At 51.2% G+C, this 51,231-nt stretch overlaps 1 protein-coding gene across 2 annotated transcripts; it reads right to left on the bottom strand.

Moving 5' to 3' along the window:
• Nucleotides 1-19,651: 19,651 nt before the first annotated feature.
• Nucleotides 19,652-28,457, bottom strand: CHTOP (chromatin target of PRMT1). 2 transcript variants are annotated; one of them, XM_072114483.1, is made up of 6 exons: nucleotides 28,212-28,430; nucleotides 24,280-24,361; nucleotides 23,501-23,651; nucleotides 20,606-20,789; nucleotides 20,388-20,522; nucleotides 19,652-20,293 (listed from the first exon to the last, which is right to left on the bottom strand). In XM_072114483.1, exons 2-6 carry the CDS (start codon nucleotides 24,342-24,344, stop codon nucleotides 20,091-20,093), a joined length of 738 nt encoding a protein of 245 aa, XP_071970584.1. In that variant the 5' UTR covers nucleotides 24,345-24,361; nucleotides 28,212-28,430; the 3' UTR covers nucleotides 19,652-20,090. The 2 variants fall into 2 exon arrangements, 1 of the variants encoding a protein (XP_071970584.1); XR_011848721.1 differs by lacking the exon at nucleotides 20,606-20,789 and having other exon boundaries at nucleotides 20,154-20,293; nucleotides 28,212-28,457.
• Nucleotides 28,458-51,231: the final 22,774 nt, after the last annotated feature.

Below are 51,231 nucleotides of genomic sequence, written 5' to 3' on the forward strand. Positions count from 1 at the left end.
ATCACACTGTGTGTTATACGGGGGCTGCACGGCTGGGGGCTGTAGTGATCACACTGTGTGTTATACGGGGGCTGCACGGCTGGGGGCTGTAGTGATCACACTGTGTGTTATACGGGGGCTGCACGGCTGGGGGCTGTAGTGATCACACTGTGTGTTATACGGGGGCTGCACGGCTGGGGGCTGTAGTGATCACACTGTGTGTTATACGGGGGCTGCACGGCTGGGGGCTGTAGTGATCACACTGTGTGTTATACGGGGGCTGCACGGCTGGGGGCTGTAGTGATCACACTGTGTGTTATACGGGGGCTGGGGGCTGTAGTGATCACACTGTGTGTTATACGGGGGCTGGGGGCTGTAGTGACCACACTGTGTGTTATACGGGGGCTGCACGGCTGGGGGCTGTAGTGATCACACTGTGTGTTATACGGGGGCTGGGGGCTGTAGTGACCACACTGTGTGTTATACGGGGGCTGGGGGCTGTAGTGATCGGTACGGGGGGAGGGGGGCTCAGAAGGATGACTGGTCAGACCACACATTGGATATATTGGGGCAGATTTATCACGCTGAAAGTCAGAATATTTCTAGTTGCCCATGGCAACCAATCACTGCTCAGCTTTCATTTTACCAGTGCTCATGAATATTTTAAAGGGGAGCTGTGATTGGTTGCCATTGTGTAGCACACAAAGTCCACGTGCACTTACAGGATCCACTCTAAGATGCCACAATATGTGTGGAGCGACTTAATGGCGCAAGTAATCTGTGCGTGTGGTCTGGTTCTGGTCCCTTTCCCCGTTCTGGACTCTGGAGGTCTGGTTCAGGAGCGGGCACCCCAGCATCCTAGCCTGGTGACCTCAGCGATGACCCACATTCTCTCTGCCGGTTCTGGAGTCATGTCGTCCTCTGTAGGGACTGTTCAGAGCAGTCCTCGATCCTCACACGTACCATTACTGCGCCGTCTAGCGGTGCCTCGCGCTGTCGCTGCTTCCGAAAGAAATCGGGACCCAAGTGACTGACAGCAGGAAGAACCTTCTGCTCGCAGCATCACGGACTGACCCCTGTACCCTGCAGGTCGAAAATGTACAAACTGTGTGTAGAAGTGGATTATTACCTCCGCCGTCTGGGCAGTAGCCCGGGGCCCAAACCTTCAAGGGGGCTCACAGCCATCTGCTAAATTTTACTGAGAAGGACCTTTACCCATGACATACTCGTACAAATGCCATGTCAGGACCTTTTGAAGGTCCTGAAACCGCAAATTAAAATCCACACATTTGCCATTTCCCAAGAAGCTGATTCTAGTACCAGATGTAGGACGTGATTCCAGACTTGTGGGGCAATAATATCCATACAGCGCAGGGGGGTCTTACCGCACCCGTTTGTTCTTCAGCCACTTGTGTTGTGCTGAATGTGCCCTCCATGGTCTGCACAGGCAGAATGGTGTTAGTGATATATACCAAGATCCTGCACCCGATATCCTGCATGTGTCGCTTCCCCGCTCAGGTCCCCGGAGTTCACCTTCTTCTTCCTGGTGCATGTAAGTGCATTGTCCGTGTATAATGTGCTGTGCGGGGAGTCACTAAGATCCTGCGCCCGATATCCAGCATGTGTTGCTTCCCCGCTCAGGTCCCTGGAGTTCACCTTCTTCTTCCTGGTGCATGTAAGTGCATTGTCCGTGTATAATGCGCTGTGCAGGGAGTCACTAAGATCCTGCGTCCGATATCCTGCATGTGTCGCTTCCCCACTCAGGTCCCTGGAGTTCACCTTCTTCTTCCTGGTGCATGTAAGTGCATTGTCCATGTATAATGTGCTGTGCGGGGAGTCACTAAGATCGTGCCCCCGATATCCTGCATGTGTCGCTTCCCCGCTCAGGTCCCCGGAGTTCTCCTTCTTCTTCCTGGTGCATGTAAGTGCATTGTCCGTGTATAATGCGCTGTGCGGGGAGTCACTAAGATCCTGCACCCGATATCCTGCATGTGTCGCTTCCCCGCTCAGGTCCCCGGAGTTCACCTTCTTCTTCCTGGTGCATGTAAGTGCATTGTCCGTGTATAATGCGCTGTGCGGGGAGTCACTAAGATCGTGCGCCAGATATCCTGCATGTGTCGCTTCCCCGCTCAGGTCCCCGGAGTTCACCTTCTTCTTCCTGGTGCATGTAAGTGCATTGTCCGTGTATAATGCGCTGTGCGGGGAGTCACTAAGATCGTGCCCCCGATATCCTGCATGTGTCGCTTCCCCGCTCAGGTCCCCAGAGTTCACCTTCTTCTTCCTGGTGCATGTAAGTGCATTGTCCGTGTATAATGCGCTGTGCGGGGAGTCACTAAGATCCTGCGCCCGATATCCTGCATGTGTCGCTTCCCCGCTCAGGTCCCCGGAGTTCACCTTCTTCTTCCTGGTGCATGTAAGTGCATTGTCCGTGTATAATGCGCTGTGCGGGGAGTCACTAAGATCCTGCACCCGATATCCTACATGTGTCACTTCCCCGCTCAGGTCCCTGGAGTTCACCTTCTTCTTCCTGGTGCATGTAAGTGCATCGTCCGTGTATAATGCGCTGTGCGGGGAGTCACTAAGATCGTGTGCCCGATATCCTGCATGTGTCACTTCCCCGCTCAGGTCCCTGGAGTTCACCTTCTTCTTCCTGGTGCATGTAAGTGCATTGTCCGTGTATAATGCGCTGTGCGGGGAGTCACTAAGATCCTGCACCCGATATCCTGCATGTGTCGCTTCCCCGCTCAGGTCCCCGGAGTTCACCTTCTTTCTGGTGCATGTAAGTGCATTGTCCGTGTATAATGCGCTGTGCGGGGAGTCACTAAGATCCTGCACCCGATATCCTGCATGTGTCACTTCCCCGCTCAGGTCCCCAGAGTTCACCTTCTTCTTCCTGCTGCATGTAAGTGCATTGTCCGTGTATAATGCGCTGTGCGGGGAGTCACTAAGATCCTGCCCCCGATATCCTACATGTGTCGCTTCCCCGCTCAGGTCCCCGGAGTTCTCCTTCTTCTTCCTGCTGCATGTAAGTGCATTGTCCGTGTATAATGCGCTGTGCGGGGAGTCACTAAGATCCTGCGCCCGATATCCTGCATGTGTCACTTCCCCGATCAGGTCCCCGGAGTTCACCTCCTTCTTCCTGGTGCATGTAAGTGCATTGTCCGTGTATAATGCGCTGTGCGGGGAGTCACTAAGATCGTGTGCCCGATATCCTGCATGTGTCGCTTCCCCGCTCAGGTCCCTGGAGTTCACCTTCTTCTTCCTGGTGCATGTAAGTGCATCGTCCGTGTATAATGCGCTGTGCGGGGAGTCACTAAGATCGTGTGCCCGATATCCTGCATGTGTCACTTCCCCGCTCAGGTCCCTGGAGTTCACCTTCTTCTTCCTGGTGCATGTAAGTGCATTGTCCGTGTATAATGCGCTGTGCGGGGAGTCACTAAGATCCTGCACCCGATATCCTGCATGTGTCGCTTCCCCGCTCAGGTCCCCGGAGTTCACCTTCTTTCTGGTGCATGTAAGTGCATTGTCCGTGTATAATGCGCTGTGCGGGGAGTCACTAAGATCCTGCACCCGATATCCTGCATGTGTCACTTCCCCGCTCAGGTCCCCAGAGTTCACCTTCTTCTTCCTGCTGCATGTAAGTGCATTGTCCGTGTATAATGCGCTGTGCGGGGAGTCACTAAGATCCTGCCCCCGATATCCTACATGTGTCGCTTCCCCGCTCAGGTCCCCGGAGTTCACCTTCTTCTTCCTGGTGCATGTAAGTGCATTGTCCGTGTATAATGCGCTGTGCGGGGAGTCACTAAGATCGTGTGCCCGATATCCTGCATGTGTCGCTTCCCCGCTCAGGTCCCCGGAGTTCACCTTCTTCTTCTTGGTGCATGTAAGTGCATTGTCCGTGTATAATGTGCTGTGCGGGGAGTCACTAAGATCCTGCACCCGATATCCTGCATGTGTCGCTTCCCCGCTCAGGTCCCCGGAGTTCTCCTTCTTCTTCCTGCTGCATGTAAGTGCATTGTCCGTGTATAATGCGCTGTGCGGGGAGTCACTAAGATCCTGCCCCCGATATCCTGCATGTGTCGCTTCCCCGCTCAGGTCCCCGGAGTTCACCTTCTTCTTCCTGGTGCATGTAAGTGCATTGTCTGTGTATGATGTGCTGTGTGGGGAGTCACTAAGATCCTGCGCCCGATATCCTGCATGTGTCGCTTCCCCGCTCAGGTCCCCAGAGTTCACCTTCTTCTTTCTGGTGCATGTAAGTGCATTGTCCATGTATAATGTGCTGTGCGGTGAGTCACTAAGATCCTGCGTCCGATATCCGGCATGTGTCTCTTCCCCGCTCAGGTCCCTGGAGTTCACCTTCTTCTTCCTGGTGCATGTAAGTGCATTGTCCGTGTATAATGCGCTGTGCGGGGAGTCACTAAGATCCTGCACCCGATATCCTGCATGTGTCGCTTCCCCGCTCAGGTCCCTGGAGTTCACCTTCTTCTTCCTGGTGCATGTAAGTGCATTGTCCGTGTATAATGCGCTGTGCGGGGAGTCACTAAGATCCTGCACCCGATATCCTGCATGTGTCGCTTCCCCGCTCAGGTCCCTGGAGTTCACCTTCTTCTTCCTGGTGCATGTAAGTGCATTGTCCGTGTATAATGCGCTGTGCGGGGAGTCACTAAGATCCTGCACCCGATATCCTGCATGTGTCGCTTCCCCGCTCAGGTCCCTGGAGTTCACCTTCTTCTTCCTGGTGCATGTAAGTGCATTGTCCGTGTATAATGCGCTGTGCTGGGAGTCACTAAGATCCAGTGCCCGATATCCTGCATGTGTCGCTTCCCTGCTCAGGTCCCTGGAGTTCACCTTCTTCTTCCTGGTGCATGTAAGTGCATTGTCCGTGTATAATGCGCTGTGCGGGGAGTCACTAAGATCCTGCGCCCGATATCCTGCATGTGTCGCTTCCCCGCTCAGGTCCCCCGGAGTTCACCTTCTTCTTCCTGGTGCATGTAAGTGCATTGTCCGTGTATAATGTGCTGTGCGGGGAGTCACTAAGATCCTGCACCCGATATCCTGCATGTGTCACTTCCCCGCTCAGGTCTCAGGAGTTCACCTTCTTCTTCCTGGTGCATGTAAGTGCATTGTCCGTGTATAATGTGCTGTACGGGGAGTCACTAAGATCCTGCGCCCGATATCCTGCATGTGTCGCTTCCCCGCTCAGGTCCCCCGGAGTTCACCTTCTTCTTCCTGGTGCATGTAAGTGCATTGTCCGTGTATAATGTGCTGTGCGGGGAGTCACTAAGATCCTGCACCCGATATCCTGCATGTGTCACTTCCCCGCTCAGGTCTCAGGAGTTCACCTTCTTCTTCCTGGTGCATGTAAGTGCATTGTCCGTGTATAATGCGCTGTGCGGGGAGTCACTAAGATCCTGCACCTGATATCCTTCATGTGTAGCTTCCCCGCTCAGGTCCTTGGAGTTCACCTTCTTCTTCCTGGTGCATGTAAGTGCATTGTCCGTGTATAATGCGCTGTGCGGGGAGTCACTAAGATCCTGCCCCGATATCCTGCATGTGTCACTTCCCCGCTCAGGTCCCTGGAGTTCACCTTCTTCTTCCTGGTGCATGTAAGTGCATTGTCCGTGTATAATGTGCTGTGCGGGGAGTCACTAAGATCCTGCACCCGATATCCTGCATGTGTCACTTCCCCGCTCAGGTCCCCGGAGTTCACCTTCTTCTTCCTGGTGCATGTAAGTGCATTGTCCGTGTATAATGCGCTGTGGGGGGAGTCACTAAGATCCTGCGCCCAATATCCTGCATGTGTCGCTTCCCTGCTCAGGTCCCTGGAGTTCACCTTCTTCTTCCTGGTGCATGTAAGTGCATTGTCCGTGTATAATGTGCTGTGCGGGGAGTCACTAAGATCGTGTGCCCGATATCCTGCATGTGTCGCTTCCCCGCTCAGGTCCCTGGAGTACACCTTCTTCTTCCTGGTGCATGTAAGTGCATTGTCCGTGTATAATGCGCTGTGCGGGGAGTCACTAAGATCCTGCGCCCGATATCCTGCAGGTGTCGCTTCCCCGCTCAGGTCCCCGGAGTTCACCTTCTTCTTCCTGGTGCATGTAAGTGCATTGTCCGTGTATAATGCGCTGTGGGGGGAGTCACTAAGATCCTGCGCCCAATATCCTGCATGTGTCGCTTCCCCGCTCAGGTCCCCGGAGTTCACCTTCTTCTTCCTGGTGCATGTAAGTGCATTGTCCGTGTATAATGCGCTGTGGGGGGAGTCACTAAGATCCTGCGCCCGATATCCTGCATGTGTCACTTCCCCGCTCAGGTCCCAGGAGTTCACCTTCTTCTTCCTGGTGCATGTAAGTGCTTGATCTTGTGACACAATTTTTAAGTTAAGTACCGCGTTCAGTCTGAATCCGTTGGATCTCCGATGGTACAGTTCCCTGAATTGTGCTGCATGTAAGCCGGCACTATTGCGACTAAATCCAATCACGTGCGACAAAATTGCCTGCTAAATCCTAGCGACACGATCCCCGAAAACGTCGGAAAATCTGATGGAAATTCGGCAGCGGGACACTTGGTAAATAAGCCCCGATGTGTCCACCTTGCACATGTACGGCAGAGTTTTTGATGGTGCATCTCGCCAGGGATAGTCCTGTGTGACTCCTGTGAGTTTACCTTTGGAGGGGTTTAGTTGGGTCATTTGTTGGAGTCTCCGCTGTTCTGATACCTCAGTCACTTTTCATGGGTGTCAGTGGAGTGGAGGTATTTACTGTCTCTGCCCCACCAGGGGGCAGTAAGTGCTGGAGGAGTCCTGGTACAAGGCTGCGGTCCTGCAGATGATGTTTACCATCATAGAAATCAGCAGCAAATGAGAGAGAGAAACCGAAAAACTTGTATACAGACGAGTGTGAACAGCGCCAGGACTCGGAGCGTCACCTCTGCTCCTCACCGGCCAATAGGAAGTCTGATAACAGAGAGCAGCGCCCCCTGCTGGGTAAACGCGGAACAGCACATGTAAGAGGCCCAAAACTTTTTGGAAATATTTAACTTGACGTTTACATAGTTAATATGGCTGAAAAAACACAAATGTCCATCAAGTGCAACCAGGGAAGGGAAGGGATGAGGAAGGGAAGGGAAGGGAAGGGATGAGATGAGGAAGGGAAGGGATTGATGGAAAACCTTTCTATATAAAAACATTAATGTCAATGATATTTTCATATAAAACGCCACCTGGACCCTTCTTGAAGATCTCTGCTGTGCCTGTAACCTTCGCGGGGTGTAATCTAGGCCGTCTATACTTGTTACCTGTAGCCACGTGGGGTGTAATCTCGCCCGTCTATACTTGTTACCTGTAGCCACGTGGGGTGTAATCTAGCCCGTCTATACTTGTTACATGTAGCTGTAGCCACGCGGGGTGTAATCTAGCCCGTCTATACTTGTTACCTGTAGCTGTAGCCACGTGGGGTGTAATCTCGCCCGTCTATACTTGTTACCTGTAGCTGTAGCCACGCGGGGTGTAATCTAGCCCGTCTATACTTGTTACCTGTAGCTGTAGCCACGTGGGGTGTAATCTAGCCCGTCTATACTTGTTACCTGTAGCTGTAGCCACGCGGGGTGTAATCTAGCCCGTCTATACTTGTTACCTGTAGCTGTAGCCACGTGGGGTGTAATCTCGCCCGTCTATACTTGTTACCTGTACCTGTAGCCACGCGGGGTGTAATCTAGCCCGTCTATACTTGTTACCTGTAGCTGTAGCCACGCGGGGTGTAATCTAGCCCGTCTATACTTGTTACCTGTAGCTGTAGCCACGTGGGGTGTAATCTCGCCCGTCTATACTTGTTACCTGTAGCTGTAGCCACGCGGGGTGTAATCTAGCCCGTTTATACTTGTTACCTGTAGCTGTAGCCACGTGGGGTGTAATCTAGCCCGTCTATACTTGTTACCTGTAGCTGTAGCTACGCGGGGTGTAATCTAGCCCGTCTATACTTGTTACCTGTAGCTGTAGCCACGCGGGGTGTAATCTAGCCCGTCTATACTTGTTACCTGTAGCTGTAGCCACGTGGGGTGTAATCTCGCCCGTCTATACTTGTTACCTGTAGCTGTAGCCACGCGGGGTGTAATCTAGCCCGTTTATACTTGTTACCTGTAGCTGTAGCCACGTGGGGTGTAATCTAGCCCGTCTATACTTGTTACCTGTAGCTGTAGCTACGCGGGGTGTAATCTCGCCCGTCTATACTTGTTACCTGTAGCTGTAGCCACGCGGGGTGTAATCTAGCCCGTTTATACTTGTTACCTGTAGCTGTAGCCACGCGGGGTGTAATCTAGCCCGTCTATACTTGTTACCTGTAGCTGTAGCCACGCGGGGTGTAATCTAGCCCGTCTATACTTGTTACCTGTAGCTGTAGCCACGCGGGGTGTAATCTAGCCCGTCTATACTTGTTACCTGTAGCTGTAGCCACGCGGGGTGTAATCTAGCCCGTCTATACTTGTTACCTGTAGCTGTAGCCACGCGGGGTGTAATCTAGCCCGTCTATACTTGTTACCTGTAGCTGTAGCCACGCGGGGTGTAATCTAGCCCGTCTATACTTGTTACCTGTAGCTGTAGCCACGCGGGGTGTAATCTAGCCCGTCTATACTTGTTACCTGTAGCTGTAGCCACGTGGGGTGTAATCTAGCCCGTCTATACTTGTTACCTGTAGCTGTAGCCACGTGGGGTGTAATCTAGCCCGTCTATACTTGTTACCTGTAGCCACGCGGGGTGTAATCTAGCCCGTCTATACTTGTTACCTGTAGCTGTAGCCACGCGGGGTGTAATCTCGCCCGTCTATACTTGTTACCTGTAGCTGTAGCCACGCGGGGTGTAATCTCGCCCGTCTATACTTGTTACCTGTAGCTGTAGCCACGCGGGGTGTAATCTCGCCCGTCTATACTTGTTACCTGTAGCCACGTGGGGTGTAATCTAGCCCGTCTATACTTGTTACCTGTAGCTGTAGCCACGCGGGGTGTAATCTAGCCCGTCTATACTTGTTACCTGTAGCTGTAGCCACGCGGGGTGTAATCTAGCCCGTCTATACTTGTTACCTGTAGCTGTAGCCACGCGGGGTGTAATCTCGCCCGTCTATACTTGTTACCTGTAGCTGTAGCTACGCGGGGTGTAATCTCGCCCGTCTATACTTGTTACCTGTAGCTGTAGCCACGCGGGGTGTAATCTAGCCCGTCTATACTTGTTACCTGTAGCTGTAGCCACGCGGGGTGTAATCTAGCCCGTCTATACTTGTTACCTGTAGCCACGTGGGGTGTAATCTGGCCCGTCTATACTTGTTACCTGTAGCCACGTGGGGTGTAATCTAGCCCGTCTATACTTGTTACCTGTAGCTGTAGCCACGCGGGGTGTAATCTCGCCCGTCTATACTTGTTACCTGTAGCTGTAGCCACGCGGGGTGTAATCTCGCCCGTCTATACTTGTTACCTGTAGCTGTAGCCACGCGGGGTGTAATCTAGCCCGTCTATACTTGTTACCTGTAGCTGTAGCCACGCGGGGTGTAATCTCGCCCGTCTATACTTGTTACCTGTAGCTGTAGCCACGCGGGGTGTAATCACGCCCGTCTATACTTGTTACCTGTAGCCACGCGGGGTGTAATCTCGCCCGACTATACTTGTTACCTGTAGCTGTAGCCACGTGGGGTGTAATCTCGCCCGTCTATACTTGTTACCTGTAGCTGTAGCCACGTGGGGTGTAATCTAGCCCGTCTATACTTGTTACCTGTAGCTGTAGCCACGCGGGGTGTAATCTAGCCCGTCTATACTTGTTACCTGTAGCTGTAGCCACGTGGGGTGTAATCTCGCCCGTCTATACTTGTTACCTGTAGCTGTAGCCACGTGGGGTGTAATCTAGCCCGTCTATACTTGTTACCTGTAGCTGTAGCCACGCGGGGTGTAATCTAGCCTGTCTATACTTGTTACCTGTAGCCACGCAGGGTGTAATCTCGCCCGTCTATACTTGTTACCTGTAGCCACGCGGGGTGTAATCTAGCCCGTCTATACTTGTTACCTATAGCTGTAGCCACGTGGGGTGTAATCTAGCCCGTCTATACTTGTTACCTGTAGCTGTAGCCACGCGGGGTGTAATCTAGCCTGTCTATACTTGTTACCTGTAGCTGTAGCCACGTGGGGTGTAATCTAGCCCGTCTATACTTGTTACCTGTAGCTGTAGCCACGCGGGGTGTAATCTAGCCTGTCTATACTTGTTACCTGTAGCCACGCAGGGTGTAATCTCGCCCGTCTATACTTGTTACCTGTAGCCACGCGGGGTGTAATCTAGCCCGTCTATACTTGTTACCTATAGCTGTAGCCACGTGGGGTGTAATCTAGCCCGTCTATACTTGTTACCTGTAGCTGTAGCCACGCGGGGTGTAATCTAGCCTGTCTATACTTGTTACCTGTAGCTGTAGCCACGTGGGGTGTAATCTAGCCCGTCTATACTTGTTACCTGTAGCTGTAGCCACGTGGGGTGTAATCTAGCCCGTCTATACTTGTTACCTGTAGCTGTAGCCACGCGGGGTGTAATCTAGCCTGTCTATACTTGTTACCTGTAGCCACGCAGGGTGTAATCTCGCCCGTCTATACTTGTTACCTGTAGCCACGCAGGGTGTAATCTCGCCCGTCTATACTTGTTACCTGTAGCCACGCGGGGTGTAATCTAGCCCGTCTATACTTGTTACCTATAGCTGTAGCCACGTGGGGTGTAATCTAGCCCGTCTATACTTGTTACCTGTAGCTGTAGCCACGCGGGGTGTAATCTAGCCCGTCTATACTTGTTACCTGTAGCTGTAGCCACGTGGGGTGTAATCTCGCCCGTCTATACTTGTTACCTGTAGCCACGAGGGGTGTAATCTAGCCCATCTATACTTGTTACCTGTAGCTACGTGGGGTGTAATCTGGCCCGTCTATACTTGTTACCTGTAGCCACGCGGGGTGTAATCTAGCCCGTCTATACTTGTTACCTGTAGCTGTAGCCACGTGGGGTGTAATCTAGCCCGTCTATGCTTGTTACCTGTAGCTGTAGCCACGCGGGATGTAATCTAGCCCGTCCACCGTCTTTACCACCGTTATCCGTTTCTCCGCGCTCTGGAGGCCGGTGAGAGGACGAGAATTCCATGAATAAAACCCATAGAAAGCTATAGGGGGCGCCGACCCCATGATCTGTGCTGAGGAGACCAGAACCTCCATACTCTGTAGTTATGACTAGGGATGAGGAGAACTGTCCAGGTTTGGGTTTGCCAAGTTTGGGGACCACAACGCTCACCCCCACTGGTAACACCTGCGATTTGTGCTGCATCATCATTGGGAGCGACGATCCTAGGGGAAATGGCGGCGCGCGCCTACGGGAAATTAAATGGCACCACAGTCAGAGTTACAGGGTGGGGGTTCTCCCTCTTATACAGATGAGAGGCCGGTAAGTGACATCGTAGGTAGAGCCTCAAGTATGAAACAAAATGAGAAGATAAATCCAGAAAGGTAACATGTTATAACTCATCGCCAGGTAGGTACACACTGTTGCTGGTACGATGGCCCAGTCCTCCGGGCAGATCCCCTATACAGCACTCATGTTTTGGGGCTGTCACTGGGCAACACAGACTTTGGAGGGAGGTAAAGGGGTTTTCTATGGGGTGAGATGTGGAGACTGGAGAGGCCTCCTGTTAGGGTAGGATTTAATCTATCCTCTTCTAGTGTGTGTTGGCTGTGTTTCTAATCAATAAGCATCTTGTAAGGAATGACTCAGACTACTGCTGATTAAAGTCTCACTTATGCCATTGCCCTGGGCAAAAATCAGCACTGCGCAAGCTTTATTTGGTTTCACAAGTCTATATAGAAAAATAGGAAAGAAGCAGAAGAGGGAGGAGAATACTAATCCTCACATAAGAGTTCCCAGGTCATGGAGTCTCTTGATTGGAGAACTTCCCTGCTGTCGCACATTGACGTCATCCTAGTCCATTTCTGAAATTCTTTAGCCTTGATGTTTTGGGTTGCGGTCCACGATACCGGCGCCATCTTGAGTTCATTGTTTCTATTACAGTACTTTTTAGGAAAATAAGACAGATGAAATCCTATCATTTCTACTTATCAGCTGGTAGGAAGTGCCTGTGTCTGAGCTGGTCTTGTAAAGCAGGGGGGAGGGGCAGGAAGGCAAAGAGCACTGCAGCATGCAGACAGGAGAAGCTATTCATCAGAAGAAACTGCCCTGAATAGTTAGACGGTCATATCAAGGGACAAAATTGTACACACCGGGACTGATAGGTTGGACTTAGATCTGTGAAATGCGGTATATTTGTTAATAACAGTGAATAAGAGAATGTGATATTTTGTTCTCCTGAGTAGATTTAAATATTTTGTCTTTGTGGGAGAAACTCAAGTTCTCGCAGGTCTCTCAGTTTATAGTGTCCATCTTTACCCCCTTTTGGAACAGACTCTTTTCTGAGTCCTTCCTTTAGAAGCTGCGGAATTCACCGGGAAAACGCTGTCCTGGCAAAACACGGATTATTATTATTATTATTATTATTTTTTGTGTGACAAGTTGTTCTTTTCAGTGGTAACAATTTGGTGCTCGTAACTTTTCATGATCACTTTTTAGAATATTTTTTGTAAAGCAATTTGAAGAAAAAAAAAGTAGATTTGTTTTTTTAAAAGGTTTTTATGTTTCCTTTTTTTTTTTCCAGCGTTCACCTTACGGGTCCAATTATAATTTATTATACAGATTGTTACGGACGCAACGATACCAAATATTGATGATTAAGTGGGGGTTTTTTTGGACTTTATTAGTTGTGTACAGGGAATTGTGGGGTTTTGAGGACATTATTGTTTTAAAAAATATATATAACAAAAGAAACAAAGTTTTATTTAAATATTTTTACTGACATGTTGGCTTGACCAAGTGATCTTTGATCACTTGTTCAAGCTCAAATCCAGCCAGCACAGTGGGGCAGATTTACTTACCCGGTCCATTCGCGATCCAGCGGCGCGTTCTCTGCGGTGGATTCGGGATTCATTAACCCCTTCCCTACTAGTACGGCGCGCGCCGGGTCCCGGTGCATGGAGAGGGCTCGCGGGCCGAGCCCTCTCCATAGCCGGTAAGTCTTTGCTGCATATTGGGTGCTTTCACCGCGATCACCTCCGGCAATGCTGCCGGAGGCTTCAAAAAGATGGCGCCGCATGGGCGCCGCCATCTTGGCGCGTGACGTCATCGGGGAGCGGTGATCCGTTGCCATGACAGCATCGGGCCTCACGAAGGCCCGAAGCTGTCTCGTTTTAACCTATTCATTACAATGTGCTATCAGCACATTGTAATGAATGAGGAGTAAAATCCCCATATACTGCCATATTGCAGTATGGCAGTATATGGTAGGATCGATCAGACAACCTACGGTTAAAGTACCCTAGGGAGTCTGAAAAATAGTAAAAGTAAAAGTAAAAAAAAGTTTAAAAAAAAAAAATTATATTAAAAAAACCTAAAAATTCTAATCACCCCCCTTTCCCTAGAACTGATATTAATATTAATAAACAGTAAAAATCATAAACACATCAGGTATCGCCGCGTCCGAAAATGTCCGATCTATCAAAATATAATAACGGTTTTTCACTGCGTTTAACCCTGTAACGGAAAATAGCGTCCAAAGTCAAAAATGACATTTTTTTGCCATTTTGGAAAATATAAAAAAATTAATAAAAAGTGATCAAAAGGTCGTACAGTCCTAAAAATGATAGCAATGAAAACGCCATCAAAAGTCACAAAAAAATGACACCACCCACAGCTCCGTACACCAAAGTATGAAAAAGTTATTAGCGCCAGAAGATGACAAAATCAAAAAAAAAATTTTTGTACAGGAGGTTTTAATTTTTTTAAATGTATGAAAACATTATAAAACCTGTACAAATGTGGTATCCCTGTGATCGTAGCAACCCAAAGAATAAAGTAAACATGTCATTTGGGGCGCACAGTGAAAGCTGTAAAATCCAAGCCCACAAGAAAACGTCGCAAATGTGTTTTTTCACCATTTTCACTGCATTTGGAATTTTTTTTCCCGCTTCCCAGTACGCGCCATGGAATATTTAATACCATCACTACGAAGTGCAATTTGTTACGCAGAAAATAAGCCTCACACAGCTCTTTATGTGGAAAAATAAAAAAGTTATAGATTTTTGAAGGTGGGGAGTGAAAAATGGAAGTGAAAAAACTAAAAAAGGCCAAGTCGTTAAGGGGTTAAGGCAGGTGTCGCTGCTGCGCTGAAGTTCCCCGGAACGCACTCAAGTTCACCGGCCTATTCCTAGTGAAGGTAAGTGCAAGCTCCGTGACACATATTTTTTATTTAAATGCGGCGGTTTTTGTGAATCCATTGGGTTTTTGTTCCCCACCCCCCCGATTTCCGTCGCGTGCACGCCGGCCCCGATGCGCCAAAATCCCGGAGGCAATACAGGGAAAATTGGCGCAAAATAGAAATATTTGGGTAACATGACGGGAAAACGCGAATCGGGCCCTTAGTAAATGTCCCCCAGTATGTAATACATCAAGCACATGCTCAGGCAGGACCCGGCTCCCAGAAGAGATCGTGCAGCCCCGGGGCTGCCAATGGAGGATGGGACCTTCCGGTAAGCACCGCAGGGAGGTCCGATTCACAAGAGAAGCCCATTACACACCGTGGTCATGTTTGACCATGGCATGCAAGGGTTAACATCCATGATCAGAGAAACGCGGGTGTTACAGAAGGGTGTCAGCTGTGATATGTAACTGACACCCCCCGTTCTTTATTCAGTACCTTCGCGCTGCATCGTACTATTATTATTATGGCGTGTGATGGGAATAATACAATTATAATAATATATGTTCTGTCTCCTGACATAGGAGTCCCTGGGGCTCATTTCCATATCACAGAAGCCCCTTCTGGCTCCACCTTCTGCTAATTATGCAGTTACTGCCTGTCTCCTCCCGCCACTCCCTAGCCAGGAAGGCAGTGATGTCAGACGGAGCCTCTGAGGCTCATTTGCATAATTTTAAGAGACATTTTCTCAGTATCTAGTACATTAGAGAATAAAGACAGAACGGATACTGCTTCAGGGGACACCCCAGCCTGTCCGTGGTGTACAATACTGCATCCACATGGTATATTTCCTGTATACTCCTTTGGGGATATTTATCACCAGAATCTGCCCCACGGGGGGGGCTGGAGTACAAATGTCTCAATTGCCAATTTTAAAAACTTGCCGACTTACTCCCTTAAACCTACCTAAGCCACATACATCAAGTGATTCTAGATGTGGAAGACATATGTACGTGGCACACATTCACTCCAGACCTGGGGGATGTAAAGAACAAAATGCTTAAAGGAAATCTGCCCCGGGGTATCAAAGATTTCTCTAGGATTTGAAGTTAAATTTGCATATTTGAGGATTAATTTCATGGGCTACTAGGGGCGTGGAGTAGCCTCTGATAGCTCCAGGGGCAAAGGCCACGCCCCCAGTAGCCACTACCAGCAGACGAATGGGAACTACTGCCCAAGCAGCAGACCCGACACCAGCAGCAGAACAAAGGTGCTACAGAGCCTGCACACTGCTCGATTGCTGGCAGAGGAATGGGCAGAGCGTGTAGAGGCGGCTCTGTAGTGCATACTGGGGGTGTGGAGTAGCCTTTGCCTCGCTCCCAGTAGCCTATGAAATTAGATTAATCCTTAAATATGCAAATTATTTCAGCAGCAGCTGCATCCAAGAATTAGTGTAAAATATGCTGCTGCCCGGACAGGGAGTCTACCCTGGGGAATCTGCTCAAAAAAAAGATGTGAATGAATGAAATATTCAGTACTTTGTTCTTTGTTGTGCAAACTTACAAAAAAAAATCATTAATGGAAATCAAATTTATTAACCAATGGAGGCCTGGATATGGAGTTACCCACAAAATTAAAGTGGAAAAACACTACAGGCTGATCCAACTTTGAGGCTCAGTAGTGTGTGTGGCCTCCATGTGCCTGTATGACCTCCCTACAATGTCTGGGCATGCTCCTGATGAGGTCAGTAGTGTGTGTGGCCTCCATGTGCCTGTATGACCTCCCTACAACACCTCGGCATGCTCCTGATGAGGTCAGTAGTGTGTGTGGCCTCCATGTGCCTGTATGACCTCCCTACAACACCTCGGCATGCTCCTGATGAGGCTCAGTAGTGTGTGACCTCACGTGCCTGTATGACCTCCCTACAACACCTCGGCATGCTCCTGATGAGGCTCAGTAGTGTGTGACCTCACGTGCCTGTATGACCTCCCTACAACACCTCGGCATGCTCCTGATGAGGCTCAGTAGTGTGTGTGACCTCCATGTGCCTGTATGACCTCCCTACAATGTCTGGGCATGCTCCTGATGAGGCTCAGTAGTGTGTGTGGCCTCCATGTGCCTGTATGACCTCCCTACAATGTCTGGGCATGCTCCTGATGAGGTCAGTAGTGTGTGTGGCCTCCATGTGCCTGTATGACCTCCCTACAACACCTCGGCATGCTCCTGATGAGGTCAGTAGTGTGTGTGGCCTCCATGTGCCTGTATGACCTCCCTACAACACCTCGGCATGCTCCTGATGAGGCTCAGTAGTGTGTGACCTCACGTGCCTGTATGACCTCCCTACAACACCTCGGCATGCTCCTGATGAGGCTCAGTATTGTGTGCAGCCTCCATGTGCCTGTATGACCTCCCTACAACACCTGGGCATGCTCCTGATGAGGTCAGTAGTGTGTGTGGCCTCCATGTGCCTGTATGACCTCCCTACAACACCTCGGCATGCTCCTGATGAGGTCAGTAGTTTGTGTGGCCTCCACATGCCTGTATGACCTCCCACCAACGCCTGGGCATGCTCCTGATGAGGCTCAGTATTGTGTGTGGCCTCCATGTGCCTGTATGACCTCCCTACAATGCCTGGGCATGCTCCTGATGAGGTCAGTATTGTGTGTGACCTCCATGTGCCTGTATGACCTCCCTACAACACCTCGGCATGCTCCTGATGAGGTCAGTAGTTTGTGTGGCCTCCACATGCCTGTATGACCTCCCTACAATGTCTGGGCATGCTCCTGATGAGGCTCAGTAGTGTGTGTGGTCTCCATGTGCCTGTATGACCTCCCTACAACACCTCGGCATGCTCCTGATGAGGTCAGTAGTTTGTGTGGCCTCCACATGCCTGTATGACCTCCCACCAACGCCTGGGCATGCTCCTGATGAGGCTCAGTATTGTGTGTGACCTCCATGTGCCTGTATGACCTCCCTACAATGTCTGGGCATGCTCCTGATGAGGCTCAGTAGTGTGTGTGACCTCCATGTGCCTGTATGACCTCCCTACAATGTCTGGGCATGCTCCTGATGAGGTCAGTAGTGTGTGTGGCCTCCATGTGCCTGTATGACCTCCCTACAACGCCTCGGCATGCTCCTGATGAGGTCAGTAGTGTGTGACCTCACGTGCCTGTATGACCTCCCTAGAATACCTGGGCATGCTCCTGATGAGGCTCAGTATTGTGTGCAGCCTCCATGTGCCTGTATGACCTCCCTACAACACCTGGGCATGCTCCTGATGAGGTCAGTAGTGTGTGTGGCCTCCACATGCCTGTATGACCTCCCACCAACGCCTGGGCATGCTCCTGATGAGGCTCAGTATTGTGTGTGACCTCCATGTGCCTGTATGACCTCCCACCAATGCCTGGGCATGCTCCTGATGAGGCTCAGTATTGTGTGTGTGACCTCCATGTGCCTGTATGACCTCCCTACAACACCTCGGCATGCTCCTGATGAGGCTCAGTATTGTGTGCAGCCTCCATGTGCCTGTATGACCTCCCTACAACACCTGGGCATGCTCCTGATGAGGTCAGTAGTTTGTGTGGCCTCCACATGCCTGTATGACCTCCCTACAATGTCTGGGCATGCTCCTGATGAGGCGTGTGCGTGTATGTTTTTTGCTCATTTCTCGCTCTCCACCTTCAAAACTCCATAACTATTTTATTTTTCCACGTGCAGAGCTGTGTGAGGGCTTATTTTGTGCGTAACAAAATTTACTTTCCCGTGATGCTATTTATTATTCCATGCCTTGTACTGGGAAGCAGGAAAAAACATTTAAAAAAATTTCCACATTTGGAAATTCCAAAAACGGCACATTCCGGTGGGATCAGTTTTTAAAACTTTCACTCTTCGCTCCAAATATCACCACTTCTTTATTCTTTAGCTCGGTACGATTGCACCAATACCAAATTTATATAGGTTTTATTGCGTTTTCGTAGACGTTCTTTTAATTTTTGAAAATGTATTAAAGGAAAAAAAAATGTTGCCATCTTCTGATGCTAATAACCTTTTAATATTTCTGTGTACAGAGCTGGGGGAGGTGTCATTTTTTGCGAAATGAGCTGACGTTTGCATTGCTACCATTTTGATGACTACATCACATGAAAAGTGATCAAAATGTTGCAGTCATCAAAATGGTAGCAATGCAAACGTCAGCTCATTTTGCAAAAAATGACACCTCCCCCAGCTCTGTACACCGAAATATTAAAAAGCTATTAGCATCAGAAGATGGCAACAAGTCGCATTTCGGACATTTGGGCGCCATTTCCCGTCTCTGAGGTCACCGCCGGTTATAACCATTTTTATATTTTGATGGGTTTTGGGACACAGCGATACCTAATGTGTCTGATTTTTAGTGTTTATTGTTTTATATCAGTTCTAGGGAAAGGGGGCGATGAGAATTTAATATTTTATTTCATTATTTCTTAGACCATCTAGGATACATTAACCCTAGATAGTCAGATCGTTCTTACCCTATACTGCAATACAACTGTAGTGCAGTATATGGAGTTTTTGCAGGTCATACATTACAATGAGCCACTGGCTTATTGTAATGTATATGCAGAAGCCAATCAGCCTCGGGTCAGGCGAAGAACCAAGGCCATGGCAACCGATCGGAGGTAACATGGCGGCGCCCATGCACCAACCGCGGGTGTTAGCGATGGACTTTGCTGCATATCGCAGCAAAGACCCATCTCTGTATGAACAGGGCTCAGCCCATGAGCCCTTTTCATACACCCTTCATAGCTCCATGGCGAATATATCAGTCAGAGCGTGAAGGGGTTAAGATGTAAATCCATTGAGCTCTGCATAGTGTACATACAAAATCTATGTAGCGAGTAGCCTGGCCGCTATGATCACACGGAGCATGTATTACATAGTAGAAACCAGCAGTAAAACCTTTGCAAGAGTGTACTCTCAGCACTTAAGAAGGTGGGAGAGGGGGTTGCAGAGTAGAGCATGAAAAAGCTTGAGGGGAAACAAAAAAAAAAAACAACAACAGATCTGCCAAATCATAGACTGGGATGGAGTGATTGATGGGGAACAGGAGAGATCTTGTACCACACTATTCTACATCGGGGTGTTATTCATCCACATGCTACTACTTCTCAAACTGGAGGAGGAGGGCACCACACGCTTTATAAACAGCTCTATGGACAGGAAAGATCAGCACAGCCAGGCTAAACTGAGGAGGATAGCGCAAAAAAAAAAACTGCTGTACAAGTTTCTCTCTTGCTTGTGGTGTTTAGACTTAGAATCTGTAGAGCAGGCACCACCTGACCTCACATCTACAATGCGTGCAGTCCCCATGCTCAGTAACGGCTCGGCACAGGTTTACGTGGACTGTAAAGTGTTTAATGATGACTGCACAGTAATAAACATGGCGGCAGGCGATGCGCCCGCAGTCGGAGGAGACTCCAGGTGCTGCTGGGTCTCGTCATGAGATTCACATCAAACTGATAAGAGGGGGACGCTGCAAACTGCAGAGCACTAAAAACAGGGGGCGACGACACGGAGCAGCGCGAAGAACGAACCTTCTCCACGTGGCCGGCAGATCACCCCGAGAACACAGGGAGGGCGACACGATGCGGCCAACGTCATACGTTCCATATTCATAAAATATAAGAAATTCAAAACAAAGAAAAAAATAAAGAGTCCTAAGTATCAAAAAGTAAAAGGAACTCTAAAACGAGGCGATGAGCTGGTGTCGCACCGTCCTGCGCCGGGCCAGGCGCTGGAATACACAGTTCTTACATAAAAAGCTTGGAGGTATCAGTCATTAGACTCAGGGTCTGCTTGGGCCATGTAGGCGTCCAGCTCCGCGTCCAGGTGACCTTTCGTCTTTGACATGTAGGCGTCCAACTGGTTGTCGAGCTGCTCTCTGGTCAGTGCAGGCCTGATGGCTCCTCTTCCTCTACCGCGGCCTCTTCCTCTGCCAAAGCCCCCTCTGCCCCGCGCCATCACCCCACCTCGGCCTGTGGACACATGGAGAAGGACATTCACAGAAACAGAACCACCAGCAGGCCAGACGAGTGACCTCACACGACCCCGATCAGAAAGGTCACTGACCTCGGCCACCCATTCCTCCTCTGCCCAATGGTCCACCTCTCATAAGACCTCGACCAGGACCTCCTCGACCTCGGATGCCTCCTCTCCTCAGGCCCATCCTGGTAGCACCACCTCCTCGGCCTCGCAGGTTCTGACCTAGAAAGATCACGAGACGCCATAACATTACAAGGCCATCTACACCAGGAATGGACGTACAGAAAAATGGAGAAAGGACCCACCTCGCATGACCATGGCGCCCCGCTGCATTCCTCTGCCTCCCCGGCCAACGCGCATGACTCCCCTCTGTGACCCCCGGAGCCCAATCCCAGCTCCGCGCATTCCACCGGCCCCTCGCTGAAGCCCTCCCACCGGTCTCCCTAACCGGGCCTGGATATTGCTTTTACCGAGCCGCTGCTTTAAGCTCTAGCAGGAGAAAATCAGACAGATTACAGAAACGGAATGAAGAGACGGCAAATGCAGGACAATCGTCATTACACAGCGACAGACGGGAGCCACCGGGGACATCAGGCACAAGGCCACCTACACATCTACAGCCTGAAGAGGAGGCCTGCACACTGCCTGGACCTACAACTTACAGCAGCATAGCCATCAATGCACCGGCCATCAGCACCAGGTGAAGAAGACTCAGGCCCCGGGTCCCTCCTGCACCACTGAGGCCTCAGCACTAGAGTAGTTCTAGGTAGGTACTCGCAGCAGCATTGCCAGCTATAGAAACCTATACTGCTACAAGTCCCAAAGCAGATTGTAGTAATTGTGTAGATAGATGTGCATTAGAGACTGACCATCCAGACTAATTCCAGGGGGTGGGGTACAATCCAGTGACGTCACACGACCCCCCAGTCAGTGAGAAGGACAAGGACATTTATCTCCAGTAACTCTGGAAGGAGCTCCTCAAGGAACTGCTCAGTCCCGGTGCGGTGGCTGCTCCATGAACGGATCAGAACTTGCAGCTCCGGTTATAGGGGAGCCTCCCTGCCCCACAGACATCGTGTCATCCCCGACATGAAGCCACAGATACAGTGCAAATACACTACGTGCCTGTGTCTGCCCGCTACAGGCCCCAGCGGGGCAATATTTAAGGCTAGCATGTCTGACCCATAACTCATGATTGACCCCTGGTGACCCCACTGAGGAATGAGGGACCGAGGGGGGGGGAGCAGTAATCCCATTTTTTCAGGTCTGGCTGCTTCTGATTTATGATTACAGACGGTCCCTACTTAAGGACACCTGGACTTACAGATGACCCCTACGCCCCCTGGTGACCTCTCTGGGAGTTACTATAGTCCCAGGCTGCAGTGATCAGCTGTAAGGAGTCTAATGAAGCTTTATTCATAATCCTTGGGTTTCAAAACGTTTTGCTGTAATGGGACCAATTGTCACCAGGGCAAGAAAAATTTTTTGTCTGGATCTACAATTATAAAATACAGTTTCAACTTAGGTTCTATAGGTTTGTACTTAACATACAAATTCAACTTATCTTGTAAGTAACCCAGGGACGGCCTGTATATACAATTCTGAAACTATTGAGGCCCCAGAACAATGAGGGTTAAGTCCCGGCCCGTACACTCCCCCCCCCCCCCTCTCCATGACTGCACCTCCACATCACAGACTCTGCTGATGGGGGTCCCTCTCGCAGGATACATGATGGAAGGTACAGAATATAAATAATATATATATATATATATATATATATATATATATATATATATATATATATATATATATATAGTAAAGTATGAGAAGGTGCACCACCCCACCATGTACAGCACCCCCTCATCTGATAAGTAGGGGTGTATCATTAGGAATTAAGAGATCAGGAGACGCCACCAAACCAGGTAGTGGCTTACAATTTATAAATCCTCAAACTATTCCCAGTGTACAGCCAAAGGGGAGGAAAACTAAGGACACAGCATGTAAGACCCTTTGTTTTTAAGGTTTATGGGGGTCCCAGAACCTTATTAATTATGAAGGAATTCGGCTAATCCCCCCCAACACATGACCAGAGCCCGTGACCCCTGTAACACCTTCCCTACATTGCAACCTTCATGATCCCCCTCATTCATCTTCCCCTCGAGCTTTGTACCTTGTTCTGTGATTGGTGGAGGATCCAATGAGGGGGTAAGTGTGTGTTTGGTAAGGACAGGGCACATGTCAGGGACGCCGTGGCTGGTGCTAGGACTAATAAGAAGCTATAACAGTAGATACAAGGCCGGCATTGCACTTCCCCTGGTGCAGTTTCTATTGTCTGATCATGTGACCCGCTGGCAGCAAACAGGACTTGCTGTGACGGAGGGGGCTTGTGGTCCTGTGTCCTGCTACAGGAAGCCAGCAGGACACAGAACAGGAAGTGCTGCTGCTGGCAGGTCACAATATCAGGGTCTGCTATTTGTTCCAGTAATGTTTATTATTGGCCTTTAAGTCTCCGGTATCATGTGGTTTCAGCACTTGCAGAAAGTTCCAGATTCTTCCCATTACAGACACTGCTGACCAATCAGAACTCAGCAGTGTGGAAATGTGACCCTACAGAACCACTCGTCACAGAGTTTGAAGTAGGTACCAGAACTTTCTGCAGTGTTGGTCCAGGACCACGTAGGGGAAAGCTGCTGCTATGAAGATCACGCTAGGACCTTGTACGTGTCCTAGAACTTGTGCTGCGGAATAGGACCCTGTATAACTATCATCTCGGCTCATTCAGGCCTCTCCGCTGTATTCCTGCACCTACTACTCTACCCCAATAGCTGCATCCTCTGTTACAAGGTCCTGACCCGACAGGCCGACCCGCACAGCACCACCAGACATCTGCCGGTACGACTAGCAGGTCACATAACAGGACAGCGACTGCTCCATGAACTATAGGACCTACAGAGGTGAAGGTACAACACAAGGCTGGTGACAGCCGCTACTGGATCAGCTCTGCCTGAAGGCTATGGTACCAGAACATAGGACAGTGAAGGATCCGGTTCCCATCACCACTCACCCATAGACAATTCTTACTTACAGTAACGCTGAGGGTTTGCTTCAATGTACCACAAGGACCCTCAGCATCCAAGATGGCGGCTAAGCCAGCGCCGAGCTGCGGGTACACAGCCACGCCCCCGGAGGCGGAGTCTCACCTGCTTGAGCTTGAGCGCGGCTTGCACAGACGGGCGGTTCTCCATCTGCTGCGCCAGTCTTCTGTTCCTGGCACTGGCCAGGCTCTGCTGCTGCATCGTGGCGCGGATATTCACGGGCATCGGGTGTTTGTTCTTCAGCATGTTAGTAAAGCTTCAAGGTCGAACAAAATGGGGGGAGGGTTTAAATAAGATTCAAAAGACACCACCATTGTGTACCTCAAGGCCCCCCAGGAGGAGCGGGCAGGATCTTGTGGCCCGTCATCTATCCTCCGATACCTCCACATATGCACAGCAATAAAAGGAGACCTACAATACAGGGCAACGGCAGAGGAGAGGGGGCCCCAAAAGTGACCGCAGGAGACAACAGGGGGGCAGGACGACACACGAGGGAGAGACAAGAGAATGGCAGAAGAGGGGGACGAGGAGCAGACAGAGGAGGAGAAGAGGAGGAAGGAGCAAAGCAGGCGCCTCTTACAAGACCCCACAGCGCAGTGGGGGTCTCCGGGCAGGGAGGGTGACCCACATCATGCCTCTTACAGCGCCGGCCACACACACGCGTGTGCGCCAGCCTCGGACACAGCAGCGGGTGTCACGCAGCACAGGTAACATGCTACCAGGCTGCAGCCACAACCCTTGTATTACAGGTGGAAGAAGGGGGGACAGGCCGCCCCGTCACTGTGTATTACCACACCCCACAGTGTCACATGGCCCCGCGGGGCGCACAGGGGGGAACCCCGCTACATGGGGGATGATACGCAGAGGTTGTGCAGCTTCCTCACCGCTCGTTCAGCGACAGCTTGGTGGTGCTCTTTAGTACAACTTTAGAGGCTGATGGAGAGGCCATCGCTGCTCCGGGACCACCTGCGGGGACAGAGGGGGGAGGTCAGGACACAGTTACCCCAGCAACCCCCGGGCCCAGAATATCCAGCCCCCAGGCCCAGAATATCCAGCCCCCAGGCCCAGAATATCCAGCCCCCAGGCCCAGAATATCCAGCCCCCAGGCCCAGAATATCCAGCCCCCAGGCCCAGAATATCCAGCCCCCAGGCCCAGAATATCCAGCCCCCAGGCCCAGAATATCCAGCCCCCAGGCCCAGAATATCCAGCCCCTAGGGGAGACCAAAGGACCTGTGGCCCTCGTAACATTCTACCGACTCCAGTGTAACACCCCCCCCCCCCCCCCGACCACACCGCTCCCCCCTCTACGGGCTCCAGTGTATCCCCCCCCCCCCCCACCGCTCCCCCCTCTACGGGCTCCAGTGTATCCCCCCCCCCACCGCTCCCCCCTCTACGGGCTCCAGTGTATCCCCCCCCCCCACCGCTCCCCCCTCTACGGGCTCCAGTGTATCCCCCCCCCCCACCGCTCCCCCCTCTACGGGCTCCAGTGTATCCCCCCCCCCGACCACACCGCTCCCCCCTCTACGGGCTCCAGTGTATCCCCCCCCCGACCACACCGCTCCCCCCTCTACGGGCTCCAGTGTATCCCCCCCCGACCACACCGCTCCCCCTCTACCGGCCCCAGTGTATCCCCCCCCCCGACCACACCGCTCCCCCCTCTACGGGCTCCAGTGTATCCCCCCCCCCGACCACACCGCTCCCCCCTCTACGGGCTCCAGTGTATCCCCCCCCCCGACCACACCGCTCCCCCCTCTACGGGCTCCAGTGTATCCCCCCCCCCGACCACACCGCTCCCCCCCTCTATGGGCTCCAGTGTATCCCCCCCCCCCCCCACTGCTCCCCCCCCCCTTCTATGGGCTCCAGTGTACCCCCCGCACCACCACACTGCTCCCCCCTTCTATGGGCTCCAGTGTACCCCCCGACCACAATGCTCCCCCTCTATGGGCTCCAGTGCTCCCCCCGAGCACTCTGCTCCCCCCCTTCTATGGGCTCCAGTGTACCCCCCGACCACAATGCTCCCCCTCTATGGGCTCCAGTGCTCCCCCCGACCACACCGCTCCCCCCCTTCTATGGGCTCCAGTGTATCCCCCCGACCACCACACCGCTCCCCCCCTTCTATGGGCTCCAGTGTATCCCCCCGACCACACTGCTCCCCCCCTCTATGGGCTCCAGTGTACCCCCCGACCACCACACCGCTCCCCCCCTTCTATGGGCTCCAGTGTACCCCCCGCACCACCACACCGCTCCCCCCCTTCTATGGGCTCCAGTGTACCCCCCGACCACCACACCGCTCCCCCCCTTCTATGGGCTCCAGTGTACCCCCCGCACCACCACACCGCTCCCCCCCTTCTATGGGCTCCAGTGTACCCCCCGCACCACCACACCGCTCCCCCCCTTCTATGGGCTCCAGTGTACCCCCCGCACCACCACACCGCTCCCCCCCTTCTATGGGCTCCAGTGTACCCCCCGCACCACCACACCGCTCCCCCCCTTCTATGGGCTCCAGTGTACCCCCCGCACCACCACACCGCTCCCCCCCTTCTATGGGCTCCAGTGTATCCCCCCGACCACCACACCGCTCCCCCCCTTCTATGGGCTCCAGTGTATCCCCCCGACCACACTGCTCCCCCCCTCTATGGGCTCCAGTGTACCCCCCGACCACCACACCGCTCCCCCCCTTCTATGGGCTCCAGTGTACCCCCCGCACCACCACACCGCTCCCCCCCTTCTATGGGCTCCAGTGTACCCCCCGCACCACCACACCGCTCCCCCCCTTCTATGGGCTCCAGTGTACCCCCCGCACCACCACACCGCTCCCCCCCTTCTATGGGCTCCAGTGTACCCCCCGCACCACCACACCGCTCCCCCCCTCTATGGGCTCCAGTGTACCCCCCGCACCACCACACCGCTCCCCCCCTTCTATGGGCTCCAGTGTACCCCCCGCACCACCACACCGCTCCCCCCCTCTATGGGCTCCAGTGTATCCCCCCCGACCACACCGCTCCCCCCCTCTATGGGCTCCAGTGTATCCCCCCCGACCACACCGCTCCCCCCCTCTATGGGCTCCAGTGTATCCCCCGCACCACCACACCGCTCCCCCCCTCTATGGGCTCCAGTGTATCCCCCGCACCACCACACTGCTCCCCCCCCTCTATGGGCTCCAGTGTATCCCCCGCACCACCACACCGCTCCCCCCCTCTATGGGCTCCAGTGTATCCCCCGCACCACCACACCGCTCCCCCCCTCTATGGGCTCCAGTGTATCCCCCGCACCACCACACTGCTCCCCCCCTCTATGGGCTCCAGTGTATCCCCCCCGACCACACCGCTCCCCCCCTTCTATGGGCTCCAGTGTATCCCCCCCCCACTGCTCCCCCCCTTCTATGGGCTCCAGTGGTCCCCCCGACCACACCGCCCCCCTCTACCGGCTCCAGTGTATCCCCTCGACCCCACTGCTCCCCCCCTTCTATGGGCTCCAGTGTACCCCCCCGACCCCACTGCTCCCCCCCCCCCTTCTATGGGCTCCAGTGTATCCCCCCCCCCACTGCTCCCCCCCTTCTATGGGCTCCAGTGCTCCCCCCGACCACACCGCCCCCCTCTACCGGCTCCAGTGTATCCCCTCGACCCCACTGCTCCCCCCCTTCTATGGGCTCCAGTGTACCCCCCGACCCCACTGCTCCCCCCCCCCTTCTATGGGCTCCAGTGTACCCCCCGCACCACCACACCGCTCCCCCCCTTCTATGGGCTCCAGTGTACCCCCCGCACCACCACACCGCTCCCCCCCTTCTATGGGCTCCAGTGTATCCCCCCCCCACTGCTCCCCCCCTTCTATGGGCTCCAGTGGTCCCCCCGACCACACCGCCCCCCTCTACCGGCTCCAGTGGTCCCCCCGACCACACCGCCCCCCTCTACCGGCTCCAGTGTATCCCCCCCCCACTGCTCCCCCCCTTCTATGGGCTCCAGTGCTCCCCCCGACCACACCGCCCCCCTCTACCGGCTCCAGTGTATCCCCTCGACCCCACTGCTCCCCCCCTTCTATGGGCTCCAGTGCTCCCCCCGACCCCACTGCTCCCCCCCCCCCCTTCTATGGGCTCCAGTGTACCCCCCGACCACACCGCTCCCCCCCTTCAATGGGCTCCAGTGTACCCCCCGACCACCACACCGCTCCCCCCCTTCTATGGGCTCCAGTGCTCCCCCCGACCACACCGCCCCCCTCTACCGGCTCCAGTGTATCCCCTCGACCCCACTGCTCCCCCCCTTCTATGGGCTCCAGTGCTCCCCCCGACCACACCGCCCCCCTCTACCGGCTCCAGTGTATCCCCTCGACCCCACTGCTCCCCCCTTCTATGGGCTCCAGTGCTCCCCCCGACCACACCGCCCCCCTCTACCGGCTCCAGTGTATCCCCCGACCCCACTGCTCCCCCCCCCCCCTTCTATGGGCTCCAGTGCTCCCCCCGACCACACCGCTCCCCCCCTTCTATGGGCTCCAGTGTATCCCCCCAGACCACACCGCTCCCCCCCTTCTATGGGCTCCAGTGTATCCCCCCAGACCACACCGCTCCCCCCCTTCTATGGGCTCCAGTGTATCCCCCCAGACCACACCGCTCCCCCCCCCTCTATGGGCTCCAGTGTATCCCCCCAGACCACACCGCTCCCCCCCCCCTCTATGGGCTCCAGTGTATCCCCCCAGACCACACCGCTCCCCCCCCCCTCTATGGGCTCCAGTGTATCCCCCCAGACCACACCGCTCCCCCTCTCAGCCCCTCAGGCCCGGGCACCACGATGCCGCCCCAGCTGCTGTCTCCTCCTCACTTACTTGTCGTCCTTGTAGTGTACGTGATGGCGGCGGCCTGCTGTAGGTGGCGGGTGTGAGCGGGCAGGAGGCCTCGGGCTGGGTCACCGGCTCTCAAGCTGCGAACTATGAGACCCCACGGGTAACACTGCTACAAAATGGCGGCACTGGAAGCCCTCAGCCCCAAAATGGAAGAGTCTATAAAGCACGTCTCCCCGTGACGTCAGCGCGCAACGCGGCTCCGCCCCATTCACGGGAGCCTTCTATAGCCGTCCTATGAAAGGAGGACACGCCCTGCTGTATCCATGGAGACGATGGACTGACGTCATCGTGTGGGATGTGGGAACCACCGCCATCTTGTGGCTGGCCGTCATTCCCGCTGCAGTGGACGTGTGTTACCCCAGCTGTTCTATACTGTGGGATAACCGCTGCCGCCATCTTGTGGTTGGCCGTCATTCCCGCTGCTGTGGACGTGTGTTACCCCAGCTGTTCTATACTGTGGGATAACCGCGGCCGCCATCTTGTGGTTGGCCGTCATTCCCGCTGCTGTGGACGTGTGTTACCCCAGCTGTTCTATACTGTGGGATAACCGCGGCCGTCATCTTGTGGTTGGCCGTCATTCCCGCTACTGTGGACGTGTTTTACCTCAGCTGTTCTATACTGTGGGATAACCGCTGCCGTCATTCCCGCTGCTGTGGACGTGTGTTACCCCAGCTGTTCTATACTGTGGGATAACCGCTGCCGCCATCTTGTGGTTGGCCGTCATTCCCGCTACTGTGGACGTGTGTTACCTCAGCTGTTCTATACTGTGGGATAACCGCTGCCGCCATCTTGTGGTTGGCCGTCATTCCCGCTGCAGTGGACGCGTGTTACCTCAGCTGTTCTATACTGTGGCAGCTGTTCCTAGTGTGAGGTAACAGCCGCCGCCATCTTGTGGTTGGCCGTCATTCCTGCTACAAATGCGGAGTGTTACCTCAGCTGTTCCTAGTGTGAGGTAACAGCCGCCGCCATCTTGTGGTTGGCCGTCATTCCCGCTACTGTGGACGTGCGTTACCTCAGCTGTTCTATACTGTGGCAGCTGTTCCTAGTGTGAGGTAACAGCCGCCGCCATCTTGTGGCTGGCCGTCATTCCCGCTACAAATGCGGAGTGTTACCACTGTTGTACAGTGCAGCCGCTGTTTCTTCTGTGAGGTGATTATGGCCGCCATGCTGGATGTGGTGATATTACGTGTAAGCGAATACGTCTTTACCATACATTTCTCTGTGACGCCTATTTTCACCATTGTAAAAGAAAGTGTTAAAAAAATATCACCAGAAATCCGGCAAAACCTCCGCAGAGGATGAAACGCCATGTCTGTTACTACAATGTCGCGTCCGCTGGGATCACACAAAACTAGGGATCTCTCTGGCGCGTGTGGAAAATCTAACCCACAAACCGGTTGAGAATAAATAATACCGCGTGGACGTGCTGTAGGATTCCTCTCAGGCTGCGTTCACACATTGCATTCATATTGTACATCACCGCAATATCAAAAACCTATAACTTTTTCATTTTTCCGTGTGCAGAGCTGTGTGAGGCTTATTTTCTGCGTCATGAATTTTACTTCTCTGTCACGTTATATTTTATTCCATGCCGTGTTCTGGGGAGCTGGAAGAAAATTCCAAATGTGGGGAAATTGAACCAAAAAACGCGTTTGCGTCTTGTTCTTGTGGGCTCAGATTTTTACGACTTTCACTGTGCGCTCCAAGTGACACCTCTGCTTTTTATTCTTTGGTTCGCTATGATGGCGGTGATACCTTTTCAGCCTTATATTCAGCCGTCCATTGATATACATGATTAGAACTATCCATCGATCCCTACATTCCCCCTCGGACCCAGCAGTATTACGAGTCCTATAGGTCCTATCCCCTTATGTCTGTCCAGACTTCTTCTATAATATGTAATCAGGTTAAGCTTGCCCTGCTATTTACAGCCCAAGATCAATGCACGATGCCCCCAGTTATTGGACTTACCTCGCCAACATCTAGTGCCGATTCTCTTGGCGTTCCCTTACCGCACCGAGACTTACTGCGCGTGGGGCATTCAAACCCACGAAAACTACACAGACGCTACACACAGGGGCTCATTTATTAAGGGTCTGCGGACCGCACAAACGTCAGATATTCCGGCGTTTTCCGATTTGCGACGCATTTAAAAGGGGATTGTGTCGCACGCGATCGGATTTTGGCTCAATCGCGCTGACTTTCATGCAACAGAAATCGTGAGGGGGGGGGGGGCGACCGTTGGATGATCCGACTGCTTGGGACGAAGCGCAGGATTTAACTTAAAAATTGTGTTGCAAGCCATGCACTTACATGCACCGTGAAGAAGATGGTGAACTCTGGCGGACCTGAGCTGACAAGCAACACATGCAGGATATGGGGCGCACCATCTACATGAATCGGGGATGGCCACATGGACGGGTAAGTAAATGAGCCCCAGAGAGTTCATGCCGCTCGCTACTCCATAATTTCGGACCTGATGAAGGGAGCAGGTGGCCCCCGAGGCACGCTGCCCATCATTTCACCATATTGAAAATAAAATGTTGTGAAATCCCAGCCTGTTTTTGCTTATCCGCTACATATCCAAGTACCTGATATCAGGTTATCTGCAGCAGCTTATGGGGCAGATTTACTTACCCCGTCCGTTCGAGATCCAGCGGCGCGTTCTCTGCGGTGGATCCGGGTCCGGCCAGGATTCATCAAGGCAGTTCCTCCGCCGTCCACCAGGTGGCGCTGCTGCGCTGAAGTTCCCTGAAATGCACTGAAGTTCACGATCCTATTCTGGATGAAGGTGAGTGCAAGCTCCGCGACACAATTAACTTTTTTAAATGCGGCGGTTTTTCCGAATCCGTCGGGTTTTCGTTCAGCCACGCCCCCCGATTTCCGTCGCGTGCATGCCGGTGCCAATGCACCACAATCCGATCGCGTGCGCCAAACTCCCGGGGCAATTCAGTTACAATCGGCGCAAATCGGAAATATTCGGGTAACACGTCGGGAAAACGCGAATCGGGCCCTTAGTAAATGACCCCCTATATGTCTGCATGTTACGTGTGACATTGCTTTACTGCCTGCGCTGTGTCATTATTTCCATTGTTTGAAGACTACAAAGCCCAGACCACGGAGATACCCCAAAGAGAAGACAATGGGGGTCATTTACTAAGGGCCCGATTCGTGTTTTTCCGATTCGCGCCGATTTCCCCTGAATTGCCCCGGGTTTTTGGCGCATGCGATCGGATTTTGGCGCTTCGGCGCTGGCATGCACGTGAACGAAAACCCGACGGATTCGGAAAAACCGTCGCATTTAAAAAACCGAACGTGTCGCGGAGCTTGCACTTACCTTCATCCAAGATAGGCCGGTGTAATCCAGTGCGTTCCCATGCTCTTCAGCGCAGCAGCGACATCTGGTGGACGTCGGAGGAACTACCTTAATGAATCCCGGCCGGACCCGAATCCAGCGCAGAGAACGCGCCGCTGGGTAAGTAAATCTGCCCCAATATTGTCCTAGAACAAAGACTCTTACACACAAGGAACATCATTCTCAAGTTTATTGAACCACAAAAGTTTGTACGTGAGTCTCCGACACCACGAGTGGAGAAGTAGAAGGCTCCATGGGGCTCCACTGCTCTCATAGAACAAACATCTCAGTCACAATGATCAGAAAATCTATGAGGTACAGCCACCCATCTCCATTTTCATCTAGCCGTTTCAAGATCTTGGCCGTTGTATTGGGATTTGTCGCAACCTGATAAATGGAGTGGACCGAAGAAAGACGAACAATTACTTTATAAAGAAGGAAAAATTTTAGTTGTAAAAAAATCTTCCCATTGCATAAAGAGCGGTTCATGTCGTAGAAGCGGGAAACAAATAACGGAAGTCTTGGCGTCTGGAGTAAATGTTACCAATTTACTTGGTCATATCACGAGCTGTTTCTTACCTCTCGCCCTAGTTCCGACATTAGTAAAATCTCCATATCTTTTTGACGCATCCTGTTGCACTTCGGAGGTTGTGCGTAAGTTTTGAAAATATGGATCAAAAGGTCCGTGGCAAATTCCAGCGTTGAGGACTTCTTTGGAGAGTTCTGTGTGATGAGAAGATATTATTACAGGACGTCGTAAAAGCTGAAGTAGGATGGATAGAAGACGGGAGAAAGATGGGAGAGAATTTCTGCACAGAACAAGAGACAAGTCGATAGTCGAAGAACTTGTGGATGACTTGTTCTCCGGTGGGCAATAATTTTGAGATATGGAGCCACATTTTTAGTGGACACACGTGTTCTGGGACTCAAGGCAAGGGATAACATTTTTTTTGGAGAATGTTCTTTTAAGAATGAGCTCGAAGCCCGACTATAACATTTTTTAGACACGGATAAATGTATCGACGTCAATGTTTTATTATATCCTGTAAAGTTAGATATAAAAATCTCTCTATACAGAGGGGAGGAGGACGGGTTTACGCCGTTGAAGAGACGAGCTCAGTGGTTGGTAGGTGGGACATAAGATGAGAAGAAGAAGAGGGCGATGAAGAGATAATTGAGGTGTCGTGAGGCAAATGTAAATAAAGGTAAGGTCACGGGATGACAAAGTGTATGACCATCCATGGTCTTTGGCTTGGATTGAAGAGTTGAGAATTTTCCCAACATGGGTACAAGTTGTGTCTCTGAAGATAATGATTAGCGGGAGTTATTCTCTGTGTACTAGTTAGGTAGAGGGTTGCACCTGATGGGAAGGGTTTGGCACATTTACTAAGAGCGGTGCAGTGTGTACTATGTGCAGGGGTCCTGTGTACTATGTGCAGTGTCCTGTGTGCTATGTGCGGTGTCCTGTGTACTATGTGCAGTGTACTATGTGCAGTGTGTACTATGTGCAGGGGTCCTGTGTACTATGTGCAGTGTGTACTATGTGCAGGGGTCCTGTGTACTATGTGCAGTGTGTACTATGTGCAGTGTCCTGTGTACTATGTGCAGTGTCCTGTGTGCTATGTGCAGTGTCCTGTGTGCTATGTGCGGTGTCCTGTGTGCTATGTGCAGTGTACTATGTGCAGTGTGTACTATGTGCAGGGTCCTGTGTACTATGTGCAGGGTCCTGTGTGCTATGTGCAGGGTCCTGTGTACTATGTGCAGTGTCCTGTGTACTATGTGCATGGTCCTGTGTACTATGTGCAGGGGTCCTGTGTACTATGTGCAGGGTCCTGTGTACTATGTGCGGTGTCCTGTGTACTATGTGCAGTGTACTATGTGCAGTGTGTACTATGTGCAGGGTCCTGTGTACTATGTGCAGGGTCCTGTGTGCTATGTGCAGGGTCCTGTGTACTATGTGCAGTGTCCTGTGTACTATGTGCATGGTCCTGTGTACTATGTGCAGGGGTCCTGTGTACTATGTGCAGTGTCCTGTGTGCTATGTGCGGTGTCCTGTGTACTATGTGCAGTGTACTATGTGCAGTGTGTACTATGTGCAGGGTCCTGTGTACTATGTGCAGGGTCCTGTGTACTCTGTGCAGGGTCCTGTGTACTATGTGCAGTGTCCTGTGTACTATGTGCAGGGGTCCTGTGTACTATGTGCAGGGGTCCTGTGTACTATGTGCAGTGTCCTGTGTACTATGTGCAGTGTACTATGTGCAGTGTGTACTATGTGCAGGGGTCCTGTGTACTATGTGCAGTGTGTACTATGTGCAGTGTACTATGTGCAGTGTCCTGTGTACTATGTGCAGTGTCCTGTGTGCTATGTGCGGTGTCCTGTGTACTATGTGCAGTGTACTATGTGCAGTGTGTACTATGTGCAGGGGTCCTGTGTACTATGTGCAGTGTGTACTATGTGCAGTGTCCTGTGTACTATGTGCAGTGTCCTGTGTACTATGTGCAGTGTCCTGTGTGCTATGTGCGGTGTCCTGTGTACTATGTGCAGTGTATACTATGTGCAGTGACCTGTGTACTATGTGCAGGGTCCTGTGTACTATGTGCAGTGTATACTATGTGCGGTGTCCTGTGTACTATGTGCAGTGACCTGTGTACTATGTGCGGTGTCCTGTGTATTATGTGAAGTGTCCTGTGTACTATGTGCAGTGACCTGTGTACTATGTGCAGGGTCCTGTGTACTATGTGCAGTGACCTGTGTACTATGTGCAGGGTCCTGTGTACTATGTGCAGTGTCCTGTGTACTATGTGCAGTGTCCTGTGTACTATGTGCAGTGTCCTGTGTACTATGTGCAGTGACCTGTGTACTATGTGCAGTGTCCTGTGTACTATGTGCAGTGTCCTGTGTACTATGTGCAGTGTCCTGTGTACTATGTGCAGGGTCCTGTGTAGTGTGCAGGGTGTACTATATGCAGTGTCCTGTGTACTATGTGCAGTGTCCTGTGTAGTGTGCAGGGTGTACTATGTGTAGTGTCCTGTGTACTATGTGCAGTGCCCTGTGTACTATGTGCAGTGCCCTGTGTACTATGTGCAGTGTCCTGTGTACTATGTGCAGTGCCCTGTGTACTATGTGCAGTGTCCTGTGTACTATGTGCAGTGTCCTGTGTACTATGTGCAGTGTCCTGTGTACTATGTGCAGTGTCCTGTGTACTATGAGCAGTGCCCTGTGTACTATGTGCAGTGTGTCCTGTGTACTATGTGCAGGGTCCTGTGTACTATGTGTAGGGTCCTGTGTGTTATGTGCAGGGTCCTGTGTACTATGTGCAGGGTGTACTATGTGCAATGTCCTGTGTACTATGTGCAATGTCCTGTGTACTATGTGCAGTGTCCTGTGTACTATGTGCAGTGTCCTGTGTATTATGTGCAGTGTCCTGTGTATTATGTGCAGTGTCCTGTGTACTATGTGCAGGGTCCTGTGTACTATGTGCAGTGTCCTGTGTACTATGTGCAGTGTGTACTATGTGCAGTGTCCTGTGTACTATGTGCAGTGTCCTGTGTACTGTGTGCAGTGTGTACTATGTGCAGGGTCCTGTGTACTATGTGCAGGGTCCTGTGTACTATGTGCAGGGTCCTGTGTACTATGTGCAGTGTCCTGTGTACTATGTGCAGGGTCCTGTGTAGTGTGCAGGGTGTACTATATGCAGTGTCCTGTGTGCTATGTGCAGTGTCCTGTGTGCTATGTGCAGGGTCCTGTGTGCTATGTGCAGGGTCCTGTGTACTATGTGCAGGGTCCTGTGTACTATGTGCAGTGTCCTGTGTACTATGTGCAGTGTCCTGTGTACTATGTGCATGGTCCTGTGTACTATGTGCAGTGTCCTGTGTACTATGTGCAGTGCCCTGTGTACTATGTGCAGTGTGTACTATGTGCAGTGTCCTGTGTACTATGTGCAGTGTCCTGTGTACTATGTGTAGTGTGTACTATGTGTCGTGTGTACTATGTGCAGGGTCCTGTGTGTTATGTGTAGGGTCCTCTGTGTTATGTGCAGGGTCCTGTGTACTATGTGCAGGGTGTACTATGTGCAATGTCCTGTGTACTATGTGCAGTGTCCTGTGTACTATGTGCAGGGTCCTGTGTACTATGTGCAGTGTCCTGTGTACTGTGTGCAGGGTCCTGTGTACTATGTGCAGGGTCCTGTGTACTATGTGCAGGGTCCTGTGTGCTATGTGCAGGGTCCTGTGTGCTATGTGCAGGGTCCTGTGTACTATGTGCAGTGTCCTGTGTACTATGTGCAGTGTCCTGTGTACTATGTGCAGGGGTCCTGTGTACTATGTGCAGTGTCCTGTGTACTATGTGCAGGGGTCCTGTGTACTATGTGCAGTGTCCTGTGTGCTATGTGCGGTGTCCTGTGTACTATGTGCAGTGTACTATGTGCAGTGTGTACTATGTGCAGGGTCCTGTGTACTATGTGCAGGGTCCTGTGTACTATGTGCAGGGTCCTGTGTGCTATGTGCAGGGTCCTGTGTACTATGTGCAGGGTCCTGTGTACTATGTGCAGGGGTCCTGTGTACTATGTGCAGGGGTCCTGTGTACTATGTGCAGGGGTCCTGTGTACTATGTGCAGTGTACTATGTGCAGTGTGTACTATGTGCAGGGGTCCTGTGTACTATGTGCAGTGTGTACTATGTGCAGTGTCCTGTGTACTATGTGCAGTGTCCTGTGTACTATGTGCAGTGTCCTGTGTGCTATGTGCGGTGTCCTGTGTACTATGTGCAGTGTATACTATGTGCAGTGACCTGTGTACTATGTGCAGGGTCCTGTGTACTATGTGCAGTGTATACAATGTGCGGTGTCCTGTGTACTATGTGCAGTGACCTGTGTACTATGTGCGGTGTCCTGTGTATTATGTGCAGTGTCCTGTGTACTATGTGCAGTGACCTGTGTACTATGTGCAGGGTCCTGTGTACTATGTGCAGTGACCTGTGTACTATGTGCAGGGTCCTGTGTACTATGTGCAGGGTCCTGTGTACTATGTGCAGTGACCTGTGTACTATGTGCAGTGTCCTGTGTACTATGTGCAGTGTCCTGTGTACTATGTGCAGGGTCCTGTGTAGTGTGCAGGGTGTACTATATGCAGTGTCCTGTGTACTATGTGCAGTGTCCTGTGTACTATGTGCAGTGTCCTGTGTAGTGTGCAGGGTGTACTATGTGTAGTGTCCTGTGTACTATGTGCAGTGCCCTGTGTACTATGTGCAGTGTCCTGTGTACTATGTGCAGTGCCCTGTGTACTATGTGCAGTGTCCTGTGTACTATGTGCAGTGTCCTGTGTACTATGTGCAGTGCCCTGTGTACTATGTGCAGTGCCCTGTGTACTATGTGCAGTGCCCTGTGTACTATGTGCAGTGTCCTGTGTACTATGTGCAGTGTGTCCTGTGTACTATGTGCAGTGTGTCCTGTGTACTATGTGCAGGGTCCTGTGTAGTGTGCAGGGTGTACTATGTGCAGTGCCCTGTGTACTATGTGCAGTGTCCTGTGTACTATGTGCAGTGTCCTGTGTACTATGTGCAGTGTCCTGTGTACTATGAGCAGTGTGTCCTGTGTACTATGAGCAGTGTGTCCTGTGTACTATGTGCAGTGTGTCCTGTGTACTATGTGCAGTGTGTCCTGTGTACTATGTGCAGTGTCCTGTGTACTATGTGCAGTGTCCTGTGTACTATGTGCAGTGTCCTGTGTACTATGTGCAGGGTGTACTATATGCAGTGTCCTGTGTACTATATGCAGTGCCCTGTGTACTATGTGCAGTGTCCTGTGTACTATGTGCAGTGCCCTGTGTACTATGTGCAGTGTCCTGTGTACTATGTGCAGTGTCCTGTGTACTATGTGCAGGGTGTACTATATGCAGTGTCCTGTGTACCATGTGCAGTGTCCTGTGTACTATGTTCAGTGTCCTGTGTACTATGTGCAGTGTCCTGTGTACTATGTGCAGTGTCCTGTGTACTATGTGCAGGGGTCCTGTGTACTATGTGCAGTGTCCTGTGTACTATGTGCAGTGTCCTGTGTACTATGTGCAGTGTCCTGTGTACTATGTGCAGTGTGTACTATGTGCAGTGCCCTGTGTGCTATGTGCAGTGAGTGCTATGTGCAGGGTCCTGTGTACAATGTGCAGGGTCCTGTGTACTATGTGCAGTGTCCTGTGTACTATGTGCAGGGTCCTGTGTAGTGTGCAGGGTGTACTATATGCAGTGTCCTGTGTGCTATGTGCAGTGTCCTGTGTGCTATGTGCAGTGTCCTGTGTGCTATGTGCAGTGTCCTGTGTACTATGTGCAGTGTCCTGTGTACTATGTGCAGTGTCCTGTGTACTATGTGCATGGTCCTGTGTACTATGTGCAGTGCCCTGTGTACTATGTGCAGTGTCCTGTGTACTATGTGTAGTGTGTACTATGTGTCGTGTGTACTATGTGCAGGGTCCTGTGTACTATGTGTAGGGTCCTGTGTGTTATGTGCAGGGTCCTGTGTACTATGTGCAGGGTGTACTATGTGCAATGTCCTGTGTACTATGTGCAGTGTCCTGTGTACTATGTGCAGGGTCCTGTGTACTATGTGCAGGGTCCTGTGTACTATGTGCAGGGTCCTGTGTACTATGTGCAGGGTCCTGTGTACTATGTGCAGGGTCCTGTGTACTATGTGCAGTGTCCTGTGTACTATGTGCAGTGTCCTGTGTACTGTGTGCAGGGTCCTGTGTACTATGTGCAGGGTCCTGTGTACTATGTGCAGGGTCCTGTGTACTATGTGCAGTGTCCTGTGTACTATGTGCAGGGTCCTGTGTAGTGTGCAGGGTGTACTATATGCAGTGTCCTGTGTGCTATGTGCAGTGTCCTGTGTGCTATGTGCAGTGTCCTGTGTGCTATGTGCAGGGTCCTGTGTACTATGTGCAGTGTCCTGTGTACTATGTGCAGTGTCCTGTGTACTATGTGCATGGTCCTGTGTACTATGTGCAGTGCCCTGTGTACTATGTGCAGTGCCCTGTGTACTATGTGCAGTGTGTACTATGTGCAGTGTCCTGTGTACTATGTGCAGTGTCCTGTGTACTATGTGTAGTGTGTACTATGTGTCGTGTGTACTATGTGCAGGGTCCTGTGTGTTATGTGCAGGGTCCTGTGTACTATGTGCAGGGTGTACTATGTGCAATGTCCTGTGTACTATGTGCAGTGTCCTGTGTACTATGTGCAGTGTCCTGTGTACTATGTGCAGGGTCCTGTGTACTATGTGCAGGGTCCTGTGTACTATGTGCAGTGTCCTGTGTAGTGTGTGCAGTGTGTACTATGTGCAGTGTCCTGTGTACTGTGTGCAGTGTGTACTATGTGCAGTGTCCTGTGTACTATGTGCAGGGTCCTGTGTACTATGTGCAGGGTCCTGTGTACTATGTGCAGGGTCCTGTGTACTATGTGCAGTGTGTACTATGTGCAGTGTCCTGTGTACTATGTGCAGGGTCCTGTGTACTATGTGCAGTGTGTACTATGTGCAGGGTCCTGTGTACTATGTGCAGTGTCCTGTGTACTATGTGCAGGGTCCTGTGTACTATGTGCAGTGTCCTGTGTACTATGTGCAGGGTGTACTATATGCAGTGTCCTGTGTACTATATGCAGTGCCCTGTGTACTATGTGCAGTGTCCTGTGTACTATGTGCAGGGTCCTGTGTACTATGTGCAGGGTCCTGTGTACTATGTGCAGTGTCCTGTGTACTATGTGCAGGGTGTACTATATGCAGTGTCCTGTGTACTATGTGCAGGGTCCTGTGTACTATGTGCAGTGTCCTGTGTACTATGTGCAGGGTCCTGTGTACTATGTGCAGGGTCCTGTGTACTATGTGCAGTGTCCTGTGTACTGTGTGCAGTGTGTACTATGTGCAGGGTCCTGTGTGCAATGTGCAGGGGTCCTGTGTACTATGTGCAGTGTCCTGTGTACTATGTGCAGTGCCCTGTGTACTATGTGCAGTGTCCTGTGTACTATGTGCAGGGTCCTGTGTACTATGTGCAGGGTACTGTGTACTATGTGCAGGGTACTGTGTACTATGTGTAGTGTCCTGTGTACTATGTGTAGTGTCCTGTGTACTATGTCCAGGGTCCTGTGTACTATGTGCAGTGTGTACTATGTGCAGTGTCCTGTGTACTATGTGCAGTGTCCTGTGTACTATGTGCAGGGTCCTGTGTACTATGTGTAGTGTCCTGTGTACTATGTGCAGTGTCCTGTGTACTATGTGCAGGGTCCTGTGTAGTGTGCAGGGTGTACTATATGCAGTGTCCTGTGTGCTATGTGCAGTGTCCTGTGTACTATGTGTAGTGTCCTGTGTACTATGTGCAGGGTCCTGTGTACTATGTGCAGTGACCTGTGTACTATGTGCAGTGACCTGTGTACTATGTGCAGGGTCCTGTGTACTATGTGCAGTGACCTGTGTACTATGTGCAGTGTGTCCTGTGTACTATGTGCAGTGTGTCCTGTGTACTATGTGCAGTGTGTCCTGTGTACTATGTGCAGTGTCCTGTGTACTATGTGCAGTGTCCTGTGTACTATGTGCGGTGTCCTGTGTACTATGTGCAGTGTCCTGTGTACTATGTGCAGGGTCCTGTGTACTATGTGCAGTGTCCTGTGTACTATGTGCAGTGTCCTGTGTACTATGTGCAGTGTCCTGTGTACTATGTGCAGTGCCCTGTGTACTATGTGCAGTGTGTACTATGTGCAGGGTCCTGTGTACTATGTGCAGTGTCCTGTGTACTATGTGTAGTGTGTACTATGTGTGTACTATGTGTCGTGTGTACTATGTGCAGGGTCCTGTGTACTATGTGTAGGGTCCTGTGTGTTATGTGCAGGGTCCTGTGTACTATGTGCAGGGAACTGTGTACTATGTGCAATGTCCTGTGTACTATGTGCAGTGTCCTGTGTACTATGTGCAGTGTGTCCTGTGTACTATATGCAGTGTCCTGTGTACTATGTGCAGGGGTCCTGTGTACTATATGCAGTGTCCTGTGTACTATGTGCAGTGCCCTGTGTACTATGTGCAGTGCCCTGTGTACTATGTGCAGTTTCCTGTGTATAGTGCAGGGGTCCTGTGTGCTATGTGCAGTGTGTACTATGTGCAGTGCCCTGTGTACTATGTGCAGTGCCCTGTGTACTATGTGCAGGGTCCTGTGTACTATGTGCATGGTGTGTGTACTATGTGCAGGGGTCCTGTGTACTATGTGCAGTGTGTACTATGTGCAATGTCCTGTGTGCTATGTGCAGGGTCCTGTGTACTATGTGCAGTGTCCTGTGTACTATGTGCAGTGTCCTGTGTACTATGTGCAGTGCCCTGTGTGCTATGTGCAGTGCCCTGTGTACTATGTGCAGGGTCCTGTGTACTATGTGCAGGGTCCTGTGTACTATGTGCAGTGTCCTGTGTGCTATGTGCAGTGTCCTGTGTGCTATGTGCAGTGTCCTGTGTACTATGTGCAGTGTCCTGTGTACTATGTGCAGTGTGTGTACTATGTGCAGTGTGTGTACTATGTGCAGGGTGTGTACTATGTGCAGGGTGTGTACTATGTGCAGGGTGTGTACTATGTGCAGGGTGTGTACTATGTGCAGGGTGTGTACTATGTGCAGGGTGTGTACTATGTGCAGGGTGTGTACTATGTGCAGGGTGTGTACTATGTGCAGGGTGTGTACTATGTGCAGGGTGTGTACTATGTGCAGGGTGTGTACTATGTGCAGGGTGTGTACTATGTGCAGGGTGTGTACTATGTGCAGGGTGTGTACTATGTGCAGGGTGTGTACTATGTGCAGGGTGTGTACTATGTGCAGGGTGTGTACTATGTGCAGGGTGTGTACTATGTGCAGGGTGTGTACTATGTGCAGGGTGTGTACTATGTGCAGGGTGTGTACTATGTGCAGGGTGTGTACTATGTGCAGGGTGTGTACTATGTGCAGGGTGTGTACTATGTGCAGGGTGTGTACTATGTGCAGGGTGTGTACTATGTGCAGGGTGTGTACTATGTGCAGGGTGTGTACTATGTGCAGGGTGTGTACTATGTGCAGGGTGTGTACTATGTGCAGGGTGTGTACTATGTGCAGGGTGTACTATGTGCAGGGTGTACTATGTGCAGGGGTCCTGTGTACTATGTGCAGTGCTCTGTGTACTATGTGCAGTTTCCTGTGTACTATGTGCAGTGCTCTGTGTACTATGTGCAGGGGTCCTGTGTACTATGTGCAGTGTCCTGTGTACTATGTGCAGGGTGTGTACTATGTGCAGGGTGTGTACTATGTGCAGGGTGTGTACTATGTGCAGGGTGTGTACTATGTGCAGGGTGTGTACTATGTGCAGGGTGTGTACTATGTGCAGGGTGTGTACTATGTGCAGGGTGTGTACTATGTGCAGGGTGTGTACTATGTGCAGGGTGTGTACTATGTGCAGGGTGTGTACTATGTGCAGGGTGTGTACTATGTGCAGGGTGTGTACTATGTGCAGGGTGTGTACTATGTGCAGGGTGTGTACTATGTGCAGGGTGTGTACTATGTGCAGGGTGTGTACTATGTGCAGGGTGTGTACTATGTGCAGGGTGTGTACTATGTGCAGGGTGTGTACTATGTGCAGGGTGTGTACTATGTGCAGGGTGTGTACTATGTGCAGGGTGTGTACTATGTGCAGGGGTCCTGTGTACTATGTGCAGTGCTCTGTGTACTATGTGCAGGGGTCCTGTGTACTATGTGCAGGGGTCCTGTGTACTATATGCAGTGTCCTGTGTACTATGTGCAGGGTGTGTACTATGTGCAGGGTGTGTACTATGTGCAGGGTGTGTACTATGTGCAGGGTCCTGTGTACTATGTGCAGTGTCCTGTGTACTATGTGCAGTGTCCTGTGTACTATGTACTATGTGCAGTTTCCTGTGTACTATGTACTATGTGCAGTTTCCTGTGTATAGTGCAGGGCGCCAGATTCATCATCTGTGGCTCCTATTCTTCATGAATCTGGAGCCCCCTGCACCGCCTCTCTTTTTGGCTCCCATGGGGCACGTGACGCGATTCTGTCAGACTCTGTGGGGCAAATTTACTTACCCGGCCCATTCGCGATCCAGCGGCGCGTTCTCTGCTCTGGATTCGGGTCCGGCCGGGATTTATGAAGGTAGTTCCTCCGCCGTCCACCAGGTGGCGCTGCTGCGCTGAAAATCATCTCCACGCGCCGGAATGCACCTCCTCGGACCAGGTGAAGGTAAGCGGTCACCAAGCGACACTTTTTCGGGTTTTAAATGCGGCGGTTTTTCCGAATACGTCGGGATTTTGTTCGGCCACGCCCCCCGATTTCCGTCGCGCGCATGCCGGCGCCGATGCGCCACAATCCGATCGCGTGCGACACAATCCCGGGGCAATTCAGGTACAATCGGCGCAAATCGGAAATATTCGGGTAACACGTCGGGAAAACGCGATTCGGGCCCTTAGTAAATGACCCCCTGTATGTTAAGTCTGGAACACGGACCGACTGAGCACCGGAGCGCCACCTCCAGTGCAAAAAAATTTGTGTCGCGTGATGACTCGCGCAGCCGCGACACAAAACGGTCACGAGCGAAACGCAAATGTGCGGACACTTCTTATACCTGTGCAAGAAGAATTGGATGCTGGGAAGATTGGAAGATATCAACTTAATCAAAAAAATTGGTGATCCTCTTCTTTGGTGTTTGAAGAATAAAAGAATAATAAAAAATGTTTTTTCTAAGTAATAATATATAATTTTCAGAAGGGACAATATTAAGAATGTCACAAAAATATAGAGAATCGATCGGACATTTTGGGACTTGGCGATACCTATTGTGTCTGTGATTTTTACTGTTTACAGACGGTCCCCTACTTAAGAACGCCTGACTTACATACGACCCCTAGTTACAAACGGACCTCTGGATATTGGTAATTTCCTGTACTTTCGTCCTAGGCTACAATAATCAGCTGTAACAGTTATCACCGGCGTCTGTAATGAAGATTTATTGTTACTCCTGGTTCTTATGACAACCCAACATTTTTTAAAATCCAATTGTCACAGAGACCAAAATAATTTGGACTGGGGTTACAGTTCCGACTTACATACAAACTCAACTTAAGAACAAACCTACAGAACCTATCTTGTATGTAACCCGGGTACTGGCTGTATTTTGTTTTATATCAGTTCTAGGGAAAGGGGGTGACTTAAACTTTTAGGGTTTTACTCTTTTTTAATTATTTTTAAAACTTTTTTGAAACTTTTTACTATTTTTTAGACTCTCTGTCAGCACGCTAGCAGTCTCCCAGGCACAGAGTTTGGCATCTTCCTGCAGTCTCAGGCAGTCCAGGTAGTGCCCTGCTGTTTTAAAGTGACCCATCCTGTGCTGCTTGGTCCTGTCCGAAGAGTGAGAAGGTGTGGGCTGGGTCGGATTGGAGCTCAAAGATTCTGGTAGCAATAAGTTTGTTACTGCCTAAATCGCTGTGTTGGCACTTTGGGAAAAGCTAGTGTGTTTTGGGTCTTATTTTGGGCACTCGATCTCTAAAAGGTTCTCCATCACTGCTCTAGGGTACATTGCAGTATGTGGCCTTGGGTTGGGGGAGTGATGATCGGAACCGAGACAGCGAGCGCTTTGTTTCTACAACAACAACACACTATGATCTAACCATGTGCACCAAACAAACATCAAACACAGTGGGGCAGATTTACTTACCCGGTCCATTCGCGATCCAGCGGCGCGTTCTCTGCGGTGGATTCGTGTCTTCCGACGTCCACCAGATGTTGCTGCTGCGCTGAAGTTCCCCGAGGTCCGCTGGAATGCCCTGAAATTCACCGGCCTATTCCTAGTGAAGGTAAGCGCGAGCCCCGCGACACTTTTTTTCTTTTTTTAATGCGGCGGTTTTTCCGAATCTGTCGGGTTTTCGTTCGGCCACGTCCCACAATTTCCGTCGCGTGCATGCCGGCGCCGATGCGACACAATCCAATCGTGTGCGCCAAAATCCCAGTGGCAATACAGGGAAAATCAGCGCAAATCGGAAATATTCGGGTAACACGTCGGGAAAACGCAAATCGGGCCCTTAGTAAATGATCCCCACTATGATCTAACCATGTGCACCAAACAAACATCAAACACATGATGGCACATTGTATACAGACCGGCTCATGTTGTAGAGCCGGGAAACAAGTTACTGAAGTATTGGTGTCTGGAGTAGATGTTAACAATTGTGGGGTCAATGTTTACTTCCTATATGAGCATTATAGGCGGGGCCGGATTATAGGCGGGGCCGGATTATAGGCGGGGCCGGATTATAGGCGGGGCCGGATTATAGGCGGGGCCGGATTATAGGCGGGGCCGGATTATAGGCGGGGCCGGATTATAGACTTTCTTACAGTAGGAGGCGTCTCAGAAATATCTCACAACTTATTTCATCCTCATCCTAAGCGCCCGGCCCCGTATATCCTCACATCACAAGCTGGTTCTTACCTCTGGGTCCGGCACATTCTGTGTTACCTTCCCGTTCGGATCCTGAGCTGTGAATCCCATGATAATTTGGGTAAGTAAAAACGCAACAATTTGCAGCTTTGAGGACATCTCTGAGGAGTTCTGGGTGATGAGAAGATATTATTACAGGACGGGGTAAAAGCTGAAGTAGGATGGATAGAAGATGGGAGAAAGATGGGAGAGAATTTCGATAGCTGAAGAACTTGTGGATGACTTGTTCTCCGGTGGACAATCGTTTTGAGATATGGAGCCACAACTTTTATTATTATATAGTAAAATTATTTCTTCTCTTCTTACTGTATATACAAACACAAGAAAAGTTATAAAGAAATAAACTTCTAGGGCGGGAACGGGAGATTTTCTTCTCGTCCAGACAATCATCGGCCCCTGTCTGTTTCGTGATTAAAGAAGAATAAAAGTCATGAAGATAAAAAATGTTTTTTTTTTTCCTAAGGAATAATAAATTATTTGCAGAAGGCACAGTATTAAGAACTTCACAAAAATATAGAAAATATACGCAAATCCCTTCTAAGACGAAATATAAACCGATGCAAAATAATATGTACGATAATCATTTGCCCTTCTAACACAAGAAGAAAGAAAAAATTAATAAAAAAAATCATCTACATATGAGAAATACCTTTGATTGGACTAAAGACATGTCAATCATCCTAGTATGAATAAAAAGGGAACTAGTCATCAGAAATTGTCCTAATAAACCACTGCCATGTATAATGCACAGTTTATGGGGCAGATTTACTTACCCGGTCCATTCGCGATTCAGGTCTGGCCGGGATTCACTAAGGTAGTTCCTCCGCCGTCCACCAGGTGGCGCTGCTGCGCTGAAGAGCATCGTTCCGCACTGGAGTTCACCGAGCCGGACCAAGTGAAGGTAAGCGCGTCCCAAGCGACACTTTTTTTTGTTTTAAATGCAGCGCTTTTTCCGAATCCGTCGGGTTTTCGCTCGGCCACGCCCCCCGATTTCCATCGTGTGCATGCCAGCGCTGATGCACCAAAATCCAATCGCATGCGCCAAAATCCCGGGGCAATACAGGGAAAATCGGCGCAAATTGGAAATATTCGGGTAACACGTCGGGAAAACGCGAATCGGGCCCTTAGTAAATGACCCCCAATGTCTCACTTTAAAGTAGATTTTCTAGATGATTCCACCGTGTTGGGTCATGAAAGAAACACGATCTGGGAGGTGTTCAGCTGCTTGACAACATACTGGCAGCGGTTAATTTGGGTACATTTCTGCTGACAGGTTCCCTTTAAACAGGAGTAAATCAGCACAGTAGCATTACACTCCTATGCACCGAGCACGGGAGATGAAGAGTGAGGGCGCAGGAGCGGAACCATCCTTAGAGACGCTGGCACGGCCCCGCCCTATATAGAGACCCTCTGTTTTATAAGACCCGGATCACTGCGCTAAAACTGGGGCACATATTAACATGTTACCAATTTCTCATCCCCCCCCAAGAATGAGGGAAGGTAAAGAGAAATGTAAAAAATTCTCCAGACTTACTAATAACAATGGTGGTCACAGATTAGAAACATTTGTGACCCTTACACCCTCCTGTACTCCCTCAACCAAAGGGGAACGCAAACACAAAACAGACGGCGGCCAATGATTGGTTGTAAGAGAAGAAAATCTCCTCCAGTTGAGTTATTATGTTTATTTACAGTAAAAAGAGAAAAAATATTTTAATTATATAATATTGAAAGTTATATTTATCTGCCACTTATCCCCCCCCCCCCCCATTAACCCATTCTCCTCCATAGAGAGTAAAGATTAGAAGATATTAGATAATATTTCAGAGGACACCATCTTAATGCAGATATAGGGACAGAGGGAGTTGAGTACAATGGAAGTGTCTCACCAGACTTCGACCTCTCAGTGGCAGCGATATGTCCTCGTCGGAGGGTTGCGGTGACTGCTCTATTGTCCCAGAATTGGCTCCTTTTTGTCTTCTCCCGAAGTTGTAAATTAGATGTCAAACAATAACACCATCTCCTCTCAGGTTTCACCTGTCACGTTACCATCTATCACTTTAGATGCATCTCCCTGGACACTATTGGAAAAAATAAGAATATTTCAAAATTTAGGAGAGGTAGATGTCCCTGCCCTCAGAAATTCCTTTTAGCTAGGCCAGGATGCCTGGCCAATAAAACCAGTATCTCCAGGAACCAGATCCTATCATAAAACGGATGCTGATGAGACCCACAGGACCACCGCGGACGATGACGTCAGCCGACACCTGGGACCAGAATGTAAGTGGTACCCGGCTTTCGCCAGAGCTCGCTGCAAAGCAGGTTGGACTTGCTGAGGTGTGGTACCACCAGGTCGTTACACAGTTGTCCACGGGGGCAGCCAAGTGATGTTGAGCATAATCGTAGTCGGAGACAGGCAGGAGGTCAGGACTGGCAGCACAGGATCAGAGTCGGGGATGTAGCAATAGGTCAGGGCAGGCAGCAAAGGAGCGAGGTCAGGAACGGAATCGGGGTCATAACGGGAAATCACAATATCAGCACAGGGCATGTGACAAAGCTTTTTCTCAGGCACAAGGCACGAAGATCCGGCAGCAGGGAGAGGTAGGTCTAAATAGATTTCTTGGAAATGGCCAGCGCCAATTGACAGTGCAATGGCCCTTTACATTTTCTGAAGCTGGCGTGCGCGTGCCCTAGGAGAGAGGGACAGGTGAGAAGATCGGGATATGGGTCACAGGAGCACTTGGGACAGTTCATCCCCCCCCTTCCGCCTCCCCCTCTTTTTAGGCTGGAGAAATTTCCGCAAAAGATCCTGCTCCAGGATATTGTCCTCAGGCTCCCAGAACCTCTCGTCCAGACCGAACCCCTCCAGTCGACAAGAAAGAACCGCTTTCCTCTGACCAACTTCATACCCAGGTCCTCCTTTACCTCATAGACATTAGTTGCATCAGCCTCAGGAGAAGGTGGAGGTACCTGTCGGGAGAAGCGGTTCAGGATGACAGGCTTCAGGAGGGAGACAAGGAAGGAGTTTGGGATGCGCATCGTAGGAGGAAGGCGGAGCTTGTATGCCACGGGATTGATGCGCTTCAGCACCTCAAAAGGACCCAGGAAACGTGGCCCAAGTTTATGGCTTGGAATCTTCAGCCGGACATATCTGGAGGAGAGCCACACTTTGTCACCTGGAGAAAAAACTTGGGAAGGTCTGCGTTTCTCATCAGCCTGAGTTTTGGTGTGGGCCCAGGTGAACTTAAGGTCTTCTACCAACTTTTCCACAACAGGAACATCAGAAGACACGGAGAGAGGAAGAGGTGACCGTGGATGTCGTCCATAAACAACAAAGAAAGGAGTGGCACCGGCAGAAAAACCTTGAGGTTTTTATTGAGACCACGGTAATCGATGCAAGGACGGAGGGAACCATCCTTCTTGGCCACAAAGAAGAATCCAGCACCAGTAGCGGAAGACGACTTGCGGATGAATCCCTTTGCAAATTCTCATTGATGTAGGCCTGACATAGCAGCGGTTTCGGGCACAGATAATGGGTAGATGTGACCTCGTGGAGGAGATGTACCCAGCAGCAGGTCAATGGGACGGTGTGGTGGCAGAATCTCTGCTTGCTTCTCAGAGAAAACATCTGCATAGTCCTTATAAGAAGAGGGAAGACCTGCCAGCTGCTTGGAGGAGTCCACAGAAGACGGACACCGAATGGAGAGCCATGAGACAGAGGGAATCGCACTCCGCTCCCTAGCGAAGGATTTCCCAAGTCTGCCAGTCAAGCACCAGAGCATCATGCTGCAACCACCGGAGGCCCAAAGCACTGAGGATGTAGACCGGGGAGCAACCCCCCCCAATTAGCAGAGACTGGGGCTCAGTACGATACTCGACTGGGTCATGGAAAATCTGTCCATTGCCGGAAGAGATAACCAGCAGCTTCTCTAGGCAAACCACAGGAAAGTGATCCGGAAATGTTATAGATGATAATTCTGCATTACATGATACTGTAGAAATGTCTGAGGCAGGTAGGACTGAGTGTACAGGAATCCGTGTCCTTCACCCCTGTCCAGCAGAACAACGAGGGAGAGAGTCCACCCACATTGTTGTAGTGACCCGCAGACAGAGGATCCGGTGGCCCACATTTATCAGTACCAGTACAGTCTGTACTAGCTGCAGTTTGCCTGTGTAGTGTGCAGAGTGCGGCAGATTCCTCAAAAGTGGCGCCACTTTGGGACCCTCAGTGTCAGGGGGCCCCGTCATCCAATCTGACACAATGGGGCAGATTTACTTACCCGGTCCATTCGCGATCCAGCGGTGCGTTCTCTGCGGTGGATTCGGGTCCGGCCGGGATTCACTAAGGTAGTACCTCCGACGTCCACCAGGTGGCGCTGCTGCACTGAAGTCTGCTGAAATGCACTCAAGTACACCGGCCTATTCCTAGTGAAGGTAAGTGCAAGCTCCGCAACACTTTTTGTTTTTAAATGCGGCGTTTTTTTCGAATCCGTCGGGTTTTCGTTCGGCCACGCCCTCCGATTTCCGTTGCGTCCATGCCTTGCCGGTGCACCAAAATCCAATCGCGTGCGCTAAAATCCCAGTACAATACAGGGAAAATCGGCGCAAATCGGAAATATTCGGGTAACACGCCGGGAAAACGTGAATCGGGCCCTTAGTAAATGACCCCCAATAAGTAGAGGATGTGCACCATTATATACATATTATAGTGCACATTGTACAACAAAATGGGGCACATTTACTTCCCCGGTCCAAGGAGTTCCCAGTACATCATGCTGTACATCATGCTGTATACATCCGCGTATAATTCCTTGTGCCACGATTCACTAAGAACGTGCGTCCGATTTCCTGCATGTGTCACTTCTCCGCTCAGGTCCCAGGAGTTCACCTTCTTCTTGCTGGTGCATGTAAGTGCATTGTCTGTGTATAATGCGCTGTGCGGGGAGTCACTAAGATCCTGCACCCGATATCCTGCATGTGTCGCTTCCCCGCTCAGGTCCCCGGAGTTCACCTTCTTCTTCCTGGTGCATGTAAGTGCATTGTCCGTGTATAATGCGCTGTGCGAGGAGTCACTAACATCCTGCGCCCGATATCCTGCATGTGTCACTTCCCCGCTCAGGTCCCCGGAGTTCTCCTTCTTCTTCCTGGTGCATGTAAGTGCATTGTCCGTGTATAATGCGCTGTGCGGGGAGTCACTGAGATCGAGCACCTGATATCCTGCATGTGTCACTTCCCCGCTCAGGTCCCTGGAGTTCACCTTCTTCTTCCTGGTGCATGTAAGTGCATTATCTGTGTATAATGCGCTGTGCGGGGAGTCACTAAGATCCTGCGCCCCGATATCCTGCAGGTGTCGCTTCCCCGCTCAGGTCCCCGGAGTTCACCTTCTTCTTCCTGGTGCATGTAAGTGCATTGTCCGTGTATAATGCGCTGTGCGGGGAGTCACTATGATCCTGCGCCCGATATCCTGCATGTGTGGTTTCCCCACTCAGGTCCCTGGAGTTCACCTTCTTCTTCCTGGTGCATGTAAGTGCATTGTCCGTGTATAATGCGCTGTGCGGGGAGTCACTAAGATCCTGCAACTGATATCCTGCATGTGTCGCTTCCCCGCTCAGGTCCCCGGAGTTCACCTTCTTCTTCCTGGTGCATGTAAGTCTGTTGTCCGTGTATAATGCGCTGTGCGGGGAGTCACTAAGATCGTGCGCCCGATATCCTGCATATGTCGCTTCCCCGCTCAGGTCCCCGGAGTTCACCTTCTTCTTCCTGGTGCATGTAAGTGCATTGTCCGTGTATAATGCGCTGTGCGGGGAGTCACTAAGATCCTGCGCCCGATATCCTGCATGTGTCGCTTCCCCGCTCAGGTCCCCGGAGTTCACCTTCTTCTTCCTGGTGCATGTAAGTGCATTGTCCGTGTATAATGTGCTGTGCGGGGAGTCACTAACATCGTGCGCCCGATATCCTGCATGTGTCACTTCCCCGCTCAGGTCCCCGGAGTTCACCTTCTTCTTCCTGGTGCATGTAAGTGCATTGTCTGTGTATAATGTGCTGTGCGGGGAGTCACTAACATCGTGCGCCCGATATCCTGCATGTGTCGCTTCCCCGCTCAGGTCCCCGGAGTTCACCTTCTTCTTCCTGGTGCATGTAAGTGCATTGTCCATGTATAATGCGC

The sequence above is a fragment of the Engystomops pustulosus genome, chromosome 7 (assembly GCF_040894005.1).
Source record: "Engystomops pustulosus chromosome 7, aEngPut4.maternal, whole genome shotgun sequence".
Taxonomy (NCBI): domain Eukaryota; kingdom Metazoa; phylum Chordata; class Amphibia; order Anura; family Leptodactylidae; genus Engystomops; species Engystomops pustulosus.

Bases quoted from the DNA above. Each gene is read 5' to 3' on its own strand.
- CHTOP (XM_072114483.1), bottom strand. From the start codon at position 24,344: ATGGCCTCTCCATCAGCCTCTAAAGTTGTACTAAAGAGCACCACCAAG. The intron at 23,652-24,279 runs GTGAGGAAGCTG...TCGACCTTGAAG, and splicing joins AAGCTGTCGCTGAACGAGCG to CTTTACTAACATGCTGAAGA. The intron at 20,294-20,387 runs GTCAGTGACCTT...ATGTGTCCACAG, and splicing joins AGGAGGAATGGGTGGCCGAG to GCCGAGGTGGGGTGATGGCG.